Raw genomic sequence first — 72,089 nt, forward strand, 5'->3', positions numbered from 1 at the left:
GGGGTGACGCAAAGCAAAACTCAAGCTAAAACACTAAGAACTTTATTCTACTAGAGAAAGATAAAACCAAAAAGGATCGAACTAAGAGAAGGTAAAGGCAAAAGATGTTATGGTGATACGATACCGGGGCAACTCCCCCAAGCTTGGCACAAGCCAAGGGGATTGCCCATACCCGTGCTTAGTTGTCTTCCTTCGGAGGTGATGGTGGTGGAGTTGTTTTGTCTTTTGATTCCAAGAGGGCCATCAATCTTTGATTTATACCTTGGAGCTCTGTGATATGTTTCTCCAGCAAAAAAACTTCACGAGTGAGATAAGTATTACGAGCACGAGTTATTTCGCATAACCTCAAGAGCTTGATCAAGGATGGAGGTAAAAGGTGGAGGTAAGGTTGAAGAAAATCCTCTTCCTTGGTTTCTTCCTTGTTGAGCATAGATTGCCCTTCGTCCAACGCCGGATTATTCTCCTTACTTTTGCCCTTAGTTTCTTTAGGTAGCCTTTCCTTGGCCTCCATTCCTTTTAGATCAACATTTACTTCTTCATAGACTTGAGGGAAATCGTTCTCCCCTACAGATTCCTGAGACGACATCTTGCTCTAAATCTGCGGCAGAAACAGGCTCGAAACGAAAACAAAGGAAAATTGCATGATACGAGGGTCAGACCTTCCGGGAGAATATATAATGATTTTTTTCCAACTAGAAGGAGTACTCCGCAAGAAAACGGAGTCCGGGAGGCACACGAGGTGGTCACAAGCCCCTAGGCGCGGCCAGGGGGGTCGCCCGCGCCTAGCAGGCTTGTCGCCTCCTCGTGCTTTTCCGGACTACTTTAAATTTTTCTAATTTTCTAAAAATTCCAAAACGGAGAAAAATTCCCACTCGAAAAGTTTTCGAGACGGTTACTTACCGAATCACATACCTCTTCATTTTTGGAGTCTGAAACAGGCTGATAAATATCCCTTATGTACTCCTCCGGAGTTATGGTATTGATAATATTGCTTTCAACATTTATAGGAGTACCTGAGATATAATGCTTGATTCTCTGCCCATTTACCACTCTCGGAAAATTACCTTCCGTGTTGTTGATCTTGATGGCACGGAACTATATACTTCCTCAACAATGTAAGGACATTCCCATTTAGAGAGAAGCTTGCCTCCAAAAAATCTTAAACGAGAACTATATAGCAAGACATAATCACCTACATTGAACTCACGTTTTTGTATCCTTTTATCATGACACCTCTTAACCTTTTATTTGAACAACTTGGAATTTTCATATGCCCGAGCTCTACATTCATCAAGCAAGCTAATATCAAATAACCTCTTCTCACCAGCAAGCTTGAAATCAAAGTTGAGCTCTTTGATTGCCCAATAAGCCTTATGCTCTAGCTCAAGAGGTAAATGACATGATTTACCGTAAACCATTTTGTACGAAGACATGCCCATGGGATTCTTATAAGCATTTCTATAAGCCCACAGTGCATTGCTACTTCTCAAACAACAGCGCCAGAAATTGACACGTTGACGTAGACTTGCTTGCGTTGGTTTTTCCCTTGAAGAGGAAAGGGTGATGCAGCAGAGGAGCAGTAAGTATTTCCCTCAATTTGAGAACCAAGGTATCAATCTAGTAGGAGAATCTCGTCAAGTCCAGAGTACCTGCGCAAACACAAAAGAGCTTGCACCCAACGCTATAAAGGGGTTGTCAATCCCTTCAAGAATGATTGCAAAGTGAGATCTGAAGGCGGAAAGTGCAACGAGGTAAAAGAGTAAGGCTGAAAATATGGTGTGAAGTAGACCCGGGGGCCATAGTGTTCACTAGAGCCTTCTCTCAAAATAGCAAATATTACGGTGGGTGAACAAATTACTGTCGAGCAATTGATAGAACCGCGCAAAGTCATGACGATATCTAAGGCAATGATCATACATATAGGCATCACGTCTGAGACAAGTAGACCGATACTTTCTGCATCTACTATTATTACTCCACACATCGACTGCTATCCAACATGCATCTAGTGTATTGAGTTCATGATGAACAGAGTAACGCTTTAAGCAAGATGACATGATGTAGAGGGACAAACTCAAACCAATCATGAAAACCCCATCTTTTACCCTTGATGGCAACAACATGATGCGTGCCTCGCTACCCCTTCTGTCACTGGGTGAGGTCACCGCACAGTATGAACCCAAAACCAAGCACTTCTCCCATTGCAAGAATCATAGATCAAGTTGGCCAAACAAAACCCACAACTCGAAGAGAATTACAAGGATATGAAATCATTCATAAGAGAGATCAGAAGAAACTCAAATAAGATTCATAGATAATCTGATCATAAATCCACAATTCATCGGATCTCGACAAACACACCGCAAAATAAGATTACATCGGATAGATCTCCATGAAGATCATGGAGAACTTTGTATTGAAGATCCAAGAGAGAGAAGAAGCCATCTAGCTACTAACTATGGACCCGTAGGTCTATGGTGAACTACTAACGCATCATCGGAGAGGTCATGGTGTTGATGAAGAACCCTCCGTATCCGAATCCCCCTCCGACAGGGCACCAGAACGTGCCCCAGATGGGATCTTGTGGAGACAGAAGCTTGCGGCGGCGGAAAAGTATTTTCATGGATCTCCTAATTTTTTCTAGGATTTTAAGGAATTTATAGGCGATGGAGCTAGGGCAGGGGAGGCCCAGGGAGCCCACAAGCCTGGGAGGCGCAGCCCCCCTGGCCGCGGGGTGGGGGCTTGTGGGGTCCTGTGCTGGCCCCTGCCTTGGTTCTCAAGCTTGACGCGTATCTTCTGTTCCAGAAAAAATCTTTTCGGAAGTTTTATTCTGTTTGGACACCGTTTAAAATCCTCCTCTGAAAAGGGTCAAAAACAAGGAAAAAACAGGAACTGGCACTCGGCACTGAGTTAATAAGTTAGTCCCAAAAAAGATATAAAAGGTATACAAAACATCCAAAGTTTGACAAGATAATAGCATGAAACCATCAAAAATTATAGATACGTTGGAGACGTATCAAGCATCCCCAAGCTTAACTCCTGCTCGTCCTCGAGTAGGGAAGTGATAAAGACTGAATTTTTGATGTGGAATGCTACCTAGCATAGTGGTCCTTTGTAACTTCTTTCATGTGACATGAATGTTCAGATCCGTAAGATTCAAAACAATAGTTTGCTATTGACATGAAAACAATAATACTTCAAGCAAATTATCAAGGTAATCATGAACTTTCGAAATAACAAGGCCAAAGAAAGTTATCCCTACAAAATCATATAGTCTGGCTATGCTCCATCATCCTCACAGAACTAATTTAAATCATGCACAACCCCGGTATTGGCCAAGTAATTGTTTTCGCACTCTTACTTTCTCAAACCTTTTTCAACTATCACGCAATACATGAGCATGAGCCATGGATATAGCACTATAGGTGGAATAGAGTGTGGTGGTGGTTGTGAGACAAAAAAGGAGGAGATGGTCACATTGAATCGGTGTATCAAAGGGTTATGGAGATGCCCATTAATAGATATCAATGTGAATGAGTAGGGATTGCCATACAAAGGATGCACGAGAGCTATAAGTATGTGAAAGCTCAAAAGGAGAACTAGTGGGTGTGCATCCAACTTGCTTGCTCACGAAGACCTAGGGCAATTTGAGGAAGCCCATCATTGGAATATACAAGCCAAATTATATAATAAAGATTCCCACTAGCATATGGTGGTGACAAAACAAGAGGCTCTCAATCATGAAGAACATGGTGCTATTATGAAGCACAAGTGTGGAAGAAGATAGTAGCATTGTCCCTTCTCTCTTTTTTTGTTTGGGATCTTTGGCCTCTCTTTTTTTCTCTTCTTATTTTTTCTTTTATTTGGAAAACTTTGGCCTCTTTTTTTTATTTCCTCACATGGGACAATGCTCTAATAATGATGATCATCACACTTTTATTTACTCACAGCTCAAAGCTCAGAACGATGATGACTCTATAGGAAATGCCTCTGGCAGTGTACCGGGATGTGCAACGATCTAGCTTGGCGTATGACGTTGAAACATCTCGCTAGCTATCTTACGATCATGCAATGGCAATATGAGAGTGACGGCACAAGTCATGAGACGGAACGGTGGGAGTTGCATGGCAATATATCTTGGAATGGCTATGAAAATGCCATAGTAGGTATGTATGGTGGCTGTTTTGAGGAAGGCATATGGTGGGTTTGTGCACCGGCGAAAGTTACGCGACACTAGAGAGGCTAGCAATGGTGGAAGGTGAAAGTGCATATATACCGTGGACTCACATTAGTCATGAAGAACTCACATACTTGTTGCAAAAGTTTTTATTAGTAATTGAAACAAAGTACTAAACGCATACTCCTAGGGGAAGGGTTGGTAGGTGTAAACCATCGCGAGATCCCGACCGCAACACAAAGGATGACAATCAATAGATCAATTATGCTCCGACTTCCTAACATAGCGGTTCACCATACGTGCATGTTACAGGAATCACTAACTTCAACACAAGTATTTCTAGATCCACAACACCCTCCTAACATAACTCTTAATATTACCAAATCCACGTCTCAAAACTAATTGAGAGGAATCAGACTTTTCTTTCTACTCAAAGAACATGAAGATGGAAGTTTTTGTATCCTCTTTGGGTACCTATCACCTTTGGGACTACTTTCATAGCACAAACCAACTACCAAGTCACGCACTGTCGTGCTCTAAAAAGATCTAAGTGAAGCACAGAGAGCAAAAATTATCTAGCAAAATCACGATGAGTGCACATCTCTATCAAAAGGTGTGCAGCAAGGATGATTGTGACACAACAAAAAGAAAAGACTCCTACGATACAAGACGCTCCAAGCAAAACACATATTATGTGGTGAATAAAAATATAGCTCCAAGTAATGTTACCGATGGATTGAAAACGAAAGAGGGGATGCCTTCCCGGGGCATCCCCAAGCTTAGGCTTTTTGGTGTCCTTGAATTTGGCTTGGGATGCCTTGGACATCCCCAAGCTTGAGCTCTTTCCACTCTTTATCCATTTGTCCATGAGAACATCACCCAAAACTTGAAAACTTCACAACACAAAATTTAAACAGAAACTCATGATATCATTAGCACAAGAAAACAAACTACCACCTCTGTAGGTACTGTAGCAATCTTGATTTCTATTTATATTGGTGTTAGATTACTGTATTCTCACTTTTCCATGGCTAGTACCCCCCCCCCCCCGATACTATCCATATTTTCATCAAAACAAGCAACCAACTCAACAAAAACAGAATCTGTCAAAAACAGACCAGTCTGTAACAATCTGTATACTTCGTATACTTCTGGTACCTCAAAATTCTGAAAAATTACGACTGTCTGGTAAAAAGGCATATTAACCAGCAGCAAAAAGAATCAACTCAAAAGCTCTTTCTGAATAATAATGAAAAATAATCTCGTGAGCGAAAAGTTTCTGTCTTTTTCCAGCAGGATCAAACAACCATCACCAAGACTAGTCATAAAGGTTTTGCTAGGCTCAAACACAAAAAGAAACACAAAAGACACAATCATAACAGAATTATGATAGTGTGGACGCAACAAAACAGAAAGAAAAACATAAATTCATTGCGTTGCCTCCCAACAAGCGTTATTGTTTAACGCCCTTAGCTAGGCATAAGGCGATAGAATCACGTATCGTCGTCTTTGGTGCTCAAACCATAAGTGGCCCTCATCATGGACTCATAAGGCAATCTTATTTTATTTCTAGGAAAATTCTCCATGCCCTTCTTTAAAGGAAATTGAAATCTAATATTCCCTTCCTTCATATCGATGATAGCACTGATAGTCCTTAGGAAAGGTCTACCAAGAATGATAGGGCATGTAGGATTGCAATCAATGTTAAGCACAATGGAATCCATGGGTACATAGTTCCTATTTGCAATAATAAGAACATCATTGATCCTTCCCATGGGTTTCTTGACAGTAGAATCCAAAAGATGCAAATTAAGAGAACACTCCTCAATCTCATTAAAACCGAGAACATCACATAAAGACTTTGGAATCGCGGAAACACTAGCACCCAAATCACACAAAGCATTGCATTCATAGTTTTTTATTTTGATTTTGATAGTAGGTTCCCACTCATCATGAAGCTTTCTAGGGATAGAAACTTCCAATTCAAGTTTCTCTTCAAGAGATTTTATCATAGCTTCGACGATATGATCGGTAAAGGCCTTGTTTTGGCTATAAGCGTGTGGAGAGTTTAGCATGGATTGCATCAAGGAAATGCATTCAATCAAGGAGCAACTATCATAATTGAATTCCTTGAAATCCAAAATAGTAATTTCATTACTACTCAAGGTTTTAATATCTTCTACTCCAATTTCAATGCTTTTAGCATCAAGATAGATGGACTCCGAATCATTGGGGCGTTTTTCAACCAAAGTGGATGCATATCCAGCCCCATCATAATTAGGTTTCACACAAGAAAACAAAGATTCAATGGGAGTCACACCAAGCACTTTAAGATCTTTGTGATTCTTATCACGAGAACACGCCCTTTTAAGCCATTCATGTCTAGCACGAATTTGGGCGGTTCTTTCTTTGCTCTCACTCATGGAAACACGCATAGCTTTCAAAGTTTCATTCATATTGATCTTGGGAGGAGCACATCTAACTTTCAAAGCATCAATATCACTAGACATTCTATCAACGCTCCTAGCCAAATCGTCAATTTTGAGTAGTTTTTCCTCTATGGACGCATTGAAAATCTTTTGTGAGTTGATAAACTCTTTGATATTACTCTCTAGATCAGAGGGTAATCGATTGTAATTTCCATGAGTATTGTTGTAGGAGTTGCCAAAGTTATTAGAGGGGTTACTAGGAAAAGGCCTAGGAACATAGTTTCCTCTAAAAGCATTGTTGTTGCCAAAATTATTCCTACCAACAAAATTAATGTCCAAGCTAGCGTTGCTACTCTCAATCAAGGAAGACAAGGGCATATAATTAGGATCTAAAGGAGCACTTCTACTAGCAACCAAATTCATTAACTCATCCATCTTAGAACTTAACGAGTTAATTTCTTCTATAGCGTGTACCTTCTTACTAGTAGGTGACCTTTCAGTGTGCCACTGAGAGTAGTTCGTCATGATATTGTCTAGGAGTTTTGTAGCTTCTCCTAACGTGATTTCCATGAACGTTCCACCTGAGGCGGAGTCCAAGATATTTCTAGAAGCGAAATTGAAGCCGGCGTAAAAGATTTGTATAATCATCCAAAGACTCAAGCCATGAGCGGGACAATTTCTAATCATCAATTTCATTCTCTCCCAAGATTGTGCAACATGTTCATGATCAAGTTGCTTAAAATTCATGATATCATTACGGAGAGAGATAATCTTAGCCGATGGAAAATACTTGGATATGTAAGCATCTTTGCACTTGTTCCAAGAATCAATACTATTTTTGGGCAAAGACGAAAACCAAGTTTTTGCTCGATCTCGCAACGAGAAAGGAAAAAAGCTTCAATTTAATCACATCATTATCCACATCTTTATTCTTTTGCATATCGCAAAGCTCAATGAAGGTATTAAGATGGGATGCGGCATCTTCACTAGGAAGGCTGGAGAATTGCTCTTTCATAACAAGATTCAGCAAAGCAGCATTGATTTCATATGATTCCGCACTAGTGGCAGGAGCAATCGGAGTACTAATAAAATCATTATTATTAGTATTCAAGAAGTCATAAAGTTTAGTGTTTTCTGTCATGGTGACTTGAGCAAGCAAGCAAGCACACAAGCGAACAAAAAGCAAGCGAGAGAAAAGGGCGAACGAAAAAGGCAAACGAAAAAGGCAAATATTTTTGTAAATTTTGGTTTTTCAGAAGTGGGGGAGAGGAAAACGAGAGGAAAAAAAGGTAAATGCAAGAGATGAGTTTGCGACACTTACTTGGATGAGTTCTTGACTTGATCCTCCCGAGCAACGGCGCTAGAAATCCTTCTGCTACTTCTCAAACAACAGCGCCAGAAATTGACACGTTGACGGAGACTTTCTTGCGTTGGTTTTTCCCTTGAAGAGGAAAGGGTGATGCAGCACAGGAGCAGTAAGTATTTCCCTCAGTTTGAGAACCAAGGTATCAATACAGTATAAGAATCACGTCAAGTCCAGAGTACCTGCGCAAACACAAAAGAGCTTGCACCCAACGCTATAAAGGGGTTGTCAATCCCTTCAAGATTGATTGCAAAGTGAGATCTGAAGGCGGAAAGTGCAACGAGGTAAAAGAGTAAGGCTGAAAATATGGTGTGAAGTAGACCCGGGGGCCATAGTGTTCACTACAGGCTTCTCTCAAAATAGCAAATATTACGGTGGGTGAACAAATTACTGTCGAGCAATTGATAGAACCGTGCAAAGTCATGACGATATCTAAGGGAATGATCATACATATAGGCATCACGTCCGAGACAAGTAGACCGATACTTTCTGCATCTACTACTATTACTCCACACATCGACCGCTATCCAGCATGCATCTAGTGTATTGAGTTCATGGCGAACAGAGTAATGCTTTAAGAAAGATGACATGATGTAGAGGGATAAACTCAAACCATTGATGAAAACCCCATCTTTTTACCCTTGATGGCAACAACATGATGCGTGCCTCGCTACCCCTTCTGTCACTTGGTGAGGTCACCGCACGGTATGAACCCAAAACCAAGCACTTCTCCCATTGCAAGAATCATAGATCAAGTTGGCCAAAAAAACCCACAACTCGAATAGAATTACAAGGATATGAAATCATGCACACGAGAGATCAGAAGAAACTCAAATAAGATTCATAGATAATCTGATCATAAATCCACAATTCATCGGATCTCGACAAACACACTGCAAAAGAAGATTACATCGGATAGATCTCCATGAATATCATGGAGAACTTTGTATTGAAGATCCAAGAGAGAGAAGAAGCCATCTAGCTACTAGCTATGGACCCGTAGGTCTATGGTGAACTACTCACGCATCATCGGAGAGGTCATGGTGTTGATGAAGAAGCCCTTCGTATCCGAATCCCCCCTCCGACAGGGCACTATAAGGTGCCCAGATGGGATCTTGCGGAGACAGAAGCTTGCGGCGGCGGAAAAGTATTTTCGTGGATCTCCTCATTTTTTCTGGGATTTTAGGGAATTTATAGGCGAAGGGGCTAGGGCAGGGGAGGCCCAGGGAGCCCACAAGCCTGGGAGGCGCCCCCCCCCCCTCGCCGCGCCTAGGGGGCTTGTGGGATCCCCTATTGGCCCCTGCCTTGGTTCTCAAGCTTGACGCGTATCTTCTGTTCTAGAAAACTCTTTTTGGTAATTTTATTCCGTTTGGACACCGTTTAAAATCCTCCTGTGAAAAGGGTCAAAAACAAGGAAAAAACAGGAACTGGCACTTGGCACTGAGTTAATAAGTTAGTCCCAAAAAAGATACAAAAGGTATACAAAACATCCAAAGTTTGACAAGATAATAGCATGAAACCATCAAAAATTATAGATACGTTGGAGACGTATCATGCATCATCGAGCTTCTTAGACCAATTCTTTCTAGACCTATTGACAGTCTTTTGCGGAGTTAGTTTAATATCTCTATTGCTTAGCTGTACTTGACCACTGGACTAAGGGTGATAGGGAAATGCAACTCTATGGTTGACATCATACTTAGCAAGCGTTTTACGGAAAGCACCATGAATGAAATGTGAACCACCATCAGTCATTAGATATCTAGGGACTCCAAATCTAGGGAAAATAACTTCTTTAAGCATCCTGATAGAGGTGTTGTGATCAGCACTACTAGTTGGGATAGCTTCTACCCACTTAGTAACGTAATCAACAACAACTAGGATATGACTATACCCGTTGGATTTTGGAAAAGGTCCCATATAATCAAAACTCCAAACATCAAATGGTTCAATGACAAGTGAATAAATCATAGGCATTTCCTCACGTTTACTGATATTACCTATTCTTTGACATTCGTCACAAGACAAGACAAACGTACAGGCATCCTTGAAGAGAGTGGGCCAACAGAAACCTGATTGCAATACCTTGTGTGCAGTTCTATCCCCCGCATGGTGTCCTCCGTAAGCCTCGGAGTGACACTTCTGTAGGATCTGTCCCTGTTCATGTTCTGGTACACAACGTCTAATAAAACCATCTACTCCTTCCTTATAAAGGTGAGGATCATCCCAGAAGTAATGTCTCAAATCAAAGAAGAATTTCTTCTTTTGCTGGTATGTGAAACTAGGTGGTATATATTTGGCAACGATATAATTTGCATAGTCATCATACCACGGTGTACTACGTGAAGTATTGATGACATTCAATTCCTCATCAGGGAAGCTATCATCAATAGGTTGTGGGTCATCAAGAACATTCTCCAACCTAGACAAGTTATCTGCTACGGGGTTCTCAGCACCCTTCCTATCGACAACATGCAAATCAAATTCTTTTAGCAAGAGAACCCATCTGATAAGTCTAGGTTTAGCGCCTTTCTTTTCCATGAGGTACTTAATAGCAGCACGATCAGTGTGAATAGTGACTTTAGAATCAACTATGTAAGATCTGAACTTTTCACATCCAAACACGACTGCTAAAAATTCCTTTTCAGTAGTAGCATAGTTTCTTTGGGCACTGTCTAGAGTTTTACTAGCATAATGAATAAAATTCAACTTCTATCAACTCTTTGTCCTAGGACAGCACCCACAGCATAATCACTAGCATCACACATAATCTCAAAAGGTAAGTTCCAATCAGGTGGCTGAACAATAGGTGCAGTTATCAAGGCCTTCTTAAGTATTTCAAAGGCTTCCTCACAATCATCGTCAAAAACAAAAGGAATATCCTTTTGAAAGAGATTGGTAAGAGGCCTAGAAATCTTAGAGAAGTCTTTAAATGAACCTTCTATAGAAACCAGCATGACCAAGGAAACTTCTTATACCTTTGATATCTGTAGGGCATGGCATTTTCTCGATCGCATCAACCTTAGCCTTATTGACTTCAATACCTCTTTCAGAAATTTTATGTCCTAAGACGATGCCTTCATTAACCATAAAGTGGCACTTCTTCCAATTCAAGACAAGATTGGTATCTTTACATCTCTGCAGGACTCGATCAAGGTTGCTGAGGCAATCATCAAAAGAAGACCCGTAAACAGAAAAGTCATCCATGAAAACCTCAACAATCTTTTCACAAAAGTTAGAGAATATAGCCATCATACATCTTTGAAAGGTAGCAGGTGCATTATATAAGCCAAAAGGCATACGTCTGTAAGCGAAGGTACTGAAAGGGTAGGTGAAAGTGGTTTTCTCCTGATCAGATTGTGCAACAGGTATTTGGGAGAAACCAGAATAACCATCTAGAAAGCAGAAGTGTGTGTGTTTAGATAGTCTTTCTAGCATTTGGTCGATAAAAGGCAAAGGGTAATGATCTTTCCTAGTGGCTTTATTCAATTTCCTAAAATCGATCACCATCCTATAGCCAGTAATAATCCTCTGTGGGATCAATTCATCCTTATCATTAGGGACAACGGTAATACCTCCCTTCTTAGGGATGCAATGCACCAGACTCACCCAATCACTATGAGCAACAGTATAGATAATACCAATTTCCAGGAGCTTTAGTATTTCTTTTCTTACTAACTCTTTCATCTTAGGATTTAATCTCCGTTGATGATCGGCAACTGGTTTGGAATCAGGATCAATTTTAATCTTGTGCTGGCATAGAGTGGGACTAATGCCCTTAAGATCGTCAAGAGTATATCCAATAGCAGCACGGTGCTTCCTCGGAGTTTTTAATAACTTCTTTTCTTCATGCTCTGAAAGGTTGGCACTAATTATAACAGGATATATCTCTTTTTCATCGAGATAAGCATACTTAAGAGTATCAGGCAACTGTTTAAGCTCGAACACAGGATCACCCTTTGGTGGGGGTGGATCTCCAAGCAGTTCAACAGGCAAATTATTCTTAAGGATAGGATGTTGCTCTAAAGATCAGTAGGGGGCACAGCAATAGAAGCTAGGGCAATAATTTCATCCTTGCTAGGCAACTCTTTTTCATGAGGTTGTCTACCAAACTTGGAGAAATTGAACTCATGTGACACACCTTCAAAGCCAACAGTGACAGTTTGCTTCTCACAGTCAATATGAGCATTGACAGTATTGAGGAAAGGTCTGCCAAATATGATGGGACAAAAGCTATCTTGTGTGGTAGCAAGAACGAGAAAATCAGCACGATACTTCGTTTTACCACACAAGACTTCAACATCTCTAACAATTCCCAAAGGGCAGATAGCATCTCTATTGGCAAGCTGAATAGTGGCATCAATAGGTTCCATCTCAACAGGTGCAATCTCGTCTTTAATTTCATCATATAAAGATTGAGGTATTGCACTAACACTAGCACCCACGTCACATAAACCATGATAACAATGATCTCCTATCTTAACAGAAACAACAGGCGTGCCAACAACAGGCCTATGTTTGTCTCTAGCATGTGGTTTAGCAATTCTAGCAGCATCTCCACAGAAGTGAATATCATGGCCATCAACATTGTCGGACAGGAGATCTTTGATAATAGCAATGCTAGGTTCAACTCTAATTTTCTCAGTGGGTGTAGGTGTTCTAATGTAGCCCCTACGTATCACAGTTGAAGCTTTAGAATGATCCTTTATCCTAACAAGGAAAGGTGGTTTCTCAATGTAAGCACTGCGAACAATAGGATCATTATAAGCGATGACTTTCTCTTCAACTGGATTGGGTTTAACTACATTGACTTCCAAGGGAGGATGATATTTAAACCACTTCTCTTTAGGGAGATCAATATGAGCAGCAAAAGATTCACACAATGAAGCTACTATCTTAGAGTCAAGTCCATATTTAGCGCTAAAATCACAAAAGGTATTTGTTTCAACAAAGGATTTAACGCAATCCAACTTGAAATTCATACCTGACTCCTTACCTTCTTCAAACTCCCAATTTTCAGAGTTGCATTTAATTATTTCCAATAAATTCCATTTGAAGTCAATGTCTTTCTTCATAAAAGAACCGGCACAAGAAGTATCAAGCATGGTGCGATTATCATGAGAAAGCCGAGCATACAAGTTCTGAATGATAACTTCTCTTGAGAGCTCATGGTTGGGGCATGAATATAACATTGATTTAAGCCTCCCCCAAGATTGAGTGGTAATTTCTCTGTCACGAGGCCAAAAATTATAAATATAATTCCGATCACGATGTACCAAATGCATAGGATAAAACCTTTGATGAAACTCCAATTTCAATCGGTTGTAGTTCCATGATCCACTATCATCACATAGCCTATACCATGTCAATGCTCTATCCCTCAAAGATAAGGGAAAGACCTTCTTCTTGACCTCATCCTCGGGCAAACCTGCAAGCTTAAATAAACCACAAACTTCATCTACATAGATTAGATGCAAGTTGGGATGTGATGTTCCATCTCCTGTAAAAGGATTAGCCAGCAGTTTCTCAAGCATACCCGAAGGAAATTCATAGCCAATATTTTTACTAGGTGCAGCAGGTTGAGAAGCAACTCCTTGTGCTTCCGTTCGAGGTGAAGATACCTCGAACAAGCTCCTCAAAGGATTAGTTTCCATAGTAACAAGTGACAATAAATTTCAGCACACTATATAAATGTTTCCTTACCAAATTCCACTTACCAAAGGCGCTTCACTCCCCGGCAACGGCGCCAGAAAAGAGTCTTGATGACCCACAAGTGTAGGTGATCTATCGTAGTCCTTTCAATAAGTAAGAGTGTCGAACCCAACGACGAGCAGAAGGGTCGGACAAGTGGTTTTCAGCAAGGTAATCTCTGCAAGCACTGAAATTATCGGTAACACATAGTGGTGTGAAAAGATGATTCATAGCAAGTAGCAAGTAACAACGGTAACAAAGGTGCAGCAAAGTGGCCAAATCCTTTTTGTAGCAAGGTACAAGCCTAGACAAACTCTTATAGGAGGTAAAGGACTCCCGAGGACACATGGGAATTTCTGTCAAGCTAGTTTTCATCATGTTCATATGATTCACGTTCGCTACTTTGATAGTTTGATATGTGGATGGACCGGTGCTTGGGTACTGCCCTTACTTGGACAAACATCCCACTTATGATTAACCCCTCTCGCAAGCATCCGCAACTACGAAAGAAGAATTAAGACAAAGTCTAACCATATCATTAAACTAGTGGATCCAAATCAGCCCCTTACGAAGCAACGCATAAACTAGGGTTTAAGCTTCTGTCACTCTAGCAACCCATCATCTACTTACTACTTCCCAATGCCTTGCTCTAGGCCCATATAATTGTGAAGTGTTATGTAGCCGACGTTCACATAACACCACTAGAGGAAAAACAACATACAACGCATCAAAATATCGAACGAATACCAAATTCACATGACTACTTATAGCATGACTTATCCCATGTCCTCAGGAACAAAAGTGACTACTCACAAAGCATAATAATATTCATGACCAGAGAGGTATTGAATGGCATCAAGGATCTGAACATATAATCTTCCACCGAGTAATACAACTAGCATCAACTACAAAGAGTAATTAACACTACTAGCAACCTTACAAGTACCAATCGGAGTCGCGAGACGGAGATTGGTTATAAGAGATGAACTAGGGTTTGGAGATGAGATAGTGCTGATGAAGATGTTGATGGTGATGAGTCCCCTCCGATGAGGGGAGTGTTGGTGATGACGATGGCGACGATTTCCCCCTCCGGGAGGGAAGTTTCCCCGGCAGGACGACCCTGCCGGAGCTCTAGATTGGTTCTGCTCAAGTTCCGCCTCGTGGCAGCGGCGATTCCTCCCGAAAGCCTCCTCTTGATTTTTTCTAGAACGAAACCCTCCTTATAGCAAAAGAGGGGGGCCCGAGGGCCAACTGGGAGCCCACAAGCCCCCTAGGCGCGGCCAGGGGGGTAGGTCGCGCCTAGCAGGCTTGTGGCCTCCTGGTGGCTCCCCTCTGGTACTTCTTCCACCCAGTATTTTTTATAAATTCCAAAATAAATCCTCGTGGATTTTCACGGCTTTTGGAGTTGCGCAGAATAGGTATCTCAAAGTTGCTCCTTTTTCAGGCTAGAATTCCAGCTGTCGGCATTCTCCCTCTTCATGTAAACCTAGCAAAATAAGAGAGAAAAGGCATAAGTATTGTACCGTGAAGTGTAATAACAGCCCATAAAGCGATAAATATCAACATAAAAGCATGATGCAAAATGGACGTATCATGGACCAACACCTAGTGGGCAGGCCCAACCCCCGACTAAGGCCCAATGCATCTAGGAGGTGGGAAGGAAAGAAACCCAAGTAGGGAAGGGAGGAATCCTACTAGGAGTAGGATTGTAGGTGGACTCTTCCACCTCCTCCACTTCTGCCGAACCCTTTGAGGATTTTGAGGCTGCCTCCTCCCCTCCCTCCCTCCTATATATACTAGAGGATTTTAGGGCGGCCCTGATGTTTGTTGTGTATCCCTTGCAACGGCGCCAGAAATAGTTGTGTCAACGGCACCAAGAATCCTTAGTTGCGGCTACGCCTTAAGGGACTTCCTAGGCAAGTATGCAAAGGATTTCCCCCGTGGCCTTGGAGCCTTGCATTGGTGTTCCCTCGAAGCTGAAAGGGTGATGTAGCACAACAACGGTAAGTATTTCCCTCAGTTTGAGAACCAAGGTATCAATCCGGCGGAGGAGTATCTCAAGATCCTGCACAAACAAAAAAGCTTGCACCCAACGCTATGAAGGGGTTGTCAATCCCTTATAGATTGTTTGCCAAGTGAGAACAGAAAGCAACAAAGTAACAAAGCAAAGTAAAAGCGGAAGTGTAAACGATGGATGTGAATAGACCCAGGGGCCGTAGTGTTTACTAGTGGCTTCTCTCATGAAAGCAAGTAGACGGTGGGTGAACAAATTACTGTCGAGCAACTGATAGAACCGCACAAAGTCGTGACGATATCTATGCAATGATTATATATATAGGCATCACGTCCGAAACAAGTAGACCGATACTTTCTGCATCTACTACTATTACTCCACACTTCGACCGCTATCCAGCATGCATCTAGTGTATTAAGTCCATAAGAACAGAGTAACGCCTTAACCAAGATGACATGATGTAGAGGGATAATCTCAAACCAATGATAAAACCCCCATCTTTTTACCCTTGATGGTAACTACTTGATGTGTGCCTTGCTGCCCCTATTGTCACTGGGAAAGGTCACCACATGGCAGAACCCAAAACCAAGCACTTCTTCCATTGCAAGAATCATAGATCTAGTTGGCCAAACAAAACCCAAGACTCGGAGGGACTTACAAGGATATCAAATCATGCATATAAGAAATCAGCAAAGACTCAAATATATATCATAGATAATCTGATCACAAATCCACAATTCATCGGATCTCGACAAACACACCACCAAAGAAGATTACATCGGATAGATCTCCATGAAGATCATGGAGAACTTTGTATTGAAGATCCAAGAGAGAGAAGAAGCAGTCTAGCTACTAACTACGGACTCGTAGGTCTGAAGTGAACTACTCACGAGTCATTGGAAGGGCGATGATGATGAAGAAGAAGCCCTCCAACTCCAAAGTCCCCTCCGGCAGGGCGCTGGGAAGGCTCTCTAGATGAGATCTTGCGGAAACGGAAGCTTGCGGAGGCGGAAAAGTATTTTCGAGGCTCCCCTGATTTTTTGCGGAATATTTGGGAATTTATAGGCCAAAGACCTAGGTAAGGGGGCAGCCAGGGAGGCCACAAGCCTGCCCACCGCCGCCTCCCCCCTGGTGCCGGAGTGGGGGCTTGTGAGCTCCCTGGAGCCCACCTGGCTTGGCCCAAAAGCCCCCTGGTCTTCTTCCGTTCGGGAAAAAATCATTTCGGGGTTTTTCTTCCGTTTGGACTCCGTTCCAAAATCAGATCTGAAAAGAGTCAAAAACACGGAAAAACAGGAACTGGCACTTGGAACTGAATTAATAAGTTAGTCCCAAAAAAAGATATAAAAGGTACATAAAACAACCAAAGAAGACAAGATAACAGCGTGAAACCATCAAAAGTTATAGATACGTTTGAGACGTATCAGACCCTAACCCTAATAAGCCATGTGCCGGTGTCTCTCTCTCTAGGTTGTTTTCTCCTCTAGACTAGTTCAGGAGAGCTTGGCGAATCCTTGCTGGATTAGTTCACCACCACACCGTCGTGCTGGAGAACTCATATACCTCTCCGCCCGTCTTGCTGGATCAGGAAGGCGGAGATCGTCATCGAGCTGTACGTGTGCTGAACGCGGAGGTGCCATCCGTTTGTTACTAGATCGGGAAGGATCGTGATGAGATCGTGGGACGGATCATGATGAGATCGTGGGACGGATCATGATGAGATCGCGGGACGGATTGTGATAATATTGTGGGACGGATCGTGATTGGATCACGAAGACGTACGACTACATCAATCACGTTATATACACTTTCGCTTAGCGATCTACAAGGGTATGTAGATGCACTCTCCCCTCTCGTAGATGGTCATCATCATGGATAGATCTTGTGTGCGCGTAGGAAATTTTTTGTTTCCCATGCAACGTTCACCAACAAAGCATACCACCCAAAATATTTTATCTCTATTTTTTTGCTTTGAGCTCTCGCACCGCTACAAATCTGTGTTTCCTGTGTGAAGGGCCTATCTATTTACTTTATGATTTCTTTATTTTGAATTTGAGTCTCCATATTCTCTTATAAAGAACCAACTCAGGAACACTCTTATCATACTTAAGCATTGGATGTAACTAATATTTGGGTGTGCTGCATAAATGGATCAATGATGAAGCATGATGGGCTAGGGATAGCGTTCTTTAGTGTTGTTATTTTGAAAGACTTGGTTGCTTGTTTATATGCTTGAGTATTAAAGTTTTCATGTCAAATTACGAGCTATTGCTTTGAATCATCTACAAGTCCATATGTCCATGCTAATAATAAAGAATATGATGAACATGTTAGGCAACATTCCACATCAAATTTTTTGTTTTTATCATTTACCTACTCGAGGATGAGCAGGAATTAAGCTTGGGGATGCTGATACATCTCCAATGTATCTAAATTTTTTGATTGTTCCATGCTATTATATTATCATTCTTGGATGTTTTATAATCATTTTATAGCAACTTTATATCATCTTTTGGGACTAACCTATTGACATAGTGCCAAGTGCCACGTGCTGTTTTTTTTTGCTTGTTTTTTCCTTCACAGAAAATCAATATCATATGAAGTCCAAATGCCACGAAACTTTTTGGAGATTTTTTTGAACGAGAAGGAAACTTGAGGACCAAGGAAGCCAACCAGGGGAGTCCGAGGCATCCCACTAGGCCCGAGGGCACGCCCTGGACCCATGACGCGCCCTGGTGGGTAGTTGGGCCTCAGACACCTCCTCCACCGCATTTGAGCTCTATGAATATCCAAATATCCCAGAAACCCTGGAGGAGTCAATGAAATATCGTTTTAGGCGCCGCAAGTTCCAAAAGCCATGAGATCCAATCTAGAGCCCGTTTCGGCACCGTGCCGGAGGCGAACACAGTCACAGAGGGGTTCATCATCCTCATTGTTGTCTATTCCTACATGAATAGATCTTGTCTACATCTTGTCATCGTTCTTAAAGCATTACTCCATTTCTCCATGAACTTAATACACTAGATGCATGTTGGATAGCAGTCGATGTGTGGAGTAATAGTAGTAGATGCAGGCAGGAATCGGTCTACTTGTCTTGGACGTGATGCCTATATAAATGATCATTGTCTTGGATATCGTCATAATTATTCACTCTTCTATCAATTTCGCAACAGTAATTTGTCTACCCACCGTTTGTTATTTTCTCGAGAGAAGCCACTAGTGAAACCTACGACCCCCGGGTCTATTTTGCATCATCTATTTGCAAGATCTATTTTGCTATTCACGTTTCCAATTTATTTGCTCTTTTATTTTCAGATCCATATTATCAAAAACCCAAAAATACTTGTTGTGTTTTATTTACCATTACTTTATTTGCATATATCAATCTATCTTGTTATTGTTTTATTTTACCCGTGAGGGATTGACAACCCCTACATGCGTTGGGTTGCGAGGATTTGTTATTTGTGTGTAGGTACTGCTTACATAGTCTTGTGGATCTTCCTACTCAATTGATACCTTGGTTTCATAACCGGGGAAAATACTTGTTGTTAATGTGCTACATCACTCTTTAAGTTGGAGGGAAACCAACGCAACCAACAAGGAGTCATCAGGCCTAGGCTCCCATTCAAACAAATTTTTATAGGAAAAAGTCCATTTTAACCCTGAATTCGTAGAGTTTCGGCAAATCAAACCCTCAAGTCAAAATCCCCGTCGTTTGTACCGTGAACTATACAATCCAGTCTAAATCAAACCTTAGGTTTGTTTGTCAAACCGGGATTGCAAAGGATGGCAAGATTTCTTGTTTTTAAGACAACAAGCCGGGATTTGTTGTATTGTGAGGCCCGCGCAAAAAATACTCGGTCCTCCTAGTTTTTAATGCTAGCGGCTGTCGGCGGCGGCCTCCGTAGCAGGCGACTTCGCCGCCTCCGGGTCCGACACGGCTCCCCCCGATCCCGACTTTGTATCGGCCCCACGAGGCGTCCCCGGTCGTCTTGGGCTTCCTCTATGGCACCTTCGACGATGCCGCCTCCCTCTCTCGTCCCCCCGTCGATCCCTCTGTCTTCGCCGGCCGCCGTGACCAATCCGCTTCCCCTCGGCGCCGCCCGACCCCTTCCATCTCGTCCGTCTAGGCTTCACCTCTAACTGCTCCTCCTCTTCGCCGAGCTGCTCCACCCATGATGCGCCCTCCGGCCCACCGCTCCACCTTCGTTCGTCTAGCCCTCCGTCTTCGCCGTCCGCCGCGACCCATCCCTCTTCCTATCGGCGCCTCCTGATCCATTCTCTGTCGTCCGCCTAGGCTTCGCCTCTGACTGCTCCGCCTTGCCCGTACCTCCTCGTCCATCGTCGGGCTGCTCCACCCTCCGGCCCGCCGCTCCCGGCTGCGCCTTGAACTCGTTCATCTGCCACCAAATTGGTTGGTCGGAGTCGTGCGTCATGATGGAGAACTGAAGACTCAGGAGCAGTAATAGATCATTAGAATAAATTGTTCATGACACTAAAAAATATTCACACATTTAAAGATAATATTCACGCATTAAAAAAGGTAATATGGTAATAGCTCTTCGTTTCTAAAAAATAATAATTCATTGTTTTTGAAAAAAGTTCACGGATATGGTAAAATTTCATTGATTTTAAAAAACCTCAGGAATTTAAAAACAGTTCAGAGAAAAGAGTTCAACACTTTTTTAAAAAGTTCACAAAAATTCAATAAAAAATAAATTATGGATTCAGGAAAAGTTCAATGCTATTAAAAAATTCACGGATTTTCAAATGAAAAGTCCACGGATTTGAATCATCTTGCACAATATTTTAGCACACTAACACACACAAAAGAAACAAATGGGCCGACTCAATGCCCTCCCTGGCCCATCAGTTAGCCGAATCCTGGTTGACATTTACCACGTGAGCGTTTTTATGTCTCAGGGTTCAATTTATATCGGGATTGTATAATTGAGGGTACAAACGATAGGGATTTGGACTTGAGGTTTTGATTCACCTAAATTTAGGTTTTAAAATGGACTTTTTCCTATTTATAATAATCTACAACAATTTTCTGCATCCGAGGAGGATCAGAAACAGGTCCCTCAGCCCCTTCAAGTACATGAATAGTTTTCTTCCTTCTCCTCTGGTTAGCAACAACATTAAAATGTGCAATATTCCTATCCTCTTCTAAGATATCTCTATCTAGTTTTAATCTCTTCTATCTGCCAAACCATGGACAACTCTTTAAAAATATCACACATCTTATTCTTATCCATGTCTGTGAGATCTCCAACCTCGGCTTTAGTATCTAACATATCATACTCCTCCATAAGCTCATTCTTATTCACTCTAAGAAAAATCTTCTATATTCCTACTCCATCCTTTAGCCATCCTCCTGAAAGTCCTCACTTTATGTTGCCATACATCAAGAGGATTATTACTAAAGCACCTACTACCCTAGGCTTTCTCAACAAGCCCCTTGAAATCAGGTCTGGTAATCCACCACTTTTCAAATTTAAAACTCCTAGGATTAGAAGTCCCACCCACTCGAGAGTCCCACAAAATGGGTGTATGGTCACTGTCAACCCTAGGTAATGCTACAACAATTGCTAAGGGATAGTATAAAATTATGTAGAACAAAAGATCCTATCTATCTTAGACATAACCAGCTTCTCCTGATTGTTAGCCCAATTGTACATCCTACCAGACATGTTAATCTCCAACGAGACCACATGTCCACCCATATATCAAATTTATCAACCCACCTATAGTTAAAATTACCATTATTCTTATCAATGGGGCATCTAACAAGATTAAAGTCCCCTCCAAACAGACAAGGACAATCCCAACCCAAACATAACTCATGTAGTTCTGAAATAAAAGCCATTTTCTCCTCTTCATAAGCAGGACCATAAATAGTAGAGACCCTAGTTACCAAGTCATCATTCTCATCTTTAATCATCACACTTACATACTACTTCTTAATGTCCCAACTAATAATGTCAAAAACATCTACATCTACACTAACTAAAGTGCCTCCAGCACGGCCATTGGAAGGAAGGAAATTCTAAGAGAAATTCCTATTACCCATCAGGTTCTTAAGAACATTTTTCTGAAAAGTCACTTTGTTTGGTCTCTTGAAAGCCTATCAAAGTGGGCTTTAAGGGCCAAATAGTGTCCTCTATACACTTCTTCCTGATGGGTAATGTAGCATAAATTCAAAATTTTCCTACGCATATTTAGATCTTCCTATGGAGAGACCAGCAACGAGAGAGGGGTAAGAGCATCTTCATACCTTTGAAGATTGCTAAGCGGAAGCGTTGCTAGAACGCGGTTGATGGAGTCGTACTCGCTGCGATTCAGATCGCGGTGTGATTCCGATCTAGTGCCGAATTACGACACCTCCGCGTTCAACACACGTACAGCCCGGTGACGTCTCCCGCACCTTGATCGAGCAAGGAGGAGGGAGAGGTTGGCAGCACGACGACGTGGTGTCGATGGAGAGACGAGGTCTCCCGATAGGGCTTCGCCAAGCACCGGCAGAGAGGAGGAGAAAGAAGGGCAGGGCTGCGCCGAGGGAGAGGGAGAAGTGTGTTTCCCAAGGGCCAAAACCCCTCTCTATTTATAGGAGGAGGGGGAGGGGCTGCGCCACCCCTAGGGTTCCCTCCCTAGGTGGTGCGGCAGCCACCAAATGGGAAAGGGGGCGGCGGCTAGGGTGGGAGGGGGTGGCACACCACCTGGTGGGCCTAAGGCCCACCTGTGCCTAGGGTTTGCCCCCCTTCCCTCTCCCCTGCGCATTGGGCTGAGTGGGGAGGCGCACCAGCCCACCTAGGGGCTGGTTCCCTCCCCCACTTGGCCCACCTTACCTCCCGGGGTCGTTGTCCCCCTTCGGTGGACCCCCGGGGCCACCTCCGGTGGTCCCGTTACGTTACCGGTGATGCCCGAAACACTTCCGGTGTCCGAAACCATCCGTCCTATATATCAATCTTTACCTCTGGACCATTCCGGAGCTCCTTGTGACGTCCGGGATCTCATACGGGACTCCGAACAACTTTCGGTAACCTCGTATAACAATTCCTTATAATCCTAGCGTCACCGAACCTTAAGTGTGTAGACCCTACGGGTTCGGGAGACACGCAGACATGACCGAGACACCTCTTTGGACAATAACCATCAGCGGGGTCTGGATACCCATGGTGGCTCCCACTTGCTCCATGATGATCTCATCGGATGAACCACGATGTCAATGATTCAATCAATCCCGTATACAATTCCCTTTGTCTGTCGGTATAGAACTTGCCCGAGATTCGATCGTCGGTATACCAATACCTTGTTCAATCTCGTTACCGGTAAGTCTCTTTACTCGTTCCGTAGCACGTCATCGTGTGAATAACTGCTTAGTCACATTGAGCTCATGATGATGTTCTACCGAGTGGGCCCAGACATACCTCTCCGTCACACGGAGTGACAAATCCCGATCTCGATTCGTACCAACCCAACAGACACTTTCGGAGGTACCCGTAGTGCACCTTTATAGTCACCCAGTTACGTTGTGACGTTTGATACACCCAAAGCACTCCTACGGTATCCGGGAGTTGCACAATCTCACGGTCGAAGGAAAAGATACTTGACATTAGAAAAGCTTTAGCATACGAACAATACGATCTAGTGTTATGCTTAGGATTGGGTCTTGTCCATGACATCATTCTCCTAATGATGTGATCCCGTTATAAATGACATCTAATGCCCATGATCAGGAAACCATGATCATCTATTGACTAACGAGCTAGCCAACTAGAGGCTTGCTAGGGACACTTTGTGATCTATTTATTCACACATGTATTACTGTTTCCTGTTGATACAATTATATCATGAACAATAGACGATTATCATGAACAAGGAAATATGATAATAACCATTTTATTATTGCCTCTAGGGCATATTTCCGACACTTCCTACCAGGGGCAAGCAAACCCCTCGAATCCCAAAAGATGTACTTCATTGAAACTTTTTATTGGGATGCTTGCCCCATCTAGTTTTTAGACCATGTGACCAGTTTCTAGCTAATTCTACATCATCCACATCAAAAGTATTATCTGGTTTTCCTAGTGTCAAAAAATTCAAATCATCACTAATATCTAATCTGGCAATCTCATCACCAGCATTGCACTCATCATCAATGACAACACCAACAATATTAGTCATATCTACTATGTTCTCGACAAGGAGAACATTAAAAGCTTTATGAGCAGCCATACCTTTTAGACTAGGAATTTCTAGATTTTTCTTCATCTGAAGCAGTTTGGATTTTTCCATGACATGTTGAGGCCCCATGTTTCTGGCACTTTTCCTTGTAGCTTGCACACGCCCCACACTTTTTGCTTCTTTCCTACCATATTCTCAGCTCAAGTGGATTCATTAACCTCTTGTAACTTCTCAACACCCATTTGCCTAAAGTCACGCATGATATCCTCTGGCAGATCATTTTCTTTCAGGCCAGAGCCTTCTCCCTCTATGTTTATGACCATCAATCCCCCATTCATGGAATCTTCTTGTGACCTATCATCCTCTACCTCCTATAGCTCAATGAAAATAAATTTTGTAGCCTCATTAACATGTTCCTCTCTTGGCATTACAGACCCACAGTCCATCCCTTCTTCAAAAACATGCTACCCAATCTTCAGGGTTTGAACCTCTTCATTATTAGCCCTGTCTCCTTCCTATTCCATCACTCCCATAGAAATCAGCCTTCCACCACTAGCATTGCCATCTATGTTATCCATAACACTTTTTCCATTAACTGAACTGCTGGAACTCCCACTGATCCCACCAGCTCTCTTATCAGTATCCATCCGATCTCTTTGCTGCCCCTCTCCTCCATCTCCACTATCCTTATCTCTGCTCTTGTTTATATCAACATATTTCCTAACTATGGGCAGCTCAACAATCATCTGAGATTTGAAGGTCTTGCCCCCAATATTAAACAGTCTCTCACATGGAATTTTGGATGGACCTCTATACTAAAATTTTACTCTGACATGCTCGAACAAGCAATGAAACATACCTTCTCAGTCCATCTCCTTCAGTAACCCAAAAGTAGAGACACATTGGTCTAGAACCGACCACTCACACCACCTAGGAAGTCAACCTCTCACCTGCACCCATACCTCTACCAACTCATCCAGTTTAGCTAACTCTTCTTTCCACACTTCCACCTTAACAGTGACATCCATAGAAGGAAGTCCAAAGCAGGGGTATCCTGCCACCTGCTCCACTGATATATGTGGAGGGAATTTAACCAGAAAAGAATCCTCATCAATTTCCCTAACCTGCCATGGCCAATTGGTTTTGTTGATCACATAAAACTCCTTGGCCAGATCTTCTTTGCATACATGATCGGACTCAATGTAGAGAACTCCACAGTTCCTCAGCATCCCAATGGAATTACCACCCAGATCAGATAGCTCAAGATGGTAGAAGCCCAGCCCAGAAGGAGCACTACCAATGTATTTGGCCATATGATGCGGTCTCTTCTTAATATGGTATGTTTCCACCCGATGAATAGAAGATTTGCAGATGAAGCACTTCTTGGCCCTGACACACATAGCCTTGTGGTGTCTAGGATCACCACAACTGTAACATGTCACTTGAGGATAATCAGTAAAGTCCTTTGGTTGATTTAACTAACCAGCTCCCTCAAAACTACCCACAACATCACACTTTCCCTGGTTTTTCTTTGGTTTTCTCTTTCTGCTGCCCTGTTTTTTGATTTTGGTTCTTGCTTTGATTCCCAGGAGCACCTCCCTGCGTGCTCCTATGTTGCTGATCCCCACCAAAGCCCTGGTTGTTCTCCCATTGATTCCCCGGGAACAATGGATGGGGAAAAGGGTAGCCGCCCCCATACATCCATGGTGGAGGGGCTCTAGGAAAACCATAGAAAGGGCGAGGATAGGCGAACCGAGGGCCTCCCCAATCCGGGATCGGTACACCCTGCGACTGCATCTGAGAAGGGGAGGGAAAGAGGCCCCCACCCCTGCCACGCCCTGGATTAGCCTCAACCATCAGCTTCGCCTTCCAGAAACCCTTGAAATCCAACCTTGGCTCGCTCTGCCACGAGGAAGATGAGCAGCTGAAGCTCATTGGAGTCATGAAATCCCTGTCACTTTCCTTGTCCACAAAGCAATCCTCCATTATAAACTCTTGTCCCATCAATTGTTTCTCCGAGATCCAACGATCACCCGTCGGCGGCTAGGGTTCCCAACTCTAGTCACCCTTCTACACACAATGCGTGGTGGGGTTTGGGGAGGGAGAAAGAGATCCCTCCCACAACTGACCAAAATGGGTATTATCCGCCTCGCACTCGCTGCCAACCGACCCCACCTGCCAGAGACCCAACCTCCTCCCAACCATATCCACCCGCGTGCCTCAATACCGAAAATGCCCTTTGTTGACCTCCCGATCCTGCGGCCATGGTACCCTGGTACTAGCACTTAGTCCATTGCCGGTTGCGGGGACAAGTATGGCAATGGATCCACTAGCTCGGGGAACGGCAGAGTGTTGGCAGTCGAGAGTCCCAGCACGCAATTCTATCTCGCCTCCCACCTCGGGTCCCCCGGTTTAGCCTCCCTCTTGGCCCATTGCACAAATTCAAGCGGCGACAGGGAGGGGAACACCGACATCCGCCATATCTCCTCCACCAAGGCCTCGAAGTGGATCCTCATCGCGATATTCTTCAGCCCCCGATTCGCCTGATCCAGGCACGCCTTTGTAAATCAAACAACCAACAGCGTTGACCTCGGCTCGACCACCGCCTCGACCGCTTGCTCCGCTACCCTTCATTACCGCATGCACAAGGTCCAAGACATTGTGTTGTCGTGGTTCCGTGTCGCCCGCCCCCTCCATCTCTACGCCCGTGTCGCCCTGAGCACCTCCGACGGGACCGACGAGATCGGCATGAACAACTCCGGGAACGCATCGTAGACGAAAGGGAGTGCCAACGGGGTGGGCACCGACGGCCACGGCGGCCCTCGGTGGCGCGATAGCATGGCTGTGGGAGGGCACTACGACAGGATTGGTGGTGGCACTGAGGGAGGGGCGATTTTTCGCGAGAGCGACGAAACACATTTTTCGCGAGTCCCCACCAAAGAAGATTTCTGCTTATAATAGTCTCTCCCTAAAAATAAAGCACGTATCGCTTCTGTCGTACGTCGTGGCTTTTTTGCAAAAAAACCTTGAGGTTTATCGAAATCAACCCGCGGTCCTCCATGAAGCTGGGGCTCGTCTACGTGCGCGCGTGCAGAAGTAGAGAGCTCGCAGGTCCCCGTCGGCGACGTGAGCTTCGCATCAGGGCTCTGGCGTGGCGAGGAGGGCAAGGAAGGTCGGATCCACATCGGAGTTCCCCGGATCCGTCCATCCCCGGCGGCTGGCAGGCGGACAATAGGCGCAGGTCGCGGCGAGCAGGGTGGGTGCTCAAGGGGCTCCTCCCCTCGATCCCAAAGGGGCTGCCCGGCGGCGGCGTGCCAAGCGGCTGTGGCTGCGGGAGGGGCTTCCGTCGTGGGTGAAGTGCCCCGATGAGGAGACGAGCGCGGGGTCGGGCGAGGAGCTCGGCGGGAAACGACTGCAGAGGTTGCAGCTCTGGCCGAGCTAGGCCTTGGGGAGGGCAGCCATCCGAGGTGGACTGGATCCGCGACCAGAGGCGGGTTCTGGTGGTGAAGAGATGGATATGGTGGATGGGGCGACCTGCACGCGAGCGATGGCGGCGACAACTTGGGACATCGTCGAAACTGCAACTCTGGCAGCGCAATGGCTCCCCAGGCGGAGAAAACAAGACAAGGGGGAGAGGGGGTGAGGGAGGAGCAGCAGGAGGAGGGAAGCAACAGAAGGCAACTCTGGCAGCACAATGGCTCCCCTGATGGAGAAAACAGGACAAGGGGAGAGTGTTGGGGAACGTCGCATGGGAAACAAAAAATTTCCTACGCGCACGAAGACCTATCATGGTGATGTCCATCTACGAGAGGGGATATTCGATCTACGTACCCTTGTAGATCGCACAGCAGAAGCGTTAGTGAACGCGGTTGATGTAGTGGAACGTCCTCACGTCCCTCGATCCGCCCCACGAACCGTCCCGCGATCAGTCCCACGATCTAGTGCCGAACGGACGACACCTCCGCGTTCAGCACACGTACAGCTCGACGATGATCTCGGCCTTCTTGATCCAGCAAGAGAGACGGAGAGGTAGATGAGTTGTCCGGCAGCGTGACGGTGCTCCGGAGGTTGGTGGTGATCTTATCTCAGCAGGGCTCCGCCCGAACTCCGCAGAAACCCGATCTAGAGGTAAAACCGTGGATATATGTGGTCGGACTGCCGTGGCAAAGTTGTCTCAAATCAGCCCTAAAACCTCCGTATATATAGGGGGAAGAAGGGGAGCCTTGCCTTGGGGTCCAAGGAACCTCAAGGGGGTCGGCCGAGCCAGGGGGGGAGTCCTCTCCTTCCTAACCGAATCCAACTAGGTTTGGAAGGAGGAGTCCTTCCCCCTTTTCCCACCTCCTCTTTTTTTTCTCTTTGATTTTCTTCCTATGGCGCATAGGGCCTTCTTGGGCTGTCCCACCAGCCCACTAAGGGCTGGTGCGCCACCCCCAAGGCCTATGGGCTTCCCCGGGGTGGGTTGCCCCCCCCGGTGAACACCCGGAACCCATTCGTCATTCCCAGTACATTCCCGGTAACTCCGAAAACCTTCCGGTAATCAAATGAGGTCATCCTATATGTCAATCTTCGTTTCCGGACCATTCCGGAAACCCTCGTGACGTCCGTGATCTCATCCGGGACTCCGAACAACATTCGGTAACCAACCATATAACTCAAATACGCATAAAACAACGTCGAACCTTAAGTGTGCAGACCCTGCGGGTTCGAGAACTATGTAGACATGACCCGAGTGACTCCTCGGTCAATATCCAATAGCGGGACCTGGATGCCCATATTGGATCCTACATATTCTACGAAGATCTTATCGTTTGAACCTCAGTGCTGAGGATCATATAATCCCGTATGTCATTCCCTTTGTCCTTCGGTATGTTACTTACCCGAGATCCGATCGTCAGTATCCGCATACCTATTTCAATCTCGTTTACCGACAAGTCTCTTTACTCATTCCGTAATACAAGATCCCGCAACTTACACTAAGTCACATTGCTTGCAAGGCTTGTGTGTGATGTTGTATTATCGAGTGGGCCCCGAGATACCTCTCCGTCAAACGGAGTGACAAATCCCAGTCTCGATCCATACTAACTCAACGAACACCTTCGGAGATACGTGTAGAGCATCTTTATAGTCACCCAGTTACGTTGCGACGTTTGATACACAGAAAGCATTCCTCCGGTGTCAGTGAGTTATATGATCTCATGGTCATAGGAACAAATACTTGACACGCAGAAAACAGTAGCAAAAAAATGACACGATCAATATGCTACGTCTATTAGTTTGGGTCTAGTCCATCACGTGATTCTCCTAATGACGTGATCCAGTTATCAAGCAACAACACCTTGTTCATAATCAGAAGACCCTGACTATCTTTGATCAACTGGCTAGCCAACTAGAGGCTTGCTAGGGACAGTGTTTTGTCTATGTATCCACACATGTATATAAGTCTTCATTCAATACAATTATAGCATGGATAATAAACGATTATCTTGATACATGAATTATAATAATAACTATATTTATTATTGCCTCTAGGACATAATTTCAACAGAGAGGGGGTGGGGGAGGAGCAGCACGAGGAGGGAAGCAACAGAAGGCGACGGAAACGTCCTTGCTCGCTGGAGATCTCGACTGGCGGCGACGCTGGTTGTAGCGGAAGGAGGCTAATGCGAGAGTGCTTCCTAGGCGATTGGGAATGGGAGCTGCGGTTGGTGGGAACTTGCTGCAACCCTGCTTTTGAGCACGTCCAAACAAATTGAATCAGGGTCTCTGCTTTTGGTTGTTCAAACCTGTGGTAAGTCATTATAAACAATTGTGTTTCTGATGGCACCTAAATACATTGGATGATGTGCACCGTACTCTACTCCTATTGATCTTTTTAAGAAATCTCTACTACTATTGATTGATGATCACCACCTACAACCCAATCTTAGATCTATCCCATTTGTTTCGTCGATCATGATGAGGCTAAGCATGTGGCCCATTTCCGATCAAGCAACCAACTATCCGCAAAAGTTCCCTAAAAATACCCTAAAAAATATCCGCAAAAAACATAACACAGTAAATATAGTTTTAAAATGTTCCCAACTTTCATATGTTCACACTATTTTTGTTTCAAAAAAATATGTTCGTACCTTTTAAAAGATCTTAAAAATTCATAAAACATGTTCCACTTTTACTTAAAAATATTTCCATTTAGAAATGTACGACAAAGATAAAATCTGTTTCAAAAATTTCTTTTTTAGAGAAATGTTACAATTTTTAGAAAACGTAACTATTATTAAATAAGTGTTCCAATTTCAGTGAAAATATTAGCTTGTATTAATAAAGAAAATTTGCACGTTGTTTAGTAAAATTGAATATAAAAGATGATACACAATGGCCCATGAAATAGGTAGTGCTCTTTTTCCGTCCGCTGCGCGTTGTACGGGCATTTGTACTAGTAGCTACTAAATAAAATAGCCGCACGAATCTTCGCATAAAATTAAGGACACATTTAATTTTCCTTTAGCAAAAACGAACAAATAATAAAATACATAAACAGGAATAAAATTGTTGTCAGAAAATAATAAATTCAACACAAACCGAAAAGCACACACCAACACTGCACGAAACCCCGTCATGCTCCTCCCGCAACTGAACACTGAACTGAAGCCCCTACCTGAAGACAAGACAAGGGAAGAGCGGAGCAGAGAGCGCCGCGACCGCGAGCGTCCAACCCCCTCACCCCACCCACCTACTCCCCCCAGCAGAGTCGCTGCCGTGATCCCGAGATGTCGTCGTGGCTGCGGAGCGCGGTGAGCAAGGCTGTCGAGGCGGGCGGCCGCAGCGGCGTCACTCGTGCCGTGCTGGGCTACGCCGATGCCGTCGCCCACCACGCCGGCCAGGCCGTCGCCGAGGGCACCAAGATCCTCAATGATCGCATGGTGAGCGACCCTCCGCTTTCCGCGCCTCTGTTCGCTCCCCACTCCCGAAACCCCTTCGGTTTCCTCGAAATTGCAGCTGCTGGGGATGTGCAAACCGAGAAATTAGTCAAACCGAGATTTCGTGCAGACCAAGCCAAATCAAACAGCATTCAAGCTATGCTGATTCTAATTTAATCTGTACGAATTGAGGAGATCTCAGCAATTGGACGATTTCACCCCCCATGTTATGGCAAATTCATACTATGTTCCAAGACTGGGAAGGGTTGCCGCAGAGTGGGGAGAGAATCTAACACGTTCTGCGCATTTGGTATTTTAGGCTGACTGTTTGACCTTGGGTGCAGTGTGTTTGTACTGTACTCAAAGATATCAAATATCAAATGCCCTATCCCTGAGTCCTAATAATGATTTGCTACAAGTTATCCATGTGTTCAATGTGATTTGCAGATCACCCAGAACTACAAAAGTGTCAAGAAGACAGTGAAGCGCTTGGAAGAGGCGGCAGTCTCATCACGGGGGGATGTGAGAGTTCAGGTGCTAACGCGCTGGCTTAGGTCACTTCAAGAGATCGAGGCTGCGTTCGGAGGTTTGGATGGGAGTGTCTCACAGAATGTCTCTTCAATTGACCCAAACAGCTTGAAAACACCATTAGCAAGAGTATGCATCTACGCATCACATTGCCTTTGTGTGTCCGTTTGTGGCCATGCTCTGTATTTGCTTTGCTTCCTTCGTTTCATCTGTTTTGATTCGACTCTTGTGCACAGGTTTTGTTTTATGATGCTGACATTGGAGGAGCTCCTATGAATTTCCGAGATGTATTTCTCTATAGCCAAGCACTTGAGGGTATTACATTGTCCATGGTGAGTTGGTTCAGCCATGATAACCTGGCTGTCAAGACTACATAGAACATCTACTTCGTCTAACCAGCTTGATTTCCTGTCACACAATGCTATTGATTGTTCTTACCACTGATAGAAGCTATCAAACTAAACACATTTAAGTACTTTTTACGCGCAGGTTCTTGAAGCTCCCAAGGAAGAAGAGGTCTCCCTGCTTTTGGAAATTTTCGGGTGAGCTTATTGTGCAAATACAGTTTGGTGTTGCTAATTTTTGGATAGGTTGGACTTCAAGAATTTGTGGAACCTCATTTCCTTTTCTCCTTTAGTTGGCATAGTAGGAATATATTGTTACTTATTACTTAAACATGGTTGTACACGAGAAATCATCAACATTGTGTAGATTTCCTAGTTGTTTCTTGGCCCGAGTGAACATGATCTTCGAAACACCTGGATAAATTACTACTTTAAAATTTTAAGGTTTGTTCTTATCCATTAGTGTTGTAGTTGATTTTATGGTTATTTACAAGATACTCCCTCTTTACCTAAATAATTGTAGTTGGGGAGAACTAGACTAGTTCTCCCCAACTACAATTATTTAGGTACAGAGGGAGTAGTATTTGCAATGTGTGGATAAGGTTCTTATATGTTTATTTTCGTGACCATATTCTTATGCTGTTTTGTGGTTTCGATGATACATTTCTCCTGAACATACAGTTAAGATAACCCACGTATTGCTGAACAACCACGTCAGTTGTAGGCTTTGCAAGATTATACTAACTGTTCCTTGTATTACTGACTGTTCTTTTGATCTCAATAACCTTTCCATTTAACTATTTGCCATTTCCTCTAGCCTATGTCTTACAGGAGGGAAAGAAATCAATAACGCAATTATGAGCAGCATACAAGACTTGGCAAAATCATTCTCAGTTTACCACGATGAAGTCCTGGTACGTTTGTTGGATGTCCTATTCTCTTACGGCATGCAAATTACTAAACTGGCAAAAGGCTAAAATTGCAATATAATATTTTTTACAGATGATTCGTAAATATTATTACTAAGTGGGTGTTATATATCTGCCTAACTCATGGTCTACAACTATTATTCCCATATATGACTAAATTTCTTCGTTCGCACTCGAGTTTCTTTCTCTATTTTATCGCAATATTTTTGCTTACTGATGACATAGTGGAATTATTTATCATAGCTTGCTTGCTTTTCTTGCAAGCACTACTTTATCTATTTTTATTTACATTATTCAAATTTTGGATGATTTGTGTTTATACCACACATGATTTCTTGTTACCTTTTTCTTTCATACGAGGAAAAAAATGATTTTATTTGAGGAGAATTTTTAGGTTTCTAACAAAGTAACCGTGAGAAGAAACCATAACCATAGAGCGATGAATACGTGTGACTGTGAGGCCATGAACATAGTTATACTCTGGTACTTTAATAGTCTGCAAATATATTGCTTGAAGAACTAGAGCGATGAATGCGATAATGCATTTCTGCTCCACTGTCGCTGGACTATGGCTATTGTCTTTTATGGAGAGAGAACATAAGATTGTTCAGTAGTATCCATTTTTAATGTCTTTCCATTAGGGAAAACTTTAATTGATGCACAAGCAGTGAACTTTTTGAGAAATTGGCTTCATGTCTAGCATATTAAATTCCTATACACATTTAGGTGAAACGTGAGGAGCTGCTTCAGTTTACCCAAAGTGCTATTTCAGGACTAAAGAGGAGTGCTGACATTGTGAGGTGAGCATTTATGTAACTAGCTGTCAAAGTCTGGTTTTCTTGTTGTCTACACAATTTGGTATATGGTGTGCTGTAATGAGATTAATATTATACTTATCCCATGCATTTTTGTAGTAATTGGTCCATAAATGTCAACTAAACTCAATATTTGAATCATATACCTGGACCCTCCTTATCCAAAGTTTTTTGCCTGCAACATCTGGGGCGCCCAAAAGAGATACCGTGGTGCTTTTGCCTCTAAATTTCAGAAATTGTTTTAATTCCGTTTGTTGTTACTATAATATGTCAATTTTACTTCAGGATAGATGCTGAAGCCTTAGAATTGTGGAAGAAACTAGATGAGATGGAGGCATTGCGAGTTCAATCAACTGAAGATCCTGAAAAAGTTTCAGAAGATACTGCTGTTGCAGTCGTTGAGGTTTTGCCTCTGTCAACGTACTATAATTTATACTTACATACTCACAGAAGTTTTCTCGATTTAGCTTAATCGCCACTTGTCAGAGTACAGCGTAATGTGCACAGTGCACATATGTGTTTAGCTTGAGATCTTTAACTATATCCTTAGAATTTCTTATTTCATCCCACCTTATGAGCAAATGCTTGTCAGGGAAGTTGACCTCGCAGATAGATTGTCCCTGAAAACATATGCAATTGACTAATTGACTATACAGAACAGAAGCACCAACCATGATCTCACTGATTATGTTAAATCTGTTCACTGCACCAATGGGCAACAGTTCTCATCTAAACAATCGTTCAGTATCACATGTTTGATATGTTTTGATAATGTTACATCTTCTATTACTTCTATATATTTTTTTTGTTTCACAATCTTTTAAGGTGCTAACTGAATTCTCCACTTTGACCAGTCTTTTAAAGAAGCACTCACTGAAGTGAGGTTCTGCTCTAGAATGGAAGACCTTCTACTGAAGAAAAGATCAATTAACGCTGGGGATTCCCCGGAGGTTCATTTCCAGAAGGCATGTACTAATGTGATCTTTATGCATATCATTTTTAAGCTTGAAATTTTCATATTTTAGAACTTCTTGCAAAATGACTGAATGTTACCTTTCACATAATACTTTAGATTACTATTAGAAATATCTTTCAGTGCTATGCGCTGCAGATTTTATGCACATACTTATACTTCTTTTTTGTTCCTGGAACTTCATTTGTAGACTGTCACTGAAAGAATTGAACTGATGAGTCATGGGATATGTTTTCATGTGTTCCTTAAATATCCCACTGAATAGTTGTATCCTACTACTACCCTTGTTGGACACTTGGACGTGATGACCGTAGAAGTTGATTTTTTGGGCTAAGGTTTCACGCGTATTGTGTGTACAAGTGACCAGTCACCATTGTGCAGTGAGACCATGGTGGAGTCAGCTTCCATTTACCTTTTTGTTCAGTTTAGACTTTAGACTTCTGATATTGACTTGATAGACACTCAGCTTGAACGCTGCTTATATATGTTCAGTTCGTAAAATAGGCATGGACTGCAATAAAAAATACATTGTGGTAAATTTTGCAGGTTGACAAATTAAAGGTCTTGGCATCTTCCCTTGCCAATTCATCCTCCAAGGCAGAGAAGCGTATTTTGGATCACAGGTGGAGCTTCCATACAGATTGTTCTATAGAATCTTTTGATGCCATTTGATGTACTTCATATCATCTACCTTTACAAATTCATTTCCTTCATCGACGGTCCCTTTGAGTTTATATTTTTTTCTGGGTGAAAGAAAAACTTGGGTAGACCATGAAGTCTCTGTCATGTTGCTCCCTACTGTGGTTGCATTCTTTTTCTGGTTTTTTCTTGTGTACTATTTTTAACTATTCCATTGGTTGTACAAGAACTTCGAGGTGGCCTTTCAAATTTTATTGTGCATACTGCAGACGACAGAAAGAGGAGGCTCTTAACTTTCGTGCCAAAAAGGAGAATGAAGTGAGTGCAGTTGAAAAAGTAAGAATCCTAGACCATATGGTGGCAGTAGAAATGTTTGTACTGCTTGTACTATAAGAAAACATATTTTGGAACATTTGATTATCATTTAGCAACTGGTTTTGGCTATGCACCTTTGGACACGTGTCTTGTTTCATGAAAACTGCATCTAACACCTGCTGTAAGGAAACCATTATGCATGTGCACAGTGCCCATGGGATGTAGGGTTGCCAAAGAGTCAAGCTCGAGCCAGCCACAGTGTGGTTTGAGCCTAGAGTTTTTTTTTTTTTTTTTTTTTTTTTTTTTTTTGACGCGTCAACGGCGGGCTTACGCCTGCCTGAACCTTTCTTATCAAACCGAAGAAGCCATTACAAAAGATCAGAGTTACATGTGGGGGAGAGGTGAGAGAGAAGGGGAAGATTACAAGGCAAACTACAAAAGACTATAATCTCTTAGCAAGGTGGAGCAACATAGAGGACCAGTCATTGAGCATAGTCCGTTTTTGAATACTTTTGCAGCGATGAGCCCATAGATTGAGGTCGTCTGTAGCCGCCCTGGCGATGGAGTAGGCCTTGGTGCTCGGAGCGAAAGACCATGGCATTACGTCTTTTCCATATGTTCCAAACTAGGGCCATGAGCACCGTGGAACGGGTTTTGTTTGTCAGCTCGCCGTCCCAGGCGTGAAGCAGCCCCTGAGGCATTCCATGACATAGACAGGTCATCCCCTCCCAGAGAGGGCGTAACTGGTTGCAATTAAAAAGTAGATGAATAATAGATTCCGTCTGGCTGCAGAAGGGGCAGGTGTCTGAAGTGGCGATGTTTCGGTGGAATCGCCTTTCGTTGGTGAACAGTCGGTCTGTGTGTGCGAGCCAAATGAATATTCTGCTCTTATTTGGGGCGTAGTTTCTCCAGATGGCCGGAGCAAGTTGGTCTGCCGGTGTGGACTGCCAGACCGCCTTGTAGGCAGTTTTAGTGGTTAGAGACCTTGCTCCCTCGAAAATCTTCTGTCTGCAACCTGCAAATTCAAGTTTACCGAAGCCAAAGTAGTGCGCAAGGTTCGCAAGTAGACATGTAGGACAGCTGAGGGGCTAGGTCTAAAGTGAGGTCATGCGTTGCCAAAACCCTAGCCACGGATGCGGTTTTCCTGTTGGAGTGAGTGTAAAGAACAGGGAACTGCTAGGCAAGGGTGTTAGGAGATTGTACAAGCCATTGATCAGACCAGAACGATGTGGAGCCATCAACAAGCTGAACCATGGTAATGGAGCGGTAGAAATTTAGGCCTTTCATGATGTCTCGCCAGATAGGAGTGTGGGGAGTCTAGAGTTAGGCTTGAGCTCTGCTCGAGCAAATTGAGATGAGGTTGAGCTGAGCTCGAAAAAGGTCAGTAAGGAGGTCATGCATATAAAAAGTGAAGAAAATCTAATGAGGTCTGCTCCAGCAACTGAGATGAGGTTGAGATTGAGCCAAAATTAAATCAAGCCTATTTCTAGCTGAGGTTGAGCAGCTTGTGGAGCCCTAGCTTTGTTTACAAGGCTATTAGGATGTCTACCTATATTTCTGGATCATGAATACTTCACTGGCAAATTCACATATGTCGCACATACATTAAAATAAATGCTTGGATGAATATTGCTTTGTATATTCTGCCGATGTTCCTTACCTTTTAATGTGTCATTTTGTAGGAGTTGACTGCTGAGATTTCTGAATTGGAGAAGCAAAGGGATGAACTTGAGGCTCAGCTGAAGAAGGTACCTTACCTTTTCCGTAATAAGATTATTATTTTCATGCCGACTGCTTCTAGGCGTAGGTTTGACATGGACATAAATGTTTCCGTCCGGCAGACTGATGAGTTCATCATTAGTCGCCTTAACCGAAAGCTTCTAGAGTTATGATTTGATTTTGAGGTCCTTCCTATTTCTGTCCAACAGGTCAACATTTCACTGAATGCTGCTGTTGGGCGGCTCAAGCTAACGAGGGAAGAGAGGGATCAGTTTGATGAAGCAAACAATCAGATGATCTTTAGTTTAAAAGCAAAGGTGCTCCACTTTTCTGATTGACCCAGTTTTAGTATTCTTCCAGTAATATTCACGAGATTGACGTTCTCTTTTTGGGTTAAAGTATTGATGAGCTTCATATTTTGTTTTCTTCTCTCCATTAAATTAGGAGAATGAACTTTCAAAAACTATTGCCTCATGTAATGTGGAGGCTGGTGTAGTCAAGACTTGGATCAATTTCCTTGAGGATACATGGCAGCTCCAGTCGTCATACGACGAACAGATTGAACAGAAAACCAAGTATGTAGTGATTATTGCTGTACCAACCTTTGATTGCAACCATTTTATCCTAATTCCCCCCTGTAGAGCTATAATTAGAAATGGTGCTACATTTTTTGTTTTTAATCAAATCAGCTTTTTTTATGACCATAGTGATGAGCTAGAGAGATGCACAAGCAATTTTATGAAGTTGACGAAATATCACCTTTCTACATTCAAGGTACTTGGTTGGATGTAAACTGTTTAAAGCTGTTGTTGCATTCCTAGAGAACACACTATACCATTAGGATATATTTTTTAATCACTGTTTTGTATGCATCTTCTGTCTTGAACAGGAAGTTCTAAGCCCATCGATTGAGCGGATCCACACATACGTGGATAATTTGGCATTCTTAAATTCAAGGTTATTCAATTGTTTGTTTTCCTAAAGTCTTCCACATATTTATGGACCTCCCGTTCTGACACAAAAAGAAGGTTCTAATGAGTTCACCATCATGTGATTTGGGCCGAATATTGTAGGGATGAGTCAACGGAACTTGAAGACGAGGAGATATCAGAAAAGACAAGCCCACAGAAATCCCTCGAGGAGGAATATTTGGAAACTGAAAAGAAGGTTCCTACTGATTACCCAATTGTTATGCTTACATGTTTTTATGATTGAACTGCTAGTTATTTTTTTAAACCTCTCTAAATAAACTGAAAAGAAGGTTCCCATAGTGATTGAAATATAGGGAAAGACTGCGTACAATTGACCCAATGTGGTCGGGCCCTTCCCTGGACCCTGCGCAAGCGGGAGCTACATGCACCGGGCTGCTCCTGCCCTCTCTAAATGAACATTACAATTTATGTACCCATATTCCCCCCTCCAAAATTGTGTAGAGGAAACCACATGAACAGATATATGGTTAGAAAATAAGTACTTTGGGTGGCTGTTGATGTTGCATTGTTTCCAGATCGTAATTGCCTTCAGCATCACTGATCATATGAAGAAGCTGTTTTATTCCGAACAAGGGTACAGTTCTAGGTACTGTCAGACTTCACATATTATTCTTGTCCTCATAATTTCTTTGGCTGGAAATAGTCGTTAATCCCTGCAACTGGACATGTTTCATTTTTCTTCTCTTTTCAGGAGAGATGATCCAGAGGTCAGGAGCTTATTTTCAGAGATAGAGAAACTGAGAGAGGCATTCGAGTCTATAGAAAGGCCGACATTAGACATCGAAATCCGCAGAGCGAAGGTGCCAACAAAGGAGCGAATTGAGTCAAGCTCGAGCTCTTCGCCTGTTCAGGCACCCTCTACGCCTAAAGCTGCCCCCGTGGGCTCTCCAAAATCTCCAGTGAAATCTGAGCAGACGCCGGACCCTGGTTCGGAGCTCGCAGAGTTGGAGTTAGAATTTGGTAAATCCAACAGGTACTCCCCTGAAGATATAAGCGGGTGGGAGTTCGACGAGCTCGAAGAGGAGCTCCGAGCCGACATATCCAAACCGAGCGATATGAAATAACCACATGCATCTACACCAGTGAGAAGTATACTATGTTGCGCGCTTCTGCACTGCACAAATCGCCGAACACCAGAATGTACATAGTGTTGTTTTATTGTGTCCATTGCTCTGTTCTTACTGTGTGAGAGATGCAAATATGAAAGACTGCCGTTGAGGCCTTGACAAGTCATTTGGTATTTGTTTGTTCTTGTCATAGACATGTATGCATACAGAGACAGTGAAACATATTTGACATTTGTAAAAAAATCATGGATATGCTTTTCATATTTCAAACCATATATCATTATCATTATTATTTTTCCATTAAAGTAGGCAGACGGGGTTGTCATCATCGCCTAATTCTCCGTAACTGTACGTCTTATGCTTGATGAGGCACAGGGCTTCGCCGTCGACGCAGCGCGCGACCTCCACGCCGGTGAGCATGGCCACACCGTGACCACCCGCGTCGTGCGAGAATTTCGCGACGCAGAACCGGCCGTCGCCGGTGCCTAGGTGCAGGAGGAACGACCGTACCGCCGCCTGGCAGGGCACGGCAAAACCCTCCCACTCATGGCTCACCACCGGAGGTTGTCCCGCCGCCGCGGCTTGCCGCAGATCCGCCGCGCAGAGGACGCTCTGATCTCTCTCCGAGAAGCCGAACCAGAGCCTGCGCTCCGGGGCGAAGAAGGCGCGCCCGCGGAACGGCATCGCCCAGTCGGCGACCTTGCTCCACTCGCCATGGCGGACCAAGTTGCGCTCGATGCCGTAGGAGATCTTCTTCGTGTCCAGGGAGTAGGTGCCGTAGCCCCTCGCGGAGACCCAGAGCTGCTTCTCGCCGACCACCGTGTAGGCGTCGACGGCGCCGTCGTACGCGCCGGTCTTGCGGCCCTCCTCCGGCTGCTGCGTCACGTAGGGCGGCGGCGGGACGTACCGCCAGCGCATCTCCGACCTGCGCGACCAGTAGGTGTCGTCGGCAAGCGCCTCCACGACGGACCGCTCGTGCGCGTCGTCGGGCGGGCTGCTGAAGAAGTACGCGTCGTCGCCGACGGCGACCGACAAGGGGTAGTGCTTCGGGTCCTCCGCGCTCGGCAGAGCGGAGACGGCGCGCAGCGCGTCGTCGTAGAGGAGCGCGCGGCCGAGGTGGTCCGTGGCGGCGATCTTGTCCTTGCCGCGGCCGAAGAGAACAAAGTTCATGGGAAGGTCGCCGGCCGAAGGGTACAATGTCACGATCGGGGGAGGCAGGCGACCCTCCCTGATCTCCGCCGCGGCCTCCTCGGCCTGCGCTCGTCGCCGGCCATCCTTGTCGGAGAAGAAGAGGGACAACGGGGGTATGCGGTGCACCGTGTACAGAGACTGCAACGGGTACCTGCATCTCTCGACCACCAGATACAGAAATACCCGGGCTCGACTCATCGCCGTCATGGATCCTTAATTCGGATCCTCAACTTCGCGACGCGACGGGGAAGAGCTAGCGCAGTGTCGCCGGATTTGGTGGCGGCGGCGAGACGGCGGGTTCGAGCAGGTAGGGTCCCTTTTTTTTTTTTCTCCAAAGAAGATGCAGGACCCGAAAGCCCAGTAAAAGTTCAGGCCGGCCTTAGACCAAGGACTTTTTATATTGAGCCTGAAATCATTAATTGAGAAGTACATTTTCTAAAGATCACTTTCAACTTCCCACCTTTTCAAAACCTGAAAGTTTTCTTTTTTTAATCCGTATTTTAAAAACGTTTTATTTTTTAAACTGTGCGTTTAAATCTCGAACTGTATTTACCGTGGAAAAATTTAATCTAAAGCGTATGCATGCATGTGTTCCCGTGCGGCGAGGCTCCTGGTGAGGATTCCAGCTTCCGTCGCTATCCCGCTACAGTACTTTGCATTACAAGTGCTCAACGAGCATGTGTTGTTCGTACGCTATAATGCTTTGCAATAGTATATCTTGTAACTATTTCGCTAAAGTGTTTGTAGATAGTGATCTTTTTTTTTGCACAGAAGCTTGTTGTGCTTTTGCAACTAGTACACGTCTTCTATTTAGAGAATAATGTTGATTGCATTGTTATGTTATTGAAAAATCAGTTGGGTATAAACAACACGGCAAGTTTCATACAACTTAACACAATTAATCTGATAGGCAAGCACAATATATAATTCTGGCAATTGCGTGTATTTTTTTTAACAACTAGTAAATATTAAAATGACAATTACAACAAAGCGATTGTGACAAAGTGGATTTTATAAGCAATGAAAAGCTTTATATGATAACATGGCAACTAGGTAGCATTAAAATGACAAACACATAAAAAAGATTGTGGCAAGTGGGTTTATAAGCATTAGCAAGCTTTATAAGACTACATGGCAACTAGGTAGCACTACAAATGACAAACACAAATTTTTTGTGGCAACTGGATTTAAAAACACCAACAAGCATTGTACAAAACAACATTGAAATATGGTAATTAAGTTATTTCTCTCAGACAAGTAAATGATTAATAAAATGGCAAGTGGGTTAAACAATGTGGCAAGTACGGACGTGAAAAAAGTTGTCGAAACATATCGATATGGGATCTAGTTTTGAAGAACTCGTCGCGAGAAAATCAACGATGAAAACGGTTCATCGATCGAATTAATGGTTTTGTAGATAAAACTTTTAAAATTTCAAATACTAAAGAAAATCTTGATGCATGCATGTATGATGAAGTGAGAAAAAATTAGAGTCATCATAGCAATACATACGTCAGAATACAAGTGTGGTGGGCCATCGAACAACATGCTTTATGTGTGCTCCAGCTTGATTAACCCAACATGCAGCTCATTATGCGACGTGGAAGGAGGATTAGCCAATAGTACATGCATTAGCGTAACTATTAGCGGACGCCGCACGGGAAGCTTTTGGTTTTATCGTTGTATTTTTCACGTCGAAATCTTCAAAATTAGATCCCATGTTGATAGGTTTTGACAAACATTTTTTCATGAAAAAACCATACCAAAAAAACCGTGCCTCTCACAATAAGAAAAAAAACATGTTTTTTTGCGTTTATTTTCTTTTTGAGTGACACGGTTGTGCCTCCCACGAAGGCAAAAGGCAAAACCGCGTCTCTCGCAAAAAAATTTAGAAAATGCGCTTTTCCCTTTTCGAAAACCATGCCTCTCACGAAAGCAAAACGTGTTTTCCCCTTTCCGAGACCGAGAGGCATGGACGAGCCTTTCACAAAGATAAAATTACGCCTCTCGTGAAAAAAACAGAAACACATTTTTGTAAGGCAAAATCATGCTTCTCACGAAAGCAAAACCATGCCTCCAAAAAAACCCAGAAAATATGTTTTTTCCTTTTCGAGAGGCATGGTCGTTCCTCTTGCAAAGACAAAATCGTACCTCTAAAAAAATACTTTTTTTGTGCATTTTTTTTGAAAAAATTCGCCAAAAAACTTAGAAAGACCGATGAAAAATCAAAACATTTTTTTGGAAAAAACCCAATCTACAAAGCCGAAAACGCGTGTAAAAAAATAAAAAAGAAAAAATTGAAAAAAAAATGCTCACATGACTCATGACAATGACCGAAAACACGCCAGATGAAAAATCAGCAAAGGGCAGAGCGTCAGGTTAGATTCGACCTCGCGATGGCGGTGTTGTAATGATAGGTAGCCATCCACTGCGGCTAGTTAGTTTTAGCTAAATCGGCTGATCGGGTTATTTTTTGATACTAGCTAAATCGGCTGATCGGGTTATTTTTTCCTTTTTAGTTATTTCTTGAAAATACTGAATATACATTTTTAAAATGCGAACGTTTGTGTCCAACACACATGAGTTTGGAAAAATTGTGAACAATTTTTGAATTTATAAAATGGGAACATTATTTGAAGCTGCGTACATATTTGGAAAGTAGGAACATTTATTAAAATTTCCTCCAATTTTTTTTAAATATTGAAATTCGCCCCGAACATTTTTTCATTGTCGAACAAATTTTGAAAACGCGAACAATTTTTTTAATTTGTGTACAAATTTCGAAATCACGAACATTTACAGAAGTTCCTGAGAACTTTATTTAATTTCTGAACAAAATTTAAAAATGCAAACATATTTTTAAACTTGAGCATTTTCTGCACGGGTGAACAATTTTTTGAAATTCTTGAACTCATTAGTTCATGAAAAAATGCAAACATATTTTCAAAATTCTAAACTTTTCTGATTGTCGAACTTTTTTTGACAATAAGCAAACAAATTTTGAAGTTCTTTTTTTGAATATTCTGAAAAAACTATAAAATTATGAAGATTTTCCAAATTGTGAACAAATTTTGAAAACCATTAACATTTTACAAATTGTTTATTTTTTTGAAACATGAACAAATTTCATCTGTGAACAGAATTATAAAATTGTGAATGAATTTTTAAACATGAACAAATTTCAAATTCGTGGACAAAATTACAAAATTCCGAACATTTTTGAATTGCGAACAATTTTTCAAACTGCAAAAATATTTTGAATTGTGAATAAATTTTGAAACATGAACAAATTTCAAATTCGTGAACAATATTATAAATTTATGAACATGTTTCGAATTGCGAACAAATTTTGAAACCGTGAATATATTTCAAACTGTGAACAAATTTTGAAACATGAACAAATTTCAAATTCATGAACAAAATTATAAAATTATGAACATTCTTCAAATTGTGAACAAATTTTGAAACCATAAACATTTTTGAATTGTGTATAAATTTTGAAACTGTGAACATATTTTAAATTTTAAAAAAGAACAAAATTTAAAACTTTGAACATTTGTTAAAAAATGAACTTGAAAAAAATAAAAGATATTAAAATAAAAAGTAAAAAAAGAAAGAAAAAAGAATACAAAACAACAGAGAAAAGAAAAAAGAAAAAAAGGAAAACGAGTTCAGGAAACCTTCTAGAACTTTTCCAAAATCAGAAAAAACGGCTGGGAACGTGGTTCTCGAAACCGGGGGCGTTAGAATGCTTAAACGGGCCACCTCGTTACGTGAGCTTTCAACAACAACTTTCTCATATTCAGACATAATAACAACTTTCAAGCAAGCGTGACAAGCAAGACAAGCAAAGGAGTAACAACCAAAGATCAATATTTGTATTTTTTATTTTTTAAGCAATCAAGAGATAACAACAAATAAAAAAAGAACACGTGAATGATAATTGTGTGAAGTTACTTGATAGTTGATGATGATACTCCCCGACAACGGCGCAAGAAATCCATCGTCATACTTGTTGTAAGTGCATCTAGTGCCCCTTAGTGATTTTGGTGGTTTGAAGACTTATAGGTTAAGTATCTAATGTGTTTATAAGTGTACACAGGATCTATAAGTCATTGAGGAGTTTGAGATATTTGAAGAATATCGACCCCTAAAAATATATGTCTTCAGTTGAAGAAATTGGTCTGAAGCTGAAGAAATGAATCGCGAGGAATCTGCGATGAAATTGATATTCCTCATGAAGATACTGGAATTGAGGAATCCGGTGTGTCCTGAAGAAAATCACACTGAAGAATTTGAAGCATGAAGATTTACACTTTCTGTTTTATTTTCTTCGCATTTGAGTAATAGGAACACCGTACTGTTAAAGGGGGTCGAAGTTACACTTTGAAATGAATTTCCTCATGATGCTCAACCCAAGCCTAAACCTACCAAAAGCCTCAAGTGAGGAATACGAGTGACATGAGGACTCTCACAGTTGAGGGTTCCGACCGTTTCGATAGCCACGCCAAGTCATTGGTCTTATCCACTCCAACGGTCATATTATTTAAGGCATTAGTGTCAAATCATGTCGGGATGCTCCGAGGCTATAAATAGCCACCCCCCACAACCATTAGCTGGTTGGCTGCTCCGTTAGAAACTGACACTTGTCATAAGAGCAACCCAATTCCTCAGAGTCTTCGAGAGTAATTCATCAGTGAGGAAATACACCATACATCGAAACCACAAACCAAACCTAGTGATTGAGCATCACTCAAGAAGTTGTTCCTGTGTGGGACTGAAGCCTTTTACCTTTGAGGATTGTGCATCCTCCAGACGGTTAGGCGTCATGGTCTAGAGCTTTCAGCAGTCAATTGTGGATCGCCGGGTGACCAAGTTTGTGAGGGTTTGGAAGTCTGCCCTGAAGACTTACCACGAGTGTTGGGCGAGGACTGTGTGTCCTTAGCTCAATGAGAACACGGTAGGGACTGTGTGTCCCGGGACTGTGTGTCCTTTCGTTTCAATACCAAGCCGCTCCAAACCAGATGTACGACTGTCACAGCAGTTGGAACTGGGTCATCAACGACTGTCTTCACTGAGAAACGGGTTCTAATTCCTCAACTCCTTACTTTCCTCATATTATGTGTTGATGACTTTCACTGTGACTGTTTGAAGAATTTGCTGAAGACTTTATCTGAATTTCCTCAACCCCAAATTCTTCACGTCAGTTAATCCTCATGTGTATTCTGCGTGCCTGCTCACAGTGCAATCTGTTTTCACATTCTTCACTCTAAAACTGTTGTTGTGAAACTTTGCACTTCTGATCCTTTACTGTTTCCGCTGTAAGTTAGTCATCAGTGAGGAATTTCCTCAGTGATGAAATTCTAAAAATCACCTATTCACCCCCTCTAGTCGATATAACGCACTTTCACTTGTGATGTGTGTTGGATTTTCCGTGAAGAGGAATGGGTAATTGCAACACAATGCGGGTAAGTATTTGCCTCAATTAAAAAACCGTTGATCAAACCAATAGGAATATCAAACCGCAACCGTCTTCAACGGCTGCACACAAAAAGCAAACAACTTGCACCCAACGCGGTCAAGAGGGTTGTCAATCCCCTTGATCTCGTTATTTGCAAGCAAATGAGACGTGTATATAATTGTAGTTAGTGTTGGAAATATGCCCTAGAGGCAATGATAAATAGTTATTATTATATTTCCTGTTTAAAGATAATCGTTTATTATCCATGCTATAATTGTATTGAATGAAAACATAGATACATATCCTAGCAATCCTCTAGTTGGCTAGCCAGTTGATCAATGATAGTCAAGGTTTTCTGACTATGTGCAAAGTGTTGTTGCTTGATAACTCGATCACATCATTAGGAGAATCATGTGATGGACTAGACCCAAACTATGAACGTAGCATATTGATCGTGTCGTTTTATTGCTATAGTTTTCTGCGTGTCAAGTATTTGTTCCTATGACCATGAGATCATATAACTCACTGACACCAGAGGAATGCCTTGTGTGCATCAAACATCACAACGTAACTGGGTGACTATAAAGGTGCTCTATAGGTATTTCCGAAGGTGTCCTTTGAGTTAGTATGGATCAAGACTGGGATTTGTCACTCCGTGTGACGGAGAGGTATCTCGGGGCCCACTCGGTAATACAACATCACACACAAGCCTTGCAAGCAATGTGACTAAGTGTAAGTCACGGGATCTTGTATTACGGAACGAGTAAAGAGACTTTCCGGTAACGAGATTGAAATAGGTATGCGAATACCGACGATCGAATCTCGGGCAAGTAACATACCGAAGGAGAAAGGGAATGACATACGGGATTATATGAATCATTGACACCGAGGTTCAACCGATAAGATCTTCGAAGAATATGTAGGGTCCAATATGGGCATGCAGGTCCCGCTATTGGATATTGACCGAGGAGTACCTCGGGGCATGTCTACATAGTTCTCGAACCCGCAGGGTCTGCACACTTAAGGTTCGGCGATGTTTTAGTATAGTTGAGTTATATGCGTGGTTACAGAATGTTGTTCGGAGCCCCAGATGAGATCACGGACGTCACGAGGGTTCCCGGAATGGTCAGGAGATGAAGATTGATATATAGGATGACTTCATTTGGTTACCGGAAAGTTTTCGAGCATTACCGGGAATGTACCAGGAGTGACGAATGGGTTCCGGAAGTTCACCGGGAGGGGGGGCAACCCTCCTGGGGGAAGCCCAAAGGACTTATGCGTGGCGCACAAGCCCTTATTGGGCTGGTGGGACAGCCCAAGAAGGCCTATGCTCCATAGAGAAAAAACCAAAGAAAAGAAAAAAAGAAAGGTGGGAAGGGAGAGAAGGACTCCACTTTCCAATCCTAGTTGGACTAGGATTGGAGTAGGACTCCTCCTCCTCCCTGGCCGGCGCACCCTTGAGGGCTTGGCCCTCAAGGCAAGCCTCCTCCCCCTCCCTCCTATATAAAGTGGTGATTTAGGGCTGATTTGAGACAATGTTTGCCACGTGCAACTCAAATCTAGACACCATAGTTTTACCTCTAGATCGTATTTCTGCGGAGCTCGGGCGGAGGCTTGCAGGAGTAGATCCTTCACCACCACCGGAGCGCCATCATGCTGTCGGAGAACTCATCTACTTCTCCGTCTTGCTTGCTGGATCTAGAAGGCCGAGATCATCATCGAGCTGTACGTGTGCTGAACGCGGAGGTGCTGTCTGTTCGGCACTAGATCGGAGCGGATCATGGGACGGATCAAGGGACGGTTCGGTGGCAGATCGAGGGACGTGAGGATGTTCCACTACATCAACCGCGTTTCTTAACGCTTCATGCTGTGCGATCTACAAGGGTACGTAGATCCAAATTTCCTCTCGTAGATGGACATCACCATGATAGGTCTTCGTGTGCGTTGGAAATTTTTTGTTTCCCATGCAATGTTCCCCAACAGTGGCATCATGAGCTAGGTTCATGCGTAGATGTAATCTCGAGTAGAACACAAAGGGTTTTGTGGACGGTGATGTTCGATTTGCTGCCCTCCTTAGTCTTTTCTCGATTCGGCGGTATTGTTGGATTGTAGCTGCCCGGATCGACATTATTCGTACACTTACGAAAGACTGGTTTCATCGCTTGACATGCAACCTCGTTGCATAAAGATGACTGGCGGGTGTCGGTTTCTTCAACTTTAGTTGAATTGGTTTTGACCGAGGCGATCCTTGGAGAGGTTAAATAGCAATTTGCACATCTCCGTTGTGGTTTTTGCGTAAGTAAGATGCGATCTACTAGATACCCATAGCAGCCACGTAAAACATGAAACAACAATTAGAGGACATCTAACTTGTTTTTGCAGGGTATGCTTGTGATATGATATGGCCAATGACGTGATGTGATATATTGGATGTATGATATGATCATGTTGTAATAGTTAATATCGACTTGCACGTCGATGGTACGGCAACCGGCAGGAGCCATAGGGTTGTCTTTAAACTAACGTTTGTGTTTGCAGATGCGTTTACTATATTGCTAGGACGTAGCTTTAGTAGTAATAGCATAATTAGCATGACAACCCCGATGGTGACACGTTGATGGAGATCATGATGATGGAGATCATGGTGTGGCGCGAGTGACAAGAAGATCGTGTCGGTGCTTTGGCGATGGAGATCAAGAAGCACATGATGATGGCCATATCATGCCACTTATGAATTGCATGTGATGTTAATGCTTTTATGCACCTTATTTTCCTTAGAACGACGGTAGCATTATGAGGTGATCTCTCACTAAAATTTCAAGACGAAATTGTGTTCTCCCCGATTGTGCACCGTTGCTACAGTTCGTCGTTTCGAGACACCACGTGATGATCACGTGTGATAGACTCAACGTTCACATACAACGGGTGCAAAACAGTTGCACACGCGGAACACTCGGGTTAAGCTTGACGAGCCTAGCATGTGCAGACATGGCCTCGGAACACATGAAACCGAAAGGTCGAGCATGAATCTTATAGTTGATATGATTAGCATAGAGATGCTTACCACTGAAACTATCCTCAACTCACGTGATGATCGGACTTGAGCTAGTGAAATTGGATCATGTACCACTCAAATGTCTAGAGAGATGTACTTTTTGAGTGGGAGTTTAGCAAGTAATTTGATTAGTTAAACTCTAATTATATTGAACATGGTCTAAGTCCACTTTGAAAATATTTGTGTTGTAGATCAATGGCTCACGCGACAGTCACCCTGAATTTTAATACGTTCCTAGAGAAAGCTAAGTTGAAAGATGATGGAAGAAACTTTGTAGACTGGGCTCGTAATCTTAAATTTCTCCTGCAAGGTGGGAAGAAGGATTGTGTCCTTATTGCTGCGCTAGGAGATGAACCACCCGCCGCGACTGACCAAGATGCTAAGAACGCTTGGTTAGCACGCAAGGAGGACTGCTCAGTAGTTCAATGTGCAGTCTTGTATGGCTTAGAGCCGGGACTTCAACGTCGCTTTGAGCGCCATGGAGGATATGAGATGTTCCAGGAGTTGAAGTTTATCTTTCAGAAGAACGCCCGGATCGAGAGGTATGAGACCTCCGATAAATTCTATGCTTGCAAGATGGAGGAGAATTCGTTTGTCAGTGAACATGTGCTCAAAATGTCTGGGTACTCAAACCGTTTAGCTGAGGTGGGGATTGAACTTCCGCAAGAGGCTATCACTGACAGAATTCTTCAATCACTGCCACCAAGCTATAAGAGCTTTGTGTTGAACTATAACATGCAAGTGATGAATAAGTCACCCGACGAGTTATCCGCGATGCTGAAAGTCGTAGAGTCAGAACTCCGTAAAGAGCATCAAATGTAGATGGTGAATAAGACCACTAGTTTCAAGAGAAATGACAAAGGAAAGAAGGGTAATTCAAAGAAGAGCGGCAAGCATGTTGCCAATCCGACGAAGAAACCCATAGCTGGACCTAAGCCTGAAACGGAGTGTTATTATTGCAAGGGTATGGGTCACTGGAAGTGCAACTGCCCAAAGTATCTGGCTGATAAGAATGCGGCCAAGGAAAAATCAGGTATATTCGATATACATGTTATTGATGTGTACCTAACCAGCTCTCGTAGTAGTGCCTGGGTATTCGATACCCATTCTGTTGCTCATATTTGCAACTCGAAACAGGAACTGTGGAATAAGCAAAGACTGGCGAAGGATGAAGTGACGATGCACGTGGGAAATGGTTCCAAGGTTGATGCAATCGCCGTCGGCACAGTTTCACTTCAGTTACCATCAGGATTAGTTATGAACTTAAATAAGTTTTATTTAGTGCCTGCGTTAAGCATGAACATTATATCTGGATCTTGCTTATGTTGGGGAACGTCGCAAGGGAAACAAAATTTTTCCTACGCGCACGAAGACCTATCATGGTGATGTCCATCTACGACAGGAGATTTCCGATCTACGTACCCTTGTAGATCTCACAGCAGAAGCGTTAAGAAACGCGGTTGATGTAGTGGAACGTCCTCACGTCCCTCGATCCGCCCCGCGAACCGTCCCACGAACCGTCCCGCGATCCGTCCCATGATCCGCTCCGATCTAGTGCCGAACGGACGGCACCTCTGCGTTTAGCACACGTACAACTCGATGATGATCTCGGCCTTCTTGATCCAGCAAGAGAGACGGAGAGGTAGATGAGTTCTCCGGCAGCGTGACGGTGCTCCGAAGGTTGGTGGTGATCTAATCTCAGCAGGGCTCCGCCCGAGCTCCGTAGAAACGCGATCTACAGGAAAAACCGTGGAGGTATGTGGTCGGGCTGTCATGGCAAAGTTGTCTCAAATAAGCCCTAATACCTCAGTATATATAGGAGGGAGGGGATGGACCTTGCCTTGAGGCTCAAGGAGCCCCAAGGGGTCGGCCGAAGTGGGGGGAGGAGGATTCCTCCTCCAATCCTAGTCCAACTAGGATTGGAAGGTGGAGTCCTTCTCTATTTTCCCACTTCCCCCTTTTTTTTATTTTCTCTTTGATTTTATTTCTCTCCTGTGGCACCCCTAAGGCCTATGGGCTTCCCCGGGGTGGGCTGCCCCCCCGGTGAACATCCAGAACCCATTCGTCACTCCCGGTACATTCCCGGTAATGCCAAAAACTTTTCGGTAATCAAATGAGGTCATCCTATATATCAATCTTTGTATCCGGACCATTCCGGAAACCCTCGTGACATCCGTGATCTCATCCGGGACTCCGAACAACATTCGGTAACCAACCATATAACTCAAATATGCATAAAACAACGTCGAACCCTAAGTGTGCAGACCCTGCGGTTTCGAGAACTATGTAGACATGACCCGAGGGACTCCTCGGTCAATATCCAATAGCGGGACCGGGATGCCCATATTGGATCCTACATATTCTACGAAGATCTTATCGTTTGAACCTCAGTGCCAAGGATTCATATAATCCCGTATGTCATTCCCTTTGTCCTTCGGTATGTTACTTGCCCAAGATTCGATCGTGAGTATCCGCATACCTATTTCAATCTCGTTTACCGGCAAGTCTCTTTACTCGTTCCGTAATACAAGATCCCGTGACTTACACTAAGTCACATTGCTTGCAAGGCTTGTGTGTGATGTTGTATTACCGAGTGGGCCCTGAGATACCTCTCCGTCACATGGAGTGACAAATCCCATTCTTGATCCATACTAACTCAATGGGCACCTTTGGAGATATATGTAGAGCATCTTTATAGTCACCCAGTTACGTTGTGACGTTTGATACACACAAGCAAAGTTGTCAGAATCGCGATTCTGAATCGGATCGGAGCTCCATTGCTAGGATCGTGAATCGTAGAATCTTAACTATCAGGATCGTAGAAACTTAGTGAAAAGGATCGAGATGGACCTAGAGGGGGGGGGGGTGAATAGGTACAAATCCAAATTTTAACAATTACTTAGCAATTTTAGGCTAAAGTGCGGAATGTAAGTGTAAGCCTAATAATTGCTATGACAAAGAGTAAGCTATTAGGAGTGAAGCAAGGCAAGCGGTAAGCAATAAGCAAATACAAGTATGTAATAAGGATTAACACAAGTAGAGAGTTAGGGTTAGGAATAACCGAAACTCCGAGAGAGACAAGGATGTATCCCGATGTTCACTTCCTTGGAGGGAAGCTACGTCACCGTTAGAGGGGCGGATGTTACCACGAAGGCACACCAACGCCACGAAGGATCACCCTATTCTCCCTTTGAGATAACTCCACGAAGGCGTTTCTCAACCACTAGTGATAAGCCTTAAGGTGGCTTCCGAACCTTCACAAACTTTCCGGGGGATATCACAATGGTTTGACTCCTCTCCGAAGACTCCTACCGCCTAGGAGTCTCCAACCTCCAAGAGTAACAAGATCACGGGGATTGCTCAAAACTTGCTCAAATCACAAATCACTTTTGTGGGAAGGAGGAGAGGGAGACGATCTTTCTTTTGATTGGAACAACACTCTAAATGACTCACAAATGCTCTTGGGATCTAGGATTTGGTGTAGACAATAGTGAGTGAGAGGAAAGGTGTTCTTGGATGTATCTTAGCTGTGTTGAACGCACTATCTCGAGGTGGGAGAAGAGTATATATAGTGTGGGGTGAAATCCAGCCGTTGGTGGTGCAATAAGTCACACAAGGTCCGGACGTCCGGCACTTGTCGGACGTCCGGGCGTCCGTGAGGGACCGGATGTCTGGAGGGAGTCGGACATCCGAAACCTGTAGGCCTGACAGGAGCTCAACTGAGTTCATCAGTGCCCGGACGTCCGGAAGGGGTCGGACGTCCGAGGCCTGTAGGTGAGCCGGAACCCATTCGTATACATCAGCAGCCGGACGACCGTAAGAGGCCCGGAAGACCGTATTATACAACACAATTTCTTCTGGTGGTGGCTTCCGGATTTCCGACGGGGGTCGGACATCCGGAGCTCGAACGTCCGGAGGAGGCCGGATGTCCGAGATATAGTGCACACAAACTACTGGTGTTGGCCTCCGGATTTCCGGAGCTTGGCCGGATGTCCGACCCTCGGACGTCCGGAGGGAGCTGGATTTCCGAGTTATAGTGTGAACAACCTACTGGTGTCTGGCTGCGGATTTCCGGACCTTGGCCGGATGTCCGGCCCTCGGACGTCCGGAGGGAGCCGGATGTCCGAGGAGATTGGACATATGTTGGATTGTAGAGAGTGGATATTGTGTGATGTTTGATATGATTGTAGAGATGTGGTATGAGCAAGTTTCTCGCACTTCTTAATAGTGTGGGATCCCTATACTCAATATCAGTAAACTTCAAAAGACTATTCTACATCATCTCTTCTTAATCCCGAGTCTTGTCGAAATATAACTCACCAATCTTTTCAAGCAGCCTTTGGCACAGAAATCTTAATCTACTAAAGTACTTGCCGTCCTGAGATACACTCAACAAATAGGATTGGTTTCCTATGTATGTGTTGTCATTAACACCAAAAGACAATTAGGGGCATAGCATGCACTTTCAATTTCCCCCTTTTTGGTAGTTGATGACAACATATACATAGGTCTCAAAAATATTAACCATACATTATAGTCTAGGAGATATTTTAGTACGGAGCTCCCCCTTAGGATATGCATGATAAGAAAATCGAAGCTCCAAATGGATCAACATGGGAGAATAATAGATCATCATAGAAATAAAAGAGCAAGACATAATAGTCTATGATGATATCATAGCAAATCACAACCATTCATAAGTAGCCATACATGAATTGTATCCATTACATTAAATCTCCAAAGACTAAACATGACGAGAATAAAAATTTAACTACGATACATTACTCGCCCTTTGTCACCAAGGACCAAAAAGGGAGCCAGCAATAACACCAACCAAGCTCAGAGCTCATCATCAGCATCAGCATCATCAGCCAAACCACTGCCCCCAGCCCCGTCAAAGAACTCAAACCACTCAGGACCAGAATGGAAGCCAAAATCAATGGAAGGAGCAGCAGGAGGGGCCTCATCATCACTCACAGTAAGATCGCCCGAGGCTCTCAGACGAGCCTTGATTGCATTCTGAGAAGAAACTAAGCGGGAAACCACATCATGGGTTTGACCACACTGAAAAGAGACAGCCTTCATCAAGGCAGAGTGAGCTTTGCCAAGGAATTTGGCAATGCGACCGAGAGACGCGGAGCTAGATGAAGGGGTGGCGGCCCGTGCAGCAGTGCGGCGAGTGGTGGTAGAGGAAGAAGGGGCGCCCTTGGGAGCAAAATCATTCGCCATGTGAGCGGGAATGGTCCACTTGCGATGGATGTGAGTGGTAGCCATAGAGAAATCAGCAACGTGGTTAATAAGTGCCTGAATGAAAGGAGCATGAGGAAAGGCTCGCTTGTACTGAAAGCTAGCAAGCCGAATCTCATGCCATAGGAAATGAGGCACATTGATTTTGGTCTTGGGGTTCTCGAACAAGTGGTACATGATATCGATGCAATAGCCACTGCAAGAACCCTTATCACCCATCTTGGGATAGATGGTGCGGATGACACACTGAAAGATAATGAAGAAGGGTGAGCGCTAGATGGATACTTGGTTAAGGTCCTTCTGGTGCTCATCCTCATCAAGCTCACTTAGTGGTTTGAGGAGGTGTCCACACACTTCAATGTTCTTGGGTGCATGATTAGGATCATCCTTATGTATTTTATGACTGGAATGGGGAAAACCCAGAGCGGCAACAAAAGTAGCATAAGTGGCTTTGAGGCGAACATCAGAGGTCATCCAGGTGACAGTGTTGTCGGTGTCAAAATGACACGTGGCATAGAACTGGTGAATGGCAGCAGCATTATAGTCGCAATGAAAAGCAAACGGGGCGGCAAGCCCCGAAGACTCAATAAGCTCAAAGGCACCCGGATATTTCGCCGGATGCTTGCGAATATGCTCAATATTAATGTAAAGATGATTGGATAAGCCCTTAGGAACTATGACTGTGGAAAAGATGTCTGCCTGGACGTTTGTCCAAAAACGTGAATCCGTAGAATCACTGCCGACTTCGTACGGATTTATGTCGCGACGGAAAGTAAAATAAGAAGCTGCCCCAAGAGTGGTAAAGTTGGTAATAGAACGACCTAACGTCGCAGGGGGCTCTAAGGAGATGCGGCGAGCTTCACCTTCAGGCTGGGTAGGAGGCGGTTGTGGCATGTGGGATGCCCGGCGAGACCCAAGCTTGGACCTTCGAGCGACGGGTTGAGGAAGTTCCTCGGCGACAAACTCCTCCTCGAAGTCGGGGTCAGCATCATCAGACGGTGATGGAGACGGCGACTGTCGGGGCGGAGGACGCCGGGCAGCCCGTTTGTAGGGACGGAGTGACTCATCCGATTCCGACCCCGTGTGCATAGGGGTGCGAGAGGATGAGGCGGCCACGGTCTTCCGAGCGGTGTGCTTGGTCTTGCCCATGGAGCCCTACGCGGATGAAGAATCCCAAATGAGGAACGAACAAGGAAAGACAAGGGATAAATCAAATCCACGCGAGAAAGGACGGAGGAGCAACCTGAGAGGGATCCCTTGAAGGATATGGAAGGAGGAGAAGGGGATCCGCGGAGGAGATCGGTCGATCTCGGGGAGGACGGCGTTGGGGAGGAGCTCCTCGAGCTGCTCCCAGGGCTGGCGGCGGCGGCTGGGGGAAGTGGGGCGCAGGGGATTAGGGTAAAAGGCCCAGCCCCGCGCCCAGCCTTTTATAGGTCCCCGAGGCGACGGACATCCGAGAGGCCTCGGACGTCCGAGAGGTGTCGGACGTCCGGAAGGTTTTCTGGCGCCGGACGTCCGAGAGGCGTCGGACGTCCGGAAGGTTTTCTGGCGCCGGACGTCCGAGAGGCGTCGGACGTCCGGAAGGTTTTCTGGCGCCAGACGTCCGGAGTGAGCCGGACGTCCGAGAGAGGCAGTGCTGGTAATTTTGTTGTGATGATGATGACTTTCATGGTATATATATATATATTTAACAAACTATGAGCACTGGTTTTCTAGAAGCATTACATGCATGAAATGATCTGTGCGTACGTTGTAAGCTTTTAAAAAAAAATTAGAATTATGACGCACTCCCCCTAAATATATGCGCACCTTAAGACACAACCATAATATGAGTGTATGTATGTGTGCAAGATTTCAAGATATGTTGTCAAGCTCCAAGATACCAAGTTCACGCCTAAGTTGATAGAACCTAGCTACGCTAAGTGGCTTGGTGAAGATGTTGGCTAACTGCATGTCGGTACCCACATGGGTAATATCAATGTCACCCTTTTGCACATGGTCTCTCAAGAAATGATACCTAATATCAATATGTTTTGTGCGAGGGTGATCAATGGGGTTTACGGAGATCTTTATGGCACTTTCATTATCACAGAGAAGAGGAACGTGTCGATACATGATACCATAATCCTTCAGTGTTTGTCTCATCCATAGCAATTGTGTAGCACAGCTTGCGGCTGCAATATATTCGGCCTCGGCCGTGGAGAGAGAAACACAATTCTGCTTCTTCGAGGACCAACTTACCAACGAGCGTCCAAGAAACTGACATGCACCGGAAGTGGATTTCCGTCCCACTTTATCACCGGCCCAATCCGCATCAGAATACCCAATAAGATCAAACTTTGCATCCTTAGGGTACCATAAGCCTAACTTTGGGGGTGTGAACAAGGTATCTAAGAATGTGCTTAACCGCCGTGTGATGGCTTTCCATAGGGGAATCTTGAAATCTAGCACATATTGCTACACTTAACATGATGTCCGGTCTAGATGCGCACAGGTAAAGCAGCGAACCAATCATGGAGCGATAAGTAGATGGGTCAAAAGGAATACCGTTTAAGTCTTCATTTAGAACTACATCGGTGGCCATGGGTGTCTTCATTGGTTTAGCATTCTTCATATCAAATTTCTCAAGAATGTCCTTGAGGTACTTAGTTTGAGATAAGAAAATCCCTTCTTGAAATTGTTGTATTTGAAAAGCAAGAAAGAACTTCAAGTCCGTGTTGAGTGACATCTCAAAGGTCTTGGTCATGGAGGCCGCAAATTTCTTGCACAAATGGATGTTAGGAGAACCAAAAATGATGTCATCTACATAGATTTGGCATAAGATCAAATCACCATTTTCCCTCTTAGTAAAAAGAGTGGGATCGATCACCCCCACCACAAAACCATCATCGAGTAGGAACTTCTTAAGATGATCGTACCAAGCACGGGGTGCTTGCTTAAGACCATAAAGTGCCTTGTGAAGTTTATATACATGGTCTTTGTGATGAGGGTCAACAAACCCAGGTGGTTGTGATACATATACTTTTTCTTGTAGAGGACCGTAAAGAAAAGCACTTTTCACATCCATTTGATGCAAGGTAAAACCATTGAAAGCAGCATAGGCCAATAAAATGCGAATGGACTCAAGACGAGCTACAGGGGCAAAAGTTTCACCAAAGTCCAAACCTTCAACTTGGGAGTACCCCTGTGCTACTAACCTTGCCTTGTTGCGTAGAACAGTCCCGTTCTCATCTTCCTTGTTCTTGAAGATCCATTTAGTTCCAATAACATTATGTTCTTCAGTTGGTCGTTCTACCAATGACCATACTTCATTGCGTGTGAAGCTGTTTAGCTCTTCTTGCATAGCAAGTAACCAGTCGTTGTCACATAGTGCATCCTGAACCCTGTGTGGCACGGTACTAGAGACAAACGAAAAGTGAGCACAAAAGTTTGTTAATTGTTTACGAGTCACTCTACCTTCCGGTACGCCTGTGAGGATTTGATCAATATCAACACGACCGGCCACACGTGGCATGATGGAGGTCAAGGTTTCACGAGGTTCAACTTCGTTTCCATCATCAATGTCCTCAACATATGGATCATTTATGTGCGGAGGAAGATATTCCTCTTCGCGTTGCACCTGTTGAGGTTCATCATCAAGCATACCCATACTTTGGTCTACCTCTTGAGGATCAACTTGTTCTTGAGTGTCATCTCCTACTTGATCCTCAACAACTGGTATGATGGGTGTGCTAGCATCTTGTGGAGGTACGGGTAGTGAACTGTCTTGAGGATGCGAGATGTTCTCATAATCTTCATCATCATCATGGGGTCTTTGTTCCATAGGCAAAAGTGCACCTACACCCATGTTTAAGATATCTTGTGGTGAGTCTTCTTCACCTGCATCATTTAGATCAACTTGCTCCCCATGGGAGCGGTTAAATTCATCAAACGTCATGTCACAGGTTTCTATAACACATCTAGTGGATTTGTTGTAGACTCTGTAGGCGTGAGAGTTTGATCCATAGCCAACAAAAATCCCCTCAGTTGTTTTGGATTGAAATTTTCCTAACCGTTCCCGTTTGTTGAGGATGCAGCATTAGCATCCAAACACACGAAATTACTTAACATTTGGCTTGTTCCCAGTTAGGAGATCATACGAAGTTTTTTTCAACATTGATCGGAGGAAGAGCCGGTTTGATGCATGACATGCTGTGTTGACGGCCTCAGCCCAAAAGCTATGTGGTGACTTGTATTCATCTAACATGGACCTTGCCATTTCCACAAGTGTCCGGTTCTTCCTTTCTGCCACACCATTTTGTTGGGGAGTGTAGGGTGCGGAGTACTGATGTTCAATCCCCTCATCACTCAGAAATTCTTCTAGGGTGTAGTTCTTGAACTCAGAGCCATTATCACTTCTTACTGCCTTAATGTCCTTGTCAAACTTCCGCTGGGCTTGTTTGGCAAAATCAATGAAGGTGACCTTTGTCTCATCCTTGAACTTGAGAAAGAACACCCATGTATATCTTGAGTAATCATCAACAATGACTAGGCCATACTTTTTCCCTCCAATACTTGCCCATGAAGGAGGCCCGAATAGATCCACATGAAGGAGCTCTAACGGCCTCGAAGTGGATACACCGTTCTTGGGTGGATGTCTTGATTGATGCTGCTTCCCAGCTATGCATGCACTGCACACACGATCTTTCTTAAAAGATACATTTGTTAGTCCAAGGATGTGATTGCCGTTTAAGAGATTTTGAAGATTTTTCATGCCAACATGGGCGAGCCGGCGATGCCACAGCCATCCCATGTCGGCCTTGGCCATTAGACAAGTTGTATGGAAAGTGCTCTCTTTCGAGAAATCAACCGTGTAAAGGTTGCCATCCAACTCTCCAACAAAAGCCACTTCAAGAGTGTCTCTCTTAAAGACTTTCACATCCGTTAGTCCAAATAGTGTGTCATAACGACGGAAGCCAATTGGCGAACTGAAAGTAAATGATATTGAAGAGATTGAACAAGCATGACATTTGCAATAGACATGTCATTAGTGATTGCCACCTTGCCCAATCCAATTACCTGCCCTTTTGACCCTCCACCAAATACAATGCTCATGTATGGTCGAATGGCTTGCATGAAGTCATAGAGCAAGTTACTATATCCGGCATATGATTGGTGCATCCACTGTCGATCACCCATTTTGCTCCACCGGAGAAAATAGCCTGTAAAGAATTAAGACTTGGTTTGAGGTACCCATTTTGTCATGGGGCCTTTCACATTAGTTACAAGAGTCTTAGGGACCCAAATAGCATAGAATCGAAATGCATTACGGGGACCAACGAATTTAGCATAGACCTCTCCTTCCTTTGATTTGCGTAGTACATAGGATGGCGGCATGAATTCGGTTGTCTTGTTGTGAGTAGATGGACCCCTGGTGGCCGATCCACTCACAACCTTACCTTTCTCCATGTGTCCCTCTGGTACAAATATTTCCTTAAGAGGAGTGGTACACTTCAGAGGAGATGCACTTTTCTTGGCAGTACTTGGGTTGAACCCAAGCCCTTCCTTTGCGACACCTCCATTGTGTCGACTTAAGATCTCATTGAGAGTCTTTTGTCCTTGTGCACATGTCATGAGACCTCTGTCTAGCTGTGCCCTTAATGAACAGTTTTCCTCACGGATAGATGTCAGTTCACTACTAGGGTTAGTAGTGCAGGTATCAATATTGATAATAGGTGAGGAGTAGGCCTTAGCTAGAGTGTCAAGATAAGTGACCTTAAGTGCCTCAAAGCTCTTTGTAAGAACAGTGAGTTTCTCTTCTTTGTCTTTGAGAGACAAGGATAGACGCTCACAATCCTTAGAAAGAGAAGCATGAGAGTTCACAAGTCGGTCTTTATCATTTAGTAATTCTCTGCACACATTTTCAGCCTTTTTCAAGGAGGCAAGATCATTAGCATGTTTATCAAGGTTTTCACCTACTTTTGAACATAATGCATCATTTTGTGCTTCCTCATAAAGGACTTTCTGCTCAAGGAGTTCATTTCTCTCCTTCTCCTCAGTGACGAGGGTTTCGAGTTCCTTGATGGTATTGGTGTGCTTACTCACCATTTCCATAAGTATGCGAAACATAGTGAGCTTCTTTCCTTTGAGAGAGCCCATAAATTTGTTCATTTTAGCAAACATGGGATGATCTAAATCGTTATCCTCATAATGATCTTCCGCATCAAGATACTCATCAGAAGGGGTAGAAGCTAGACTGAAAGAGTTTAGCCATGGGGTTACCTTAACCTTATCATGGGAGCTTTGGTCTTCCCCATCTTCCATGGCAGTCTTTGCCATCAGACACTTGTGAGCGTTGCCCTTGTAGTCCTTCATATAGTTGTAGTGAACAACATCACCACTTTTGTTGACTAGCCTCAAAGTACTCTGTGTATCTTGAGCTACTCCGGCAACTCCACCAACATCTTCTGGATCTGATTCTTCTTGAGCAACCATTGCTCTTCCATCTGTCCTTTTGGACTTGGAGTTCATAGGGTTTGGTAACTTCTTCTTTATGAAGGTCTTTGGAAACCTTGGTTTGTCTTCTCTCTTCTCATAAGGGCAGTCGTTGGAGAAGTGGTTGGTTTCTTCATAGTTATAGCATTTCCTTACCTTCTTCTTTGCAAATCTTCCCTTGAACTTCCCTGCACTGAACTTCTTCACAAAGAGGGCAATGTCTTCAAAAGATGGGCTTTCATCAGAGTCAACATCATCACCATCTTGACAGTCATCATCACCTTCTTCTTCTTCACTTTCTTCTTCGTCATACTCATGCTTGGCTTTCAAAGCAAGGTTGATCTTTGATGTTGAAGTGCCATGCATGGCTAGGTGCTTTGTTGCATTTGCCTTTGACTCTTCAAATAGTTGGAAAGTGGATATGATGTCATCCGGAGTCATTTTTTTGAAGGCATGATGTTGTCTCATGTCCCATACCATTTGATGGTGATATGGAGCAAGAGCGTGAAGTAACTTGTCCACAAGAAATCTCTTGGTCAAATTGAAACCATCTTGCGTCTTGTCACAGTCACATGACTCAATGTATGCGGCGAGAGTCATGAGCCGTTCTAGTAGTTGCTTGGGAGATTCACCCTTTTCCATACAGAAATTCTGTAATTGCCCCTTGACAATTTCATATTGAGCAAGCCGAAGAGTGGAGGTACCGGTCTTGGTCCTTATGATGCTGTCCCACAATTCCTTGGCACTTGTGATGTGAATGTAAGGTCTTCGTTGCTTGTCATTCATCCCCTTTCTTATGCACATGATCGCAGTGTCATTGAGATGCTTGTCATAAGTTTCTCTGGGCGTGAGGCATCTTGGACCAACATGATTGTACCCATGCTCGAGGATGTCCAACATCTCATCATTGGCGTACCTGAGATGATCCTGCATACCAACTCTCCACAAAGCAAAATCGGAATTGTCATCAAGCAAGGGAGGTTTTCCTCCAGGATTGTACTTAGGTTTCTCAATTTGAGACTTAGCATAAAGCCATGGAACACTGGTTTGGTTCCTCTCCGGAGGAGGCTGGCCAAATGAAGTACCGTGCACGTGGGGCCCTGAGGCCCTCGGGGACGTGGTTGTGCCCGTGGTTAGTGCAGCTAGTCTCATTTGAATTATGGACTCAAGAGAAGCATCATGCTCCTCTTTTTGCTTGGCAAGGGCCCGTTCCAGGTCGTCAGAGGTGAAAGACTTGACTTCCGTGGAAGTCTCGTCCCTCTGCACTAGAGCTACTGCAGCTGGATCTACGTCCATCTCGCTCTAGGGCGGTTAAGCCACACAAGTAGAGCACGAGGCTCTGATACCAATTGAAAAGGATCGAGATGGACCTAGAGGGGGTTGAATAGGTACAAATCCAAATTTTAACAATTACTTAGCAATTTTAGGCTAAAGTGCGGAATGTAAGTGTAAGCCTAATAATTGCTATGACAAAGAGTAAGCTATTAGGAGTGAAGCAAGGCAAGCGGTAAGCAATAAGCAAATACAAGTATGTAATAAGGATTAACACAAGTAGAGAGTTAGGGTTAGGAATAACCGAAATTCCGAGAGAGACAAGGATGTATCCCGATGTTCACTTCCTTGGAGGGAAGCTACGTCACCATTAGAGGGGCGGATGTTACCACGAAGGCACACCAACGCCACGAAGGCTCACCCTATTCTTCCTTTGAGATAACTCCACGAAGGCGTTTCTCAACCACTAGTGGTAAGCCTTAAGGTGGCTTCCGAACCTTCACAAACTTTCCGGGGGATATCACAATGGTTTGATTCCTCTCCGAAGACTCCTACCGCCTAGGAGTCTCCAACCTCCAAGACTAACAAGATCACGGGGATTTCTCAAAACTTGCTCAAATCACAAATCACTTTGGTGGGAAGGAGGAGAGGGAGACGATCTTTCTTTTGATTGGAACAACACTCTAAATGACTCACAAATGCTCTTGGGATCTAGGATTTGGTGTAGACAAGAGTGAGTGAGAGGAAAGGTATTCTTGGATGTATCTTAGCTGTGTTGAACACACTATCTCGAGGTGGGAGAAGAGTATATATAGTGTGGGGTGAAATCCAGCCGTTGGTGGTGCAATAAGTCACACAGGGTCCGGACGTCCGGCACTTGTCGGACGTCCGGGCGTCCGTGAGGGACCGGATGTCCGGAGGGAGTGGGACGTCCGAAACCTGTAGGCCTGACATGAGCTCAACTGAGTTCATCAGTGCCCGGACGTCCGGAAGGGGTCGGACGTCCGAGGCCTGTAGGTGAGCCGGAACCCATTCGTATACATCAGCAGCCGAACGACCGTAAGAGGCCCGGAAGACCGTATTATACAACACAATTTCTTCTGGTGGTGGCTTCCGGATTTCCGACGGGGGTCGGACATCCGGAGCTCGGACGTCCGGAGGAGGCCGGATGTCCGAGATATAGTGCACACAAACTACTGGTGTTGGCCTCCGGATTTCTGGAGCTTGGCCGGATGTCCGACCCTCGGACGTCCGGAGGGATCCGGATTTCCGAGTTATAGTGTGAACAACCTACTAGTGTCTGGCTGTGGATTTCCGGACCTTGGCCGGATGCCCGGCCCTTGGACGTCCGGAGGGAACCGGATGTCCGAGGAGATTGGACATATGTTGAATTGTAGAGAGTGGATATTGTGTGATGTTTGATATGATTGTAGAGATGTGGTATGAGCAAGTTTCTCGCAAAGCCTGTGATACCCTATTAATAGTGCGGGATCCCTATACTCAATATCAGTAAACTTCAAAAGACTATTCTACAGCATCTCTTCTTAATCCCGAGTCTTGTCAAAATATAACTCACCAATCTTTTCAGGCAGCCTTTGGCACAGAAATCTGAATCTACTAAAGTACTTGCCGTCCTGAGATACACTCAACAAATAGGATTAGTTTCCTATGTATGTGTTGTCATTAACACCAAAAGACAATTAGGGGCATAGCATGCACTTTCACTTAGATTCTATGAACAAAATCGTAGAATCGGAGGGGCTATTTTGGATCGTATGATTCTAAGACTTGAGTCACAATTCTGAGAACTTTGCACACAAGGCATTCCCTCGGTGCCAGTGAGTTATATGATCTCATGGTCATAGGAATAAATACTTGACACGCAGAAAAAGTAGCAACAAAATGACACGATCAACATGCTACGTCTATTAGTTTGGGACTATTCCATCACATGATTCACCCAATGATGTGATCCAGTTATCAAGCAACAACACCTTGTACATAATCAGAAGACCCTGACTATCCTTGATCAACTGGCTAGCCAACTAGAGGCTTGCTAGGGACAATGTTTTGTCTATGTATCCACACATGTATCTAAGTCTTCATTCAATACAATTATAGCATGGATAATAAGCGATTATCATGAACAAAGAAATATAATAATAACTAATTTATTATTGCCTCTAGGGCATATTTCCAACAGTCTCCCACTTGCACTAGAGTCAAAAATCTAGTTCACATCACCATGTGATTTCAACGAATCCAGCACCCATATAGTTCTGGGGTCTGATCACGTCTTGCTCGTGAGAGAGGTTTTAGTCAACGGTTCTGAAGCTTTCAGATCCGTGTGTTCTTTACAAATCTTTATGTCATCTTTATAGATGCTGCTACTACGTGTTATTCGGAAATACTCCAAATATCTACTCTACTATACGAATCCGTTTCACTACTCATAGTTATTCAGATTAGTGTCAAAGCTTGCATCGACGTAACCCTTTACGACGAACTCTTTAACCACCTCCATAATCGAGAAAAATTCCTTAGTCCATTCAATTACTAAGGATAACTTTGACCGCTGATCAGTGCTTCAGTCCTGGATCACTCTCTGTACCTCTTAACAGACTTGCTGCAAGGCACACATCAGGTGCGGTACTCAACATGGCATACTTTAGAGTCTACGGCTAAGGCATAGAAGACGACCTTCGTCTATTCTCTTTATTCTGCCGTGGTCGGGTTTTGAGACTTACTCAAATTCACACCTTACAACACAGTCAAGAACTCCTACTTTGCTGATCTATTTTGAACTCCTTCAAAAAAATTGTCAAGGCATGCATCTTGTTGAAACTTCTATTAAGCGTTTCGATCTATCTCCATAGATCTTGATGCTCAACATTCAAGTAGCTCAATCCAGGTATTCCTTTGAAAAACTCCTTTCAAACAACCTTTTATGCTTCACAGAAATTCTACATTACTTCTGATCAACAATATGTCAACCACATATACTTATGAGAAATTCTATAGTGCTCCCACACACTTCTTTGGAAATACAAGTTTCTCATAAACCTTGTAAAAACCCAAAATCTTTGATCATCTCATCAAAGTGTATATTCCAACTCCGAGATGCTTGCACGAGTCCATTGAAGGATCGCTGGAGCTTGCATACTTGTTAGTATCTTTAGGATCGACAAAACATTCTGATTGTACCACATATAATCTTTCCTCAAGGAAACCGTCGAGGAAACAATATTTTGACTTCCTATGTGCAATATTTCACAAATAATGCAGCAACTACTAACATAATTCCAACAGACTTTCAGCATCGCTACGAGTGAGAAAGTCACATCATAGTCAACTCTTTGATCTTGTCGATAACATCTTTGCGACAAGTCGAGCTTTTCTTAATAGTGACTTATCACCATCATCGCCTGTCTTCCTTTTAAAGATCCATCTTTACTTAATAGTCTTACTACCATCAAGCAGTTCTTCCAAAGTCTACACTTTGTTTTATACATGGATCCTCTCTCGGATTTCATGGCCTCCAGCCATTTGTCGGAATCTGGGCCCACCATTGCTTCTCCATAACTCGTAGGTTCATTGTTGCTCAACAACATGACCTCGAAGACAGGGTTACCATACCACTCTGTAGTAGTACGCGACCTTTGTCGACCTACGAGGTTTGTAGTAACTTGATCTGATGCTCAATGATCACTATCATCAGCTTCCACTTCAATTGGTGTAGGCGCCACAGGAACAACTTCCTGTGCCCTGCTACACACTAGTTGAAGTGATGATTCAATAACCTCATCAAGTTCTATCACCCTCCCACTCAATTCTTTCGAGAGAAACCTTTCCTCGAGAAAGGACCTGTTTCTAGAAACAAACATTTTGCTTCCAGATCTGAGATAGGAGATGTACCCAACTGTTTTGGATATTCTATGAAGATGCATTTATCCGCTTTGGGTTCGAGCTTATCAGACTGTAACTTTTTCACATAAGTGTCGCAGCCCCAAACTTTCAAGAAACGACAGCTTAGATTTCTCTAAACCTCAGTCTATACTGTGTCATTCAATGGAATTACGTGGTGCCCTATTTAAGTGAATGCGGTTGTCTCTAATGCATAACCCATAAACGATAGTGGTAATTCGATAAGAGACATCATAGTATGCACCATATCATAATAGGGCGTGGCTATGACATTCAGACACATCATCACACTATGGTGTTCCAGGTGGCATGAACTATGAAACAATTTCCACATTGTCTTAACTGCGTACCAAAACTCGTAGCTCAGATATTCATCTCTATGATCACATCGTAGACAGTTTATCCTCTTGTCACGACGATCTTCACTCTAAAACAGCTTTGAACTTTTCAATATTTCAGACTTGTGATTCATCAAGTAAATACTCCTGTATCTTACTCAAATCGTCAGTGAAGTAAGAACATAATGATATCCACTGCGTGCCTTAGCACTCATTGGACTGCATACATCAAAATGTATTACTTCCAATAAGTTACTATCTTGTCTCATCTCAATGAAAACAAGGCCTTGCTCATGTGGTATGATCTGCATGTCTCAAGTGATTCAAAATCAAGTGAGTATAAAGATCCATCAGCATGGAGCCTTTTCATGCAATTTATACTAACATGACTCAAGCGGCAGTGCCACAAGTAAGCGGTACTATCATCGTTACCTTGTATCTTTTGGCACCAATATCATGAACATGTGCAACACTACGGTCGAGATTCAATAAACCATTGAAGGTGATTATTCAAGCAAATAGAGTAACCATTATTCTCTTTAAATGAGTAATCGTTTTGCAATAAACACGATCAAATCATGTTCATGCTTAACGCAAGCACCAAATAACAATTATTTAGGTTTTAACACCAATCCCGATGGTAGAGGGAGCGTGCGATGTTTGATCATATCAACCTTGGAAACACTTCCAACACGTATCGTCACCTCGCTTTTAGCTAGTCTCCGTTTATTCCGTAGCTTTCATTTCGTGTTACTAATCACTTAGAAACCGAACCGGTATCCAATACCCTCGCGCTACTATCAACATCATGTATATCAAATATACTTCTTTCGACTTTGCCAGCCTTCTTATCTACCAAGCATCTAGGGTAGCTCCACCTCAGTGACCGTTCCCCTCATAACAGAAGCACTTAGTCTCGGGTTTGAGTTTAATCCTGGGTCTCTTCATTAATGCAGCAACTGTTTTGCCGTTTCACGAAGTATCCCTTCTAGCCCTTGCCTTTCTTGAAACTTAGTGGTTTTACTAACCATCAACTATTGATGCTCCTTCTTGATTTCTACTTTTTGCAGTATCAAACATCGTGAATCGCTCAAGGATCATTGTATCTATCCTTGATATGTTATAGTTCATCACGAAGCTCTCACAGCTTGGTGGCAGTGACTTTGTAGAACCATCACTATCTCATCTTAAAGATTAACTCCCACTTGATTCAAGCGATTGTCGTACTCAGACAATCTGAGCACACGCTCAACGATTGAGCTTTTCTCCTTTACTTCGTGGACAAAGAATCTTGTCGGAGGTCTCATACCTCTTGACAAGGGCACAAGCATGAAATCACAATTTCAGCTCTTTAGAACATCTCTTATGTTCCGTGACGTTTCAAAACGTCTTCGGCGCCTTGCTTCTAAGCCATTAAGTATTTTGCACTGAACTATCGTGTAGTCATCAGAAACGTGTCTGTCGGATGTTCACAACATCCATAGACGACGCTCGAGGTGCAGCACACCGAGTGGTGCATTAAGGACATAAGCCTTCTGCGCAGCAACAAGGACAATCCTTAGTTTTGCGGACTAAGTCTGCAAAGTTGCTACTATGTACTTTCAACTAAATTTTCTCTAGGAACATATAAAACAGTAGAGCTATAGCGCAAGCTACATCTTAATTCGCAAAGACCATTAGACTATGTTCATGATAATTAGTTCAATTAATCATATTACTTAAGAACTCCCACTCAAAAAGTACATCTCTCTAGTCATTTGAGTGGTACATGATCCAAATCCACTATCTCAAGTCCGATCATCACGTGAGTGGAGAATAGTTACAGTGGTAAGAATCTCTATGCTAATCATATCAACTATATGATTCATGCTCGACCTTTCGGTCTCTTGTGTTCCGAGGCCATGTCTGCACATGCTAGGGTCGTCAAGTTTAACCCGAGTGTTCCGCGTGTGCAACTGTTTTGCACCCGTTGTATGTGAACGTTGAGTCTATCACACCCGATCATCACGTGGTGTCTCGAAACGACGAACTGTCGCAACGGTGCACAGTCGGGGAGAACACAATTTCGTCTTGAAATTTTAGTGAGAGATCACCTCATAATGCTACCGTCGTTCTTAGCAAGATGAGGTGCATAAAGGATTAACATCACATGTAATTCATAAGTGACATGATATGACCATCATCATGTGCTTCTTGATCTCCATCACCAAAGCACCGGCACGATCTTCTTGTCACTGGCGCCACACCATGATCTCCATCAACGTGTCGCCATCGGGGTTGTCGTGCTACTCATGCTATTACTACTAAAGCTACGTCCTAGCAATATAGTAAACGCATCTGCAAGCATAAATGTTAGTTTAAAGACAACCCTATGGCTCCTGCCGGTTGCCGTACCATCGACGTGCAAGTCGATATTAACTATTACAACATGATCATCTCATACATCCAATATATATCACATCACGTCGTTGGCCATATCACATCACAAGCATACCCTGCAAAAACAAGTTAGACGTCCTCTAATTGTTGTTGCATGTTTTACGTGGTTGCCATGGGTATCTAGTAGGATCGCATCTTACTTACGCAAACACCACAACGGAGATGTATGAATTGCTATTTAACCTCTCTCCAAGGACCTCCTCGGTCAAATCCGATTCAACTAAACTTGGAGAAACCGACACTCGCCAGTCATCTTTGAGCAACGGGGTTGCTCGTAGCGATGAAACCAGTCTCTCGTAAGCGTACGAGTAATGTCGGTCCGACCCGCTTCGATCCAATAATACCGCGGAATCAAGAAAAGACTAAGGAGGGCAGCAAATCGCACATCACCACCCACAAAAACTTTTGTGTTCTACTCGAGATAACATCTACGCATGAACCTAGCACTGATTCCACTGTTGGGGAACGTCGCAAGGGAAACAAAAATTTTCCTACGCGCACGAAGACCTATCATGGTGATGTCCATCTACGAGAGGAGATTTCCGATCTACGTACCCTTGTAGATCGCACAGCAGAAGCGTTAAGAAACACGGTTGATGTAGTGGAACATCCTCACGTCCCTCGATCCGCCCCGCGAACCGTCCCACGAACCGTCCCGCGATCCGTCCCACGATCCGCTCCGATCTAGTGCCGAACGGACGGCACCTCCGCGTTTAGCACACGTACAACTCGACGATGATCTCGGCAAGAGAGACGGAGAGGTAGATGAGTTCTCCGGCAGCGTGACGGCGCTCCGGAGATTGGTGGTGATCTAATCTCAGCAGGGCTCCGCCCGAGCTCCGCAGAAACGCGATCTAGAGGAAAAACCGTGGAGGTATGTGGTCGGGCTGCCGTGGCAAAGTTGTCTCAAATCAGCCCTAATACCTCAGTATATATAGGAGGGAGGGAGGGACCTTGACTTGAGGCTCATGGAGCCCCAAGGGGTCGGCCGAAGTGGGGGGAGGAGGATTCCTCCAATCCTAGTCCAACTAGGATTGGAAGGTGGAGTCCTTCTCTATTTTCCCACTCCCCCCCCCCTTTTTCTTTTCTCTTTGATTTTCTTTCACTCCTGTGCAGAGGCCTTCTTGGGCTTGCCCACCAGCCCACTAAGGGCTGGTACGGCACCCCTAAGGCCTATGGGCTTCCCCGGGGTGGGCTGGCCCCCCGGTGAACATCCGAAACCCATTCGTCACTCCCGGTACATTCCCGGGAATGCCGAAAACTTTCCGGTAATCAAATGAGGTCATCCTATATATCAATCTTCGTCTTCGGACCATTCTGGAAAACCTCGTGATGTCCGTGATCTCATCCGGGACTCCGAACAACTTTCGGTAACCAACCATATAACTCAAATACACATAAAACAACGTCGAACCTTAAGTGTGCAGACCCTGCAGGTTCAAGAACTATGTAGACATGACCCGAGGGACTCCTCGGTCAATATCCAATAGCGGGACCTGGATGCCCATATTGGATCCTACATATTCTACGAAGATCTTATCGTTTGAACTTCAGTGCCAAGGATTCATATAATCCCGTATGTCATTCCCTTTGCCCTTCGGTATGTTACTTGCCCGAGATTCGATCATCAGTATCCGCATACCTATTTCAATCTCGTTCACGGGCAAGTCTCTTTACTCATTCTGTAATACAAGATGCCGTGACTTACATTAAGTCATATTGCTTGCAAGGCTTGTGTGTGATGTTGTATTACTGAGTGGGCCCCGGGATACCTCTCCGTCACACGGAGTGACAAATCCTAGTCTTGATCCATACTAACTCAACGGGCACCTTCGGAGATATCTGTAGAGCATCTTTATAGTCACCCAGTTACGTTGTGCATTTGATACACACAAGTCATTCCCTTGGTGCCAGTGAGTTATATGATCTCATGGTCATAGGAATAAATACTTGACACACAGAAAACAGTAGCAACAAAATGACACGATCAACATGCTACGTCTATTAGTTTGGGTCTAGTCCATCACATGATTCACCCAATGATGTGATCCAGTTATCGAGCAACAACACCTTGTACATAATCTGAAGACCCTGACTATCCTTGATCAACTGGCTAGCCAACTAGAGGCTTGCTAGGGACAGTGTTTTGTCTATGTATCCACACATGTATCTAAGTCTTCATTCAATACAATTATAGCATGGATAATAATGATTATCATGAACAAAGAAATATAATAATAACTAATTTATTATTGCCTCTAGGGCATATTTCCAACAGTTTATTGCGAGACGGTTACTCGTTTAAGTCAGAGAATAATGGTTGTTCTATTTCTATGAGTAATATCTTTTATGGTCATGCACCCAATGTGAGAGGATTGTTCATATTGAATCTTGATAGCGATACTACACATATACATAACATTGAGACCATAAAAGTTAGAGTTAACAATGATAGTGCCATGTTTTTATGGCACTGCCGCTTAGGTAATATTGGTCTAAAACGCATGAAGAAACTCCATACTGATGGACTTTTGGAGTCACTTGACTTTGATTCACTTGACACGTGCGAACCATGCCTCATGGGCAAGATGACTAAGACTCCGTTCTCCGGAACAATGGAGCATGCAAGTGACTTGTTGGAAATCATACATACCGATGTGTGCGGTCCGATGAGTGTGGAGGCACACGGCGGATATCGTTATTTTCTCACCTTCACGGACGATTTGAGGAGATATGGTTATGTCTACTTGATGAAGCAGAAGTCTGAAACGTTTGAAAAGTTCAAGCAATTTCAGAGTGAAGTTGAAAATCATCGTAACAAGAAGATCAAGTTCCTACGATCTGATTGTGGGGGTGAATATCTGAGTTTCGAGTTTGGTGCTCACTTAAGACAATGTGAAATTGTTTCACAGTTGACACCGCCTGGAACACCACAGCGTAATGGTGTGTCCGGATGTCATAATCGTACTTTAATAGAGATGGTGTGATCTATGATGTCTCTTACTAATTTGCCGTTATCGTTTTGGGGTTATGCATTAGATACATCTGCATTCACTTTAAATAGGACACCATCAAAATCTGTTGAGACGACACCATACGAACTGTGGTATGGCAAAAGACCAAAGTTGCCATTTCTTGAAGTTTGGGGATGTGATGCTTATGTTAAAAAGCTTCAGCCTGAAAAGCTGGAACCCAAAGCGGAAAAGTGCGTCTTCATAGGTTACCAAAAAGAGACAGTTGGCTATACCTTCTATCTCAAATCCGAGGGCAAAGTGTTTGTTCCTAAAAATGAAGCTTTTCTTGAGAAGGAGTTTCTCTCGAAAGAATTGAGTGGGAGGAAAATAGAACTTGATGAGGTTGTCGAACCTCTAATCCCTCTAGATGGTGGCGCAGGGCAAGGGGAAACCCCTGTTGCTACGGCGCCGGTTGGGGAGCAAGTTGTTGATGATGATCATGAAACTTCGGATCAAGTTGCTATTGGACCTCGCAGGTCGACAAGATCACGTACTGCTCCTGAGTGGTACGGTAATCCTGTCTTAACGATTATGTTGTTAGACAACAATGAACCTGCGAATTATGAAGAAGCAATGGT

General features: G+C 43.7%; 1 protein-coding gene across 1 annotated transcript; it reads left to right on the top strand.

Moving 5' to 3' along the window:
- Positions 1-30,462: 30,462 nt before the first annotated feature.
- LOC123443064 lies at positions 30,463-39,385 on the top strand. Its single transcript, XM_045119305.1, has 18 exons — positions 30,463-30,778; positions 31,223-31,432; positions 31,540-31,635; positions 31,793-31,845; positions 32,465-32,561; positions 33,303-33,376; positions 33,677-33,794; positions 34,246-34,356; positions 34,911-34,987; positions 35,273-35,339; positions 37,001-37,066; positions 37,247-37,354; positions 37,482-37,612; positions 37,745-37,811; positions 37,927-37,994; positions 38,111-38,204; positions 38,545-38,615; positions 38,721-39,385. The coding sequence occupies exons 1-18, from the start codon at positions 30,626-30,628 to the stop codon at positions 39,091-39,093; spliced, it is 2,034 nt and encodes a 677-aa protein (XP_044975240.1). The 5' UTR covers positions 30,463-30,625; the 3' UTR covers positions 39,094-39,385.
- Positions 39,386-72,089: the final 32,704 nt, after the last annotated feature.

Source organism: Hordeum vulgare, chromosome 3H (genome assembly GCF_904849725.1).
Source record: "Hordeum vulgare subsp. vulgare chromosome 3H, MorexV3_pseudomolecules_assembly, whole genome shotgun sequence".
Classification (NCBI taxonomy): domain Eukaryota; kingdom Viridiplantae; phylum Streptophyta; class Magnoliopsida; order Poales; family Poaceae; genus Hordeum; species Hordeum vulgare.

What these genes read in the sequence shown, in the direction of transcription:
- LOC123443064 (XM_045119305.1), top strand. Translation starts at nt 30,626, where the DNA reads ATGTCGTCGTGGCTGCGGAGCGCGGTGAGCAAGGCTGTCGAGGCGGGC. An exon ending in ATTTGGAAACTGAAAAGAAG is followed by an intron (nt 38,205 to 38,544) that starts GTTCCTACTGAT and finishes CATTGTTTCCAG; the next exon opens with ATCGTAATTGCCTTCAGCAT. An exon ending in GAACAAGGGTACAGTTCTAG is followed by an intron (nt 38,616 to 38,720) that starts GTACTGTCAGAC and finishes TTCTCTTTTCAG; the next exon opens with GAGAGATGATCCAGAGGTCA.